The 63,851-nt window shown below is 44.5% G+C and overlaps 1 protein-coding gene across 1 annotated transcript; it reads right to left on the reverse strand.

The window, feature by feature from the left end:
* Positions 1 to 313: 313 nt before the first annotated feature.
* Positions 314 to 30,530, reverse strand: ADAMTS8 (ADAM metallopeptidase with thrombospondin type 1 motif 8). Its single transcript, XM_087706365.1, has 9 exons — positions 29,469 to 30,530; positions 11,697 to 11,936; positions 11,436 to 11,568; positions 9,273 to 9,440; positions 7,847 to 8,145; positions 6,381 to 6,564; positions 4,703 to 4,875; positions 3,391 to 3,566; positions 314 to 1,641 (listed from the first exon to the last, which is right to left on the reverse strand). The coding sequence occupies exons 1-9, from the start codon at positions 30,159 to 30,161 to the stop codon at positions 894 to 896; spliced, it is 2,814 nt and encodes a 937-aa protein (XP_087562491.1). The 5' UTR covers positions 30,162 to 30,530; the 3' UTR covers positions 314 to 893.
* Positions 30,531 to 63,851: the final 33,321 nt, after the last annotated feature.

Consider the following 63,851-nt stretch of genomic DNA (forward strand, 5'->3'; position numbering starts at 1 on the left):
ACGTCCCTTTGAATTGCTAGGTTGGCAGAAGCTGGGATAAGTAACTGTAACTCACTCCGTTGCACGATGCTAGGGATTCGAACCGTCGAAGTGCAGACCTTTCTGACTGACAAGCTCAGCGTCCTAGCCACTGAGCCACTGCATCCCTTATAGCAGTGTTTCCCAACCTTGGCAACTTGAAGATGTCCGGATTTCAACTCCCAGAATTCCCCAGCCAGCATTCGCTGGCTGGGGAATTCTGGGAGTTGAAGTCCGGACAACTTCAAGTTGCCAAGGTTGGGAAACACTGCCTTATAGGACCGACTTACCGGTAGCCAATATCAAAGACCGAATTTTGTATGCCTGTATGCCTTCCCAAAGAAGGCATACTGTTTTGCTAAATGAAGGATGCACCCAACTGCGATCATGGGGATTAACTCCGTATTTGCAGGAACAGCAGCCTCTTAAATAACGTCTCTAAAATCCAACTCGCAAAGGTGCCAGGTGAAAGCGTAGGTGAGTTTTGGCTCGCCTGCCGAGCCGACTTAGGACACAAATTTCTCTTAGCTACCAAGTATCGGCCTGCAGACATTTTTTTCCCCTCTCCCCAAAAACGTCAAATGATTTATCAAATATTCTATTCCCCCCCCCCCCCACTGAGGTAGATGTCAATTTGGAGGAAAAGAAAGTACAACAGGGAAAAGAGAGAAAGGGGAGGGGGATTAGCGGTGGTATCCCATGCCTTCTAATCTTTCAAACAGGGGTATGAAACAGGACTGCTTCAAGTCAATTAGTGCCCCGTTGGCTTCAAAACTACTCCCTTGCTTGAAGACGCCAAGCCTATTTGGAGTTAGGTTAGTAGTTAGACTAAGTTACAGAGGCTTCTTAGATTGCCCGCCAGCCTTCAGTTCACTTCAACACTCCTGGAGGACACAGAGAGTAGTGGCTGCTGGAGGCTGTGACGAATTGCATTTCTCGAAGGCAACAGGCTTGCCTAGGTAGTCAATGCACAAGGCACTTCGTGTCCGCATTCCTTCTCCACATGTTTGGGAACAGGGGGACCATGGCCCCATCTGCCAGATGGGGCAAGGAAGACCACTGCATGGTTTGATGTCCTCGGGTTGGAGGGCCTTGTCACAGGTGGAGGAAGGCTGCCCTTCCACATCCAGGCATTCTACTGTCCGCCGTTGCCAACCCGAGCTACAGGACTTGGAGCACTCTGACCAGTCTCCCAGAACCCACTGTGAGGTCAACAAGGGTTTGATCATGTTGGCCAAGCTTTTCTCCTTGATCTTCTGCTTGTTGAATTGGAGGTCCTTGGGGATAAAAAAGGTATATTTCACCTTGGGCGGAGGGAATGCCTTGGGGAGGAACATCTCGCTGGAAACGGTCAACACCTGAATGACAATGGATTCGGGGAGCTGCTGGTAACTCTGGAGGCGTTCCAGGGTGGTCAGGGAGCCGCTGTACCTCAGGACAGTCCCCTTCACAAAGATGTCTTGTTCCATAGCTGAGACGGTGAAGTTTCCGTTCAGTAGGTACTTGCCATCCAGGGTCCGCAGAGCCAAATAATTCCCATCATGCCTTACTCCTCGGCTGTGTTGCTTGATGTCAATGTTGGTCGCCCCTGCTGGAATGGTGACGATGTCGTTGTAGCCAAACCTACAGAGATGAAACAAATGGGTGTTATTTTCAGTTAAATCAGGGCTCAGCAACCCATGGCTCTGGAGCTGCATGTGGCTCTTTTATCCCTTTGCTGCAGCTCCCTGTCACCGGTCGGTTCCACAATTGATAGGGCTTTCAGTTAGGACAGGTAGAGGAAAAAGGACGCCGCGCTAGGAGGAGACTGTATGGTGGGGGAAAGGGACTTCCAATCGGCTCCAGAATTGAATGGGGGGCTTCCGGTTAGGACCTTTGTGGCTCTTTGAGTGTTTAACATTGCCAACCTCTGAGCTAAACAGCAGGGTGAACAATGGTCTGCTGAAGAACAACATGTATCACTCCATAACCAGAAGCATCCCTGCTCCTGTATTTTCTCTTGGCTATTCCAAGAGGCTAAAAGGCTTTAAATTGTAACTGACCTTGGGATCTCCAAAGACTCTAATAATGTTCAGGAATTAAGGAATACCATATTTTTCAGTGTATAAGATGCACCGGAGTATAAGACACACCAAAATTTTTAAGAGGTAAATTTTTTTAAAAAAAATTGCACTGTGCAGACTTCCCAAACCCTCTGCATGCCTCATTTTTTTGTGAAAAATGGGGCATGCAGAGAATTTGAGAGGCCTGCAAAGTGCTCCTGGGGGCTGGGGGGGGGAAATGAGCAAAAAAGGCCTGTTTTCTTGCTAAAACAGCCCATTTTTTGCCAAAAAATGGCATGCAGAGGCTTTGGGGGACTGGTAGAGTGCTCCTGGGGGCTGGGCGGGGGCAAAAATGAGAACGAAATGGCCCATTTTTGCCCTCCCCAGCCCCTGGAGCACTTTGCAGGCCTCCCAAATCCTCTGCAAATCATTTTTGTGAAGGGAGCGGGGTTTCCGGAGGCCAAAAATGCTGTATTCAGTGTATAAGATGCACCCAGATTTTTACCCTCTTTTTTGGAGGGGGGGGTGAAAGGTGTGTCTTATACTCCGAAAAATATGGCAGTAATGTAAATACCCTATGCTTGTAAATGCCCTATGCACTACATCATTAAATTCCAGGGATCTCAATGGGGTAAAATGAAACCATTCTTATCCACATCATCTTCTGCTATGTTATTCTAGTGCTTTTTTTTTGCATTGAGGGTGACCCTTTGCCATCAAAAGGGGCAACTGGCCCCCAAAATATTCAGGACATACAAATGGTGGGGCCAAAATAAAATGCAAAACGGACGTCAGTTACATATAAAATACATTTAACTATAAACATGGATACTCTGATTTTTTTTCTTCTTTTTACAGCCCTATAATCCCTTTTATTGGGGCGGAGTCAGGATGACTGAATGGAGCTGAGCATTTACTGACTGGATGCCCCTCCTGATGCCTACGTGGAGTTCACAGCAGATATTTTCTCCTTGCGCCCTGATGGAGAAACATCTGCCCTTGCTTAAGCTTGAACTCTCAACTTCCAGAGTGTGAGGTGAGCGTCTGGACCTCTAGGTCCCTCTAAATATGGATGATTAATCCTGGTTATTTAATTTTCTCCACCCTTTTCATATTAGCATTTAAAGTGCAAAAACAATTTGGAGAAAGTCCCATTCTGCTGTAGGAAGGATTTCTGGATTCTAATCCCAACGGAAGATTTTTTTTCCTCTGTGTGTGTGTGTGTGTGTGTGTGTGTGTGTGTGTGTTCATCAGAACTCTATACTCAGCTCTAATTGTGCACTGTTTATTCTACACCAAGCTTTGCAAAACATTTGTGGCATTCTCTTACTTGGATTTGTTGAGTGAGCCGGATATTTTTCTGCAAGTTGAGCAGTCCCCACCACAAACTCCACATTTGTCTAGTTTCTTGGAAGAACCAATAATATGATCACAACCAGCCTTGATGCATTGTCCATGCACACAGATAGAGAGTGTATCAGGTGCACATGTTGTCCCGTCAATCACCTGATATAAAAAGAAAGGATAAATAAAATGAATTCGGTCTACCCATTATCACGCTTTAGTGTATTTCTGGCTGAAAAGACATTTGTTTAAATATAGTTCCTAGGAGTACCTCTTTAGAAACTTGGAGTGTATGCAAAGCAGGGGTGGGTTCCTGCCAGTTCTAACCTCTTCCATAGAAGAGGTTCCACAAATCTACAGTGCCATTTAGAACCGGTTCCAGCTCCCTCCCCCCGCCCGTCCGCACATCATCAGGATGAAGAGTGAGAGGAGGAATTCTGGGAGTTGAAGTCCACAAGTCTTAAAGCTGTCAAGTTTGAACACCCCCGGGTTTTTTTTCTTCTAAAGGATTAGGGGTGCAAGGATCTTGTAACTTGACAGCTTTAAGACTTGCGTGCTTCAAATGCCAGAGTTTCTGAGCCAACATTTTGGTTGCTAAGCAAGAGCGTTGTTAAGTGAGTTTCACCACATTTTACAAGTTGGCCATGCCCACCCAGTCACATGGCCGGCAAGCCACTTCCACTTGGTCACATGGCCAGCAAGCCACTCCCACAGGCCACACCTACAGAAGAGGTTCTAAAAAAATTTGAAACCCACCACTGATGCAAAGCTATTGGTTTCAGTTATGGTTGGTTCTTGTTTTAAGAATAATGTTCTTTATGCTTCCACTTTTCCATCCGTTGATGGATATTTCACACATATTCATTTGTTCGGTTCTTACTGTTCATAATCTGCATGCTATTGAAAAGCATTTTTTAAAATATTGTATCAACTATATTGCATTATAAGCCCGGCCTGAATGATCTATATATAACTTCGTACATCTTGTGCTACAAAATTCTCAAACATGTGTGTTTAGGCACGAGTGCATACGTTCAGATTCTTCTGAACATTTGGTAAATGTGTGCAAATGTGGCAGACGGCTGTAATAATTCTGATGGATGGGAGTTTTCATCTACGCCTCCAGCTATATATAGATTTTTCTCCCAATTTTATAGGAAACATGGTTTTTCCTCCCAGCCAGGAGAACATAGTTGTATTGGTGCCCACACTGGCAACAGGGAAATTTGGAGAAGTTTTTAATAGGCAGGAGGTTTTGAAATCTGCAAAAACGGTGGATGCATAAACAGAATTCTTACTTTGGTCTCAAAGACTTTAAATTCATTCCCTCTTTTCGCCCGGCAGACTAACTTGCAACGATCTCGAGGAGACACTCCAGCATACATGGGGACCCATTCTAGCAAATTCCCATTCAAGTCGGTGAAGTTGTATCTGTCATATTTCTCGCACTGGTGCTCTCGAAAGCTTTTGCCTACAATGGAAATGAAAGGAGCCCATGTGAACACGGATACATGCACAGCACGAAATCTCATTTCCAATGTTTCATGTGAAAGCAAACATCACAGTCAAACCCAATGGTTTGCTATGGGTGCAGAATTGCAGAAAACTGGCAATAAATTCCGATTTTCGGCAAAACCATGATAAAATATGGTCATGTGACTGTGGGATGCCGTAAATGGCTGCAAAACCAGCTGGGTTAACACAAGCTTGTCAGAATATTCATGAACTGGCTGAGGCATGGTAACAAGGTCAGCCAATGAATAGGGCTTAGTAACAAGGTCAGCCAATGAGGGCTGTTTGGAAACTGAAAGAGTTTTGGAGCCAGGGCATGGCTTAGCCCTATAGACAGGGGTAGGTTCCGGCAGTCGCTACTGCCGGTTCGCTTGTGGGCATGTCGCGGGCATGCACTCTTGATGTGCGCTGCACACGTATGCGCAATGCAATTAAAATTGCTCTGCACATGCTGAGAAGCAAAAAGCAAGATGGTGCCGCCTATGGCGCCGCCTGGAGAACTGGTTCAGGGGCGTGGCAGACCTGGGTCACTGCCGGTTCCAGCAACCCAGGCTGACAAACCACTACTGGTTTGGCCAAACCGGTCCAAACCGGTAGGAACCCACCATTGCCTGTAGCTCTGAGTCTGTGCAAGAGAAATAATCTAGTCTGCTCTCTTAATTGAAACTGGAAACCAATCTCTCCTACCACATTGGAAGAATCTGCTGTTGGTATTGTACATTTATTCATGTGTTATTATGTATGTAAAGAAGTTAATGAATCCTGCTGAATCAGTTTTCTCTCTGTGCTTTCTAGGTTTGAATTTTGCAACAAACTCTGACAAAGGATCATAGCTTACATAGCTTTTCTCCTTTAGTGTTGGGTCTAAATAAAGTTAGACTGAGTATCAATCTACCCATGTATCCCATCATTAGGGTAAGGCACAGAGTTCCCTTCAAGGCAAACATACCTGTGAATGTGTTAGACTATTCATGACTGGGAGAGACATGGTAACAAGGTCAGCCAATGAATAGGCATAGCAACTAAGTCAGCCAATGGGAGCTCAAACACATCTGCGTCTGTGCTGAGAATCGTAACTGAAACTACTCCGTCTGCTCTGAACTCTGAGATGAAACTGTCCTCTCCTGCTTGTGTTCTGCTTGTAACTTCTACCACGTTGAAAGAATCTACCATTGGTATTGTACATTTATTCATGTGTTATTATGTATGTAAAGAAGTTAATGAATCCTGCTGTGTGGATTCACACAGTTACCTGGGTGTGCTTTCTGGATTTGATTTTTGCAACAAACTCTGACAAACTTTAACGGAGGCATCGTCACGCTGGGTGCCAAACTGAGGGGGTAAAAATTAAGACTACCCTAGCAGATATCCAGTTCCTGGGTGTTTGATTCATTTCTGCACAAGCCATTTCAGTACAAATGTCTAACACTTGATAGCAAACATTACTATAAAAGAGGAAATTACCAGTTGGGGAGCATTCCTCAATGTTGCAAGACTCATATTGCACTCTTTGTCCCTCACAGTATTTGCCCCCATTTTTGGGCACTGGGCTGTCACAGTCTCTGTAAGAGAAATGCACCCCTCCGCCACATGTCCTGGAACATGGCCCCCACGAGCTCCAGGGACCCCAGTTTCCATCCACAGGAAGCTGCAAGACACAAATGGTTGGATTATGGCTTATTTGAGAAGTCGCTGAGAGATTCATCTTCTCACCCAGGAAGATGTTAACGCAACAGGGAAAACAACTTGATCCCATCTACCCTCTGGTGAAGGAGCAGTAAAAATGCTCTGCTTTGCTCCAACTGATGTAGTGGTTGTCTTAAAAAAAGAGAGAGAGAAGGACACATCTCTGATACCTGGAGGGAGATTAAAGTCCCCAAGAGATGCCATTGTCTTCTTTGGATGAAGAAACAGTTGGTGTAAGGCTGAAGGTACAATGTTAGAAACCAAGAGACTCTGAGTTCTAATCTCATTTTAGGCATGAATGCCAGCCGGATGGCTTTGGGCCAATCGCTAGGACATTGTGAGTTCTAGTCCTGCCTCAGGCATGAAAGCCAACTGGGTGACTTTGGACCAATTACTAGGTCATTGTGAGTTCTAGTCCTGCCTTAGGCATGAAAGTCAATTGGGTGACTTTAAGCCAATCATTAGGACGTTGTGGGTTCTAGTCCTGCCTTAGGCATGAATGCCAACTGGGTGATTTTGGACCAATTACTAGGTCATTGTGAGTTCTAGTCCTGCCTTAGGCATGAAAGTCAATTGGGTGACTTTAAGCCAATCATTAGGACGTTGTGAGTTCTAGTTCTGCCTTAGGCATGAAAGTCAATTGGGTGACTTTAAGCCAATCATTAGGACGTTGTGAGTTTTAGTCCTACCTTAGGCATGAATGCCAACTGGGTGACTTTAAGCCAATCATTAGGACGTTGTGAGTTTTAGTCCTGCCTTAGGCATGAATGCCAACTGGGTGACTTTGGACCAATCACCAAGACAAGAAAGAAAGAAAGAAAGAAAGAAAGAAAGAAAGAAAGAAAGAAAGAAAGAGAGAGAGAGAGAGAGACAGAGAGAGAGAAAGAGAAAGAAAGAAAGAAAGAAAGAAAGAAAGAAAGAAAGAAAGAAAGAAAGAAAGAAAGAAAGAAAGAAAAAGATCTTTGTAGCAACTAGAAAACCATTCTAATCCTAATCAGTCAGCCAGGGAGTAATATGTATATTTTTCCTCTGCCCCCTCATGTTTATATTATGTTATCATATCACACAGAGCTTTGAATGCTTTGAACATCTTCTCTTTGCTGGTTCTTCACATCTGGTTTTACTCCCTTGGAGATGCTTTTATTCAACACAATCCCAACCAAATAACACTACCATTGTTCCCACGTGGTATTTCTACCTTATTAGAGATAGGCAGCCCGCATTATACCTCACTCTAAGATTACCTTGGGCATCACTGTATCTTGTGTCACGCAGTGGCTCTCCAGGCACATTTTCCCTGGCCCACAGGGTGTCCCATCAGCCCAGGGCAAGCTGCCATTTTTGGTGTGGCAGAGTTGCTCTCCGTTTTCCAACTTGCACCAAAGCTGGGAGCAGACGTCTTCCTGTGTGGCATTTGGGCAGTGTTCGAACTCTTTGCCAAATATTTGCTGGCACTGTTGGTCTAAGTTATACATTGGTATTTGGCCCGGAAGGTCAGTCGGGAGGGTGATAGTTTGGGCTGGTTCATCAAGCAGACAGTTACCTGGTGAAAGAGAAAAAGTAGAAAGACCGTCTCAAAGAACGTATCATCCTTACGGCCAAATTTCTATGAGTCTCTTCAAGAAGTCCATAAAACAGAAATTGGTCGGTTCTATTGTCTTAATCTTTCTACACTAAAACAAACAAACCAATAAACAAATGAATAAATCCATCTGTCCATTTATCTCAAACAGTCTTCAATCTGATATAAACTATTGTAATATATCTTATCAGGTTAGCAAAACCATAATAAAGATCCGGACCTTTTTTTTTTTTTTCCATTTTTAAGAGTTTATGAATTAAGTTGGTAAAAGTTCTGCCCATCTGCACCCTTGTTTGAGTACCTGTGTTTTGAGAAGTAAATTGCATTAAAGCTTAGAATGTTTAAAACAGACTTTTATCTGTAAAGCGTTCTTTGAATTGTTCTAATGAAATGAACACTGAATTGGCTTCAATTTACATCAGATACAAATAAATCTGTAAAGTGTTCTTTGAAATGAAGGTAGCAAATGAAGGTAGCAAATGAAGGTAGCAAAAGTTTTTGATTAGTGATATTTCTTCAAAAAGGGGACATGATAGTTCAGTGGCTAAGACGCTTTGTCGAACAGAAAAGTTGGCAGTTTGGTGGTTCGAATCCCTAGTGTCACGTAACAGAGTGAGCTCCCATTACTTGTCCCAGCTTCTGCCAACCTAGCAGTTCGAAAGCACGTAAAAATGCAAGTAGAAAAATAGGGACCACCTTTGGTGGGAAAGTAACAGTGTTCCGTGTGCCTTCGGTGTTTAGTCATAACGGCCACATGACCACGGAGATGTCTTCAGACAGCGCTGGCTCTTTGGCTTTGAAATGGAGATGAGCACCGCCCCCTAGAGTCGGGAACGACTAGCACATATGTGCGAGGGGAACCTTTACTTTTATTTCCCCAAAAACATATTTAATTTATTGGAGGCTTAAAGCGACGGGCTCCTTTGCTCGTACAAAACTAACTTACAAAGTCCAGCTTGGTATGCATCGGATTTGGTTCCCCAAATGGCGCTTTGAAACATGAACCTGATCCTGTTTGCAAGGCTTGAAACGTATTGGACAAACTTTGTCAAAGAAGCTCAGCTTGATATATATATAAGGATACGTACCATGTCCTCCATCCAGGAATTCTGTGATATACATGGCACTGCAGGGGGACCAAGGCAGGGTCTTGTTCAGATGAATAAATAATGGAGCCATCATGTGATGTTTTCCTAATGTCCCAAAAAGCCTTTCGCAACTCTTGGAGTCATCATGAGGCATGCTGAGTACATGCCCTGCAAAGAAAGAAAAAAATGGATGGTTAGAGCATAGAACAGTGTTGGTGAACCTTTTCAGCATTGAGTGCCAAAACAAGGAGAGCCAAGGTGGCGCAGTGGTTAGAGTGCAGTACTGCAGGCTACTTCAGCTGACTGCTAGTTCGGCAGTTCGGCTGTTCAAATCTCACCGGCTCAGGGTTGACTCAGCCTTCCATCCTTCCGAGGTGGGTAAAATGAGGACCCGGATTGTTGTTGGGGGCAATATGCTGACTCTGTAAAACCGCTTAGAGAGGGCTGAAAGCCCTATGAAGCAGTATATAAGTCTAACTGCTATTGCTATTGCTAAGAGTGCGCGTGCACACACGCATGCCAGAAACTGGCTGCCTGGTCTTCTGGTTTCTGGCAGGCATGCACATGTGAACAGCAGACAACCAGTGTGCATGAACTAGCCAAGAAGACGAGCTTCCAGTTTTCGGTGCTCACATGCGCACCGACTGCCAGGTCTTCCTGTTTTTGGCGTGCATGCACACATGAAGAACAGCTGGCCAGTGCACATCTGTGCACCAGAAACTGGAATATCATCTTCCCGGCACATGCATGCATACTGGACAGCTGGTCTTCCAGTTTCCGGCACTCCCACGTGGGTAGAAACCAGCTAGCCAGCATGCCGGAACCCGGAAGAGCAATGGATGATGGCTCACATGCTTGGAGAAATAGGTCTGTGTGGCACTTCTGGCACGAGTGCCAAAGGTTCACCATCACCGGTATAGAACATAGAATAATAACGTTGGAACGGACCTTGGAGGTCTTCTAGTCCAACCCCTTGCTGAAACAGGAGATACTGTACCATTCCAGATAAATGGCTGTCCAATCTCTTCTTGAAAGAGAAGGAGCATCCATAACTTCTGGAGGCCCACTAATCCACTGATTAATTGTTCTCACTGTTAGGGCATTTCTCCTTAGTTCTAGGTTGGATCTCTGTTTAATGATCTTCCACCTATTATTTCTTCTCCTGCCCACAGGTGTCCTTGACAATAGGTTGACTCCCTCTGCTCTGTGATAAGTGCTGGAAGTCTGCTATCATGTCACCCTTAGCCCTTCTCTTCATTAGATTATACAGTTCCCTCGATCATTCCTCATACAGTTTAATCTCCAGACCCCTTATCATCTTTGTTGCTCTTCTCTGCACTCTTTCCACGGTCTCAACAACTTGTTCTGATGCAGGATGCAAATGCTAATAAGGTATTTCTATAAACTAGCAAGAATGGGCACCCCTCACCCTCTCTCTCTCTGTGATATTTATATTGATTTTGAAAGCCAGAGGCAACTGCTTTCCCAGAAAATTGTAAATCATGATGTTGGAGCTAGAACACATATATTCTCCTCGGAATATAGATAACTAGAACTATGCAATCATATTTGATTTTTTGAAAAGTTCTATGTTATTTTGGAACATTATGTCATTTTGGTGCCCAAAGGTTCTCTACCCATTGGCATGGGTGGAGAACCCATTGGCTACATCATAGCCAATCATAGACCCATTGGCTACATCATAGAAAGCTACATAACCTATCATCTTTTAGAAGAGAATATTTGCAGGTCAGGGCTGAACTATGGACTTCTTCCATGCTCTCTGAGCTTGGTGGTTTTCTTTCAATGCATTGATGTTACCTAGTTGGATAATGAAATGTCTGCAAGAAAGCCACCATGCTCAGAGAGCACCAAGGACTTCAGAGTTCATGCCCTGAGCTCCAAATATTCTCTTCTAAAAGATTATAGATGCATTGATCAATGCATCAAAGCATTGACAATGTCACCTAGTTGAGTAATGAAATGTCTGTAAAAAAAAAAATCACCTAGCTCAGAGAGTATCAACAACCCCGCCTATCATCTTTTCTTTAATGGCCAATCTTGAGAATGCAACCTACAATATGTAGGGGTAGCTTTTCTACAAGGCAACTGCTGATTCCGATACAATGACGGACTACCCATCAAGCTAGGTATGGCAGCTACCTAATTCATGGGCCAAGGTGTAAGCTGCTTGAAGACCCTCATCTTCTATCACAGAACAGCTTTTGTTTGGGTCACACATGGTGCCAGTCTCAGCCACTCCGAGGGTCCTGCAGGTTTGATGTCCACAGAAATCCTGTGATTGAGAAAGATAAGATAGAAATGATCTCAACATTGAGTTACAAAGGAATGGTCCTCCGTTCTTCTACTGGATCATCTACAAGAAGATGATCAGAAGAAACCAGCCAACCTTCACCTAAATACCTGTCTGGTCAGCAGGATGGCCGTGTCATAGTGTTCTGGGTGACGGTCACTTGGAGGGTTGAAGAACTGTTGCCAATTGCAGAAGTTTCTCAGCATCAGACCGCCATTGTCCGACACTTCTGGTCCATCCTTTTCATCTTCCACTACCAAAACCTTCACCACCACCAGGTTGATAGAATTCTTCAGGCTGGGGTGCTTGTAGATTTGAGCAGCCACAGACATTAAGGTCAGGATATGATTCTGGAAAAAAAACACCATCAAAGACATGGAATAAACCAAGTGGTATTTCTAAGAAATAGAACTATAAGGTTATTATTTCCTTCAAGAACTTTTACATTGGAATTTCTTTTGAGCTGTGCACGACACATTGCAGCGCTTAGAAATCATGTGACAAGTCATACAGTCAGGGGTGGACTGCTGGGGGTTCGCATGGGTTCAGGCGATCCTGTAGCTAGGATTCCGCCCAGTTGGGCGAACCCACAAAGGCCACCCCTGGCTGGCCATGCCCTCCCTGCCCATCTCGCCCCTTCCTTCCCAGGAGGCTCCACACAGCCCGTTCATCATGCCAGGTAAGTTCAGGGCCGGGCCCAAGGCTCAGGGAGGGTGAAAAATGGGACTACCAGAAGTTCTGGAAGTTCAGAAATGGTCATGCTTCCCAGAGAAGCAGTTTTTCCTGTCCTGGAGGCTCGAGGAAACGGTGCAGGAGGCAGACTAGGCCACACCCACCATGGCTACGCCCACCCAGCAATGGGGCAGTGAACCCATTGCTGCAATTTTTGAAGCCCACCGCTGCATACAGTAAAGAAGTATTTCTCAACTTTGGCCACTGGGAGATAGGTGGACTTCAACTCCCGGTATTCCCCAGCCAGTCAGGGGAATTTGTGGGAGTTGAAGTCCACCTATGTTCAAGTGGCCAAGATTGAGAATCACTGCAGTAGAGTAACTGCTCAAGATCTTGTGACAAACACCTCCTAATTATGGGGAAAGAAGGAGGCGATACAAGCTATACGTTTTTCTTGCTAATTCTGGTTGTCTCGTTGCTTGTTTTCAGCACATTTTGCTGCCAACACAACAAAGTTTAAGCCTTCCTTCGGATAGACAGCCAATCTATCCTTTCATAACCACAAGGCTGCAAAAGAAAACCAAGGAGAAACTTATATCGCTGGTTAACGTCTTGGCCAGTTGCCCACTCTCTAATTAATTTCATAAGGCAATCATGATGAAATCTCATTTAATTAAGGCTATAATCCCTAAATCAGTTTCACTACACTGAGAAAAAACCTCCCTAGCTTCATTTCCCAGGCTATTTCAGTAGCACACACACACAACCTTGCCATGCCCCCAACATCTCACAAACAAAGCTGTTTGCATTGCAGCTTGGAAACCTATTACATAGCACCCAGCTCAAGCAGAAGTGATTGAAAGAACAATCATTAACAACAATCCAAATAAATAATGTTAGGAAATTGGACTCCGGTGCGCTGGGAGTGAAGCAAATGTCACACTGATGGGTTATAATACCCATGTTGACCTGGTGATATTTTGTTTTGCTTTAACAACTCTTTTGCAGTCAGAGTGTAATTATGAAATATAATCCTATCTCTAACATTCTTGCTGATAGCCAAGCAATTGAACATTCTTAATCATGTACACATACTGTTCAGAAAGTGGCCCTCAGATCAGTAAACTGGATTAGGTAAAGGTTCCCTTCACACATATGTGCTAGTTGTTCCTGAATCTAGGGGGTGTTGTCCATCTCCATTTCAAAGCCGAAGAGCCAGCGCTGTCCGATGATGTCTCCATGGTCATGTGGCCGGCATGAATAAACCCCGAAGGTGCACAGAACGCTGTTACCTTCCCACCAAAGGTGGTTCTTATTTTTAAACTTGCATTTTGTATGTGCTTTCGAACTGCTAGGTTGGAAAAAGATGGGACAAGTAATGGGAGCTCACTCCGTTATGCAGTGCTAGCGATTCAAACCACTGAGTTGCCAACTTTTCTGACTGACAAGCTCAGCGTCTTAGCCACTGAGCCACCGTGCACACTGCGTGACCACAATTGGATTAACCCATGCTAATTCCAGCCACTGCAGGTTTTATAGTTGCACTGCAGAGCACCTAATAAACCAATAGTAAGACCACACTTAGAATACTGCATCCAGTTTTGGTCACCACACTATAAAAAAGATGTTGAGACTCTAGAAAAAGTGCAGAGAATAGCAACCAAGATGATTAGGGGACTGGAGGTTAAAGCATATGAAGAACTGGGCATGGCTAGTCTAGTGAAGAGAAGGACCAGGGGAGACATGGTAGCAGTCTTCCAATATTTGAGTGGCTGCCACAGAGAGGAGGGGGTCAACCTGTTTTCCAAAGCACCTGAAGGCCAGATAAGCAATAATGGATGGAAACTGAACAAGGAGAGATTCAACCTGGAAATAAGGAGGAATTTTTTGACAGTGAGAACAATCAGCCAATGAAACAGAAGTTGCATTCAGAAGCTGTGGGAGCTTCATCCCTGGAAGATTTGAAGAAGAGACTAGACTACCATCTATCAGAAATGGTATTGGGGTCTCCTGCTTGGGTGGAGGGTTGGACTGGATGACCTACAAGTTCCCTTCCAACACTGTTAAAGTGTATCCTTGGTTAGAATTGAGCAAATCCTGCATATTGTAGACCTCCAGAGAACTGATCTACCAAATCAAACCAGAAACGGACTTCAGACAGCTTATTTGTGAGAATCGAAGCAAAGCTTCTTACAGAGAACACTATAAAAAGAACTGAATCGAGCACAGTGTGTGGGAGTCACATGACATGGTGTGCTTGTGAATGGAACACATTTTTGCCCAGGATATTTGCGTGAGCTCTCAAGGGGTTTTGCATCACTGAACCTTCTGTTTGGGTGAAGAAGATGGAAGTGAGATGACTTCATAGGTCAGACACTCCAGATATGCAGAAGGCTGATGTTAACATCTTATCAGTGAGTCAGAATTCCAGCTTGTCTTGGCACTAACTCATGAGACAAAAATGCAATTGGTTACACAACAGATAAAAATATGGAGAAACAGCAAGCAGCCACTTTATTCTCTGGCACCGTTTGCCCGTTGCGATTTTGGGTGCCTCGGGCCCTTCATCATTTCTTAAATTAAGCTGCACAAGTGAGATTTAAGGGCAACTAGAAAAAAATACCTCTTCTGCTAATTGTTCAACCTTTACCCTGTCAAAGCCAAATAGCCCATCTGGTAGATAAACCAAACAAAGTAATTGCTTTTCTTCTTTTAGATGAACTAATATTCTTTTATTTGCTGAAAATGAATTGTGATTATATATATATAATAAGTGCATTGCTACACTGAGCCCCATAAAAGATAGAAATATTCTGGTCGGATGGTAAACAGCCTTGTGGTCTGAACAGTGAAAAAGACAATGTGCTTTCCTGATTGACAATGCCCAAACTGAATAAAAGCAGAAAAGTAAGAACTCCATACTGGTTAGTAAGCAGCAGATTGGTTCTTGGATAACAATAGCTATAGCACTTAGTGTAAGGCCTGCAATCATATTCCTTTTTGATCTTTGTCCTGCCACACACTTTCTCTTTCTTTACTATGCTGTTTCATTAGTGGGGAATTGGGAGGGGGAATAATAAGGAGTAGAATGTGATGTTGTCAAAAGAAAACATTCCTTTCTAGAAGCCCAAGGCCATTCTTTGTCTCTGCACCTGACCGGAACTGAATGGGTGGAACTGCCAGCGTGGCAGTGGAAGATTGGACTATGTGACGGACTTGCGGGTGTGGGGGACAAGATCATGAACTTTCAACTGGGTGGGAACTCCAGGAAGCTTTCAGATTCGGGTTTCCCACAGAAGTACCAACATGTCTCTCTTACTAAATTGGAACTTTGATGAAAGCTCTGCCTTGGACTCTGATTTAATTCTGGATGATATTTGGAACGCTGACATTTAGACTTACATACCACTTCACACGTCACAAATTTTGTGTCTTATACACCGAATGTAGCTGTGCTCACCCTTTGGCCTCCGCGTGTCACATTTTAGACCTGTTCCAGGCTGCGGGGATTGCCACAGATCATCGCCCCCTCTGTGCATCATGTTTAAGGCCTCTGCGCATCACTTTTAGGTCTCCACACATCCTGTTTTTCGCCTCTGCGTGTCATGTTTTTGGGTGTCGATGTGCTTTGGAGATCCCTGCAGCCTTGAACGGGTCTCAAACGGAGTGGTTGGAGGCTGAAAATGGCAACCCAGAACAGCTGCTGCCTTGTCTGACTGGTTCCGCACTTCGCCTGCTGTACTCACTGGAGCTCCCTGTGATGGTCAGCTGTGTTTTTGTAGCTGCGTATCATCCCCAACATGCGTGCTCACAACCAGAGAACCTTTTGCTACAGTGCACCTCTGGGAACAGCTGATTGGGAGTATTCCGGGAGGCCAATCCACCCGCCAATCAGCTGCTAGTGCTGAATCAGGCGAATGTGCTGAAGCTGACCAGGCTGTTTGCTAAGGACGCTAGTCAGATGATTACTGATGGATGCTGGTAGGCAGATGCAGAATTTTTTTTTCTTATTTTCCTCCCCAAAAACTAAGGTACGTCTTATACTCCAGAGCATCTTATACTCCGAAAAATATGGTATATACCACTTCACATGCTTTACAGCCCTCTCTAAACGGTTTACAGAGTCAGCAAAGTGCCCCAAACAATCTGGGTCCTCATTTTACCGACCTCGGAACGATGGAAGGCTGAGTCAACCTTGAGCTTAGTGATATTTGAATTGGCAAATTTCAGGCAGCTGGCAGGCAGCAGAAGTAGCCTGCAGTACTGCACTCTAACCACTGCGCCACCACAGCTCATCAGTAATGTTATTAGAATGTAACATTGTGTTCTAGAGCCGAGGTGGCGCAGTGGTTAAATGCAGCACTGCAGGCTACTTCAGCTGACTGCAGTTCTGCAGTTCGGCGGTTCAAATCTCACCGGCTCAAAGGTTGACTCAGCCTTCCATCCTTCCGAGGTGGGTAAAATGAGGACCCGGATTGTTGGGGGCAATATGCTGACTCTGTAAACCGCTTAGAGAGGGCTGAAAGCCCTATGAAGCGGTATATAAGTCTAACTGCTATTGCTATATTGCTATTCTAATCATTCTTGGTTGACAGCAGCTGGTACTTAAACAACATTAAATGCTGAGAGAGAGAGAGAGAGAGAGAGAGAGAGAGAGAGAGAGAGAGAGAGAGAGAGAGAGAGAGAGACAGAGAGACAGAGAGAGACAGAGACAGAGACAGAGACACACACACACAGAGAGAGAGAGAGACAGAGACAGAGACAGAGAGAGAGAGAGAGAAGAAAGCATGCATCCCTGGTGTATTTGGGGAAAGAAAAATATAGATCCAAACCAGATGGCGTTTCACACCAACAGCTAAATTTAGCACCTGCACCCAAATAAAGACTCTTTAGGGACCAATTTTGAGAACAATTGTGGTTCTCATTAAAATGATGAGCACCATCTGTCGTAAAAGTAAAAAAAAGTCCAATTATTAGATGACAAATCCATAAAGCTACTTCCCATGTCGTGTTTTGGTTTGCCCAGAATGCAAGTTCTATTGCCTTAAAAAGAAAAAAAGAAAAAGGCAGGTGGGTAATTTTTCCCATCATTTTCAGTGAATGCTTGTGAAATCACATGGAGGCTTTCTGGAAAATAGAGCTGATTCTAGGTCAGGGGTGTCAAACCCGATTTCATTGAGAGCCACATCAGAGTTGTGTTTGACCTTGGGGGGGGGGGCAAGGTGAGTGTGTTCAGGGTGGGCGTGACCAGCTTGACATCACTCATGTTGGGGGTGGGGGACTGTGGTCGCCTGAGCACTCTGCCAGCGAAAACTGGTTCCCGAGCTCCGTTTTAGGCTGCAACAGCCTCCTGCAATCCTCTGCCAGCGAAAACAGAGTTGGAAGTGCTGTCCACGGTCCTTGCGAGCTCAGTTTTTGGCTGCGATGGCCTCCTGCAACCTTCTGCCAGTGAAAACGGAGCTCAGGAAGATTGCACATAGCCCTGATTTCCTTCTCTGGCTGAAAATGCCCTAATTTCTCACCGTTTCCTGATGCTACAAATAAAATGGAAGAAGATGGAAAGGAGACCAAGAAGGAAGGAAGGAAGGAAGGAAGGAAGGAAGGAAGGAAGGAAGGAAGGAAGGAAAGAAAGAAAGAAAGAAAGAATGTCTACTTGAAAACAGTTGAGAATCCACCCTTGTTTGGCATCCCATCTGACATTCTCTTATGCTTTTCTTTTTAAATAATCTTTTGCCAGCAAAATAAAACCGATCTCACATTGAGAAACCCATTCTGATCTGGAGTAAACAATGATACTTTATAAAGAGCCACATTTGACCAGCAATACTATGAAAATACAATACAATACAATAGCAGAGTTGGAAGGGACCTTGGAGGTCTTCTAGTCCAACCCCCTGCCTAGGCAAGAAACCCTATACTGTTTCAGACAAATGGTTATCCAACATCTTCTTAAAAACTTCCAGTATTGGGGCATTTACAACTTCTGGAGGCAAGCTGTTCCACTGATTAATTGTTCTAACTGTCAGGAAATTTCTCCTCAGTTCTAAGTTGCTTCTCTCCTTGATTAGTTTCCACCCAATGCTTCTTGTCCTGCCCTCAGATGCTTTGGAGAATAGTTTAACTCCCTCTTCTCCCTCCCTCCCTCCCTCCTCTCCCTCCGAGTGCCATCTGCCAGCCAGTGCCGGCTGGCCACTACGCGGAGGAGAGCCTTTTCAGTAGCAGCTCCGACCCTCTGGAACGATCTCCCCGTGGAGATTCGTACCCTCACCACACTTCAGACCTTCTGCGCAGCCCTCAAGAGCTGGCTATCCCGCCAGGCCTGGGGGTAAAGATTTGATTCGCCCCCACCCGAATGCTGAATGAATGTTGTTTATTTTAATTATGTGTTATGTTATATGTTACTGTTTGTATCCCCTCCCTATAAGTTGTTAGCCGCCCTGAGTCCCCTCAGGGAAAAGGGCGGCCTATAAATAAACTTATTTCTATTCCTATTCCTATTCTTCTTTGTGGCAGCCCCTGAGATATTGGAATACTGCTATCATGTCTCCCCTAGTCCTTATTTTCATCAAACTAGACATACCCAGTTCCTGCAACCGTTCCTCATACGTTTTAGCCTTCCCCCTAACCATCTTTGTTGCTCTTCTCTGCACTCTTTCTAGAGTCTCCACATCTTTTCTACATCATGTCGATCAAAACTGGATGCAGTATTCCAAGTGTGGCCTTACCAAGGCATAATAAAGTGGTTATAATTATAAAGGCATTATAAAATCCTTGTGGATGTCTTTGCAATCATTAATGGTTTCAATTAGACTTGAAATCTGTGACCTTCTGTCCAAGGAATTTGATTCAGCGAGCCGAGATACAACTTTCCAACTTTTTTTCAATTACTCTTGCGCTCATTTAGATCACAGCCCATCACTGGCAGGTCTTTTTCTTTTTCTTTTTAAAAAAAGCAACAATGAAAAGCCAGATCACTTTCTCGGAACGCATCCTCCCCTCCCCCTGTTTGCGTGCATTATCTTTCTTTGACCTCGACTGGTAATCAAATTAAAAATACTCTCCTGGTTAGATGTCACTGGCAAGAAGAGCAATGAAAAAGCCTACTGACTCATTTTCATCTAAATGCAGAGATTCTGCACAATTTATAATTTCCTGACTACACTCATATCCTTGGCATGCGCTGGGACCACACGATAAACAGAGTGGGAATAATCCACTTGGCGCTTCTGCACAGCAAACGTAGAGCAGATTCCTTGATGACAAACCCCTGAGATATTCTGCATAAGTACACATGTGGGGTTTTTTTTTTGCATAGTGATATGGTGTCTATTTTGCATGCACCAAGCAAGAAGAGAAGCAAATGCTAGTATCCCCAGCGAATTAATACAGCTGGAAAAAGCCCCATCTCAGGTATATTAGAGCTACTCAGTCACATTGGTGACAGAGATGTACAACATTGCAACTTCAAGATCCATACAGTGGGAGTTTTTTTTTTTTTGTTTTTTTTTTAGCATTAAAGAAGCAAGCCAACTATTCTACATGGGCGGTATATGAATTAGATAGATAATAGATGATGGATAGATAGATGACTGATGGGTGACTGATAGATGATAAATGATAGATGATAGATGCTGGATAGCTAGCTATCTGCTAGCTAGATGATAGATAGATGATTGATAGATGATAGATGGATAGATAGATAATGGATAGATGATGAATGATAGGTGATTGATAGATGACTGATAGATAATAGATGATTGATAGATGATAAGTGATTGATAGATGATAGACAGATAATGGATAGATGATAAATGATAGGTGATTGATAGATGATAGATAATTGATAGATAATAGATGATTGATAGATAATAGATGATTGATAGATGATAGATAATGGATATATGATAAATGATAGGTAGGTAGGTAGGTAGGTAGGTAGGTAGGTAGATAGATAGATGATAGATAGATAGATAGATAATAGATATATGATAAATGATAGATAGATAGGTAGATAGATAGATAGATAGATAGATAGATAGATAGATAGATAGATAGATAGATAGATAGATAGATAGATAGATAGATAGATAGATAGGTAGGTAGGTATTTAGATAGATATATAGATAGATAATGGATATATGATAAATGATAGATATAGAGATAGGTAGGCAGGCAGGCAGGCAGGCAGGCAGGCAGGCAGGCAGGCAGACAGACAGACAGACAGACAGACATACATACATACATACATACATACATACATACATACATACATACATACATACTTTGGAAACCTCTGGACTTTTTGTTGAAAAAGGAAAAAAATGAATTGATAATTTATGGGTTTACTGATTAAAATGAACTGAATATTGGGAGTATTTACTATTGGAAGTATTCATTCAAGTATCTTTAATGAGGGAAGAGAGATGAAGTTTGTAATGACTGTAAAGAAGACTGGAAACCACTTCCTTATTTATCTTATCTTTTTCTTTTCTTTTTATAATCATTTTCCTTCAGTCTCTCAGCTGACATGTCTCTTCTTTATTCTTTCTTTATATTATTGCATGCAATATATTATTTTTACCTCCGTGAACATTTCTAACGAAAACGATAAAGAATGAACAAAATTGCAACATACGCCCAGGAGCAGGACATCTTTTCAACAGCTGGGTATCAGCTGGGCATATTAGGATCTTCCTGTGTATATGGTTTAAATGTGATATATTGTGAGGGTGGGGGGAAGATACTACTGGCTCATTTGCAAGAGCACAATGAAGATGTTTTAAGCAAACCACCTGGGCACGGGAAGTAAGCCACAGGAAGCTGTGGAATCTCTGGGAATGGTTTGTGGTAGTAGTTATGTTTCCTAGTCAGCTGGAGCTGGGAAATAGCCAGACCACAGATGCTTACACTAGGCAGACCAAAACAGCAACTCTGAGATGATCTTTGCTTGCTGTTCATAACATTTGACTTCTTCCAAGGTCACTTGTCTTGGGGAAGGGTCTCAAAGAAGCACAGGCAGCCTGTACTGTTTACCCCAAGGTTTTCGTAAGGCCTCCCATCTCAAATGCAGGGTTCCACCACAAATGCACGCACAACAAAAGCGCGCCTGACTAAACCGCGGTGTCTAAAGCGTGGTGACAAAACCGCGTGACGAATGAGCGACTAATTAGCCCTAAAGCGTGCCGACAAAAGCGCGCCGACAGAAGCGCGCTGTAACGTAACCCTCAACCTAACCCTCAACCTAACCCTCAACCTAACCCTAAACCTAACCCTAACCCTAACCCTAACCCTAAACCTAACCCTAAACCTAACTGTAAATCTTACCTTAAATGAAATCGCGCTTCTGTCGGCGCGCTCTTGTCAGCGCGCTGTTGTCGGCACGCTTTTGAAATCACGGTTTTAGCACCACGGTGTTGTTGGCGCGCTTATGACGTTCGCGCTTTTGACGGGTCATGCAAATGCAGCACCTTCTCTGCCAATCTGAAGCACAGGCTAGGAATTCAACAATGCACTATTCTCTATTTTCTTTTTTTTAATCCCGCCTTAAGTATTTTTTTAGGTATAACTCAAGGTGGTGAATATACCCAATAGCCCTTCTTCCTCCTATTTTCCCCACTACAATCTTATGTGTTGGCTGGGTTGAGTGATCCTAAACTCGGATTAGAACTCACAGTCCCCCAGTAATTGGCTCTAAGTCAGCCAGAAGGCTTTCATACCTCAGGAAGGACTAGAACTCATTGTCTCCTGGTGATTGGCCCAAAGTCACCCAACCAGTTTTCATGCCTAAGGTGGGAGTAGAATTCAGAGTCTCCCAGTAATTGGCTCTAAGTCAGCCAGAAGGCTTTCATGCCTGAGGAAGGACTAGAACTCACTGTCTCCTGGTGATTGGCCCAAAGTCACGCAACCAGCTTTCATGCCTAAGGTGGGAGTAGAACTCACAGTCTCCCAGTGATTGGCTTTAAGTCACCCAGAAGGCTTTTATGCCTGAGGAAGGACTAGAACTCACAGTCTCCTGGTGATTGGCTTTAAGTCACCCAGAAGGCTTTTATGCCTGAGGAAGGACTAGAACTCACTGTCTCCTGGTGATTGGCCCAAAGTCACCCAACCAGCTTTCATGCCTAAGGTGGGAGTAGAACTCACAGTCCCTCAGTGATTGGTTCTAAGTCACCCAGAAGGCTTTCATGCCTGAGGAAGGACTAGAACTCACTGTCTCCTGGTAATTGGCCCAAAGTCACCCATCTGCCTAAGGCAGAACTAGAACTCATAACCTTCTGGGTTCTAGCGTGGTGCTTTCATCATTAGACCAAACTGGCTCTGTTGTTCACTCTAGCTGAGCAGAGGACAGTTGGAACATCTGAAATGTTTCCCCCATTAGTCAGGTTGTCCTCTATATTACTGAGCTTGTGCCTACTTTCTTGGTTTTCCTTAGTCCCTTCCCCACTTTTCTCTCCGCCTTTAAAAAAAAAAAGTCTTTCTCACTGGCTCTTCTTGTGTCCTTTTTCTTCTTCCCGATTCATTTTCATCCCTTAATCATCTTCTGTCTGCTATGGCCTCTTTCTGACTCTCCTTTGTCCTTCACGAGGGTTGAAGATTCAATGGGCACATTATCTACACAACAGTCTTAAATTGTTGGCGAACCATTTCCTTTCCCCAAAGAACTTTAGGAAAAGAAGTCTTGGTGGGGAGGGGGGGGAACAGAACTTCTCAAATGGACACTTTCAAATTTCATTAGTTGGGGAATGAAGATTCAGAAATGTACAAAAGTGCTATTGTGTACAGTTCAAATATGAAGTTCGGGTTGAGGTCTTAAAGTTAGTCAATGAATTCAAACTAAATTCAGACAAATGAGTTAGAAGGGAGATAGAGAAGTGACATCCTCCTACATTTCTTCCCACCTGACCCTTCACAGGAATAGTGGGACATGTTTGTTAGTTGTGAAGTCTTGTCCGACCCACCGCGACCCCATGGACAACGTTTCTCCAGGCCTTCCTGTCCTCTACCATCCCCTGGAATCCATTTAAGCTCACACCTACTGCTTCGGTGACTCCATCCAGCTACCTCATTCTCTGTCGTCCCCTTCTTCTTTTGCCCTCAATCTTTCCCAGCATTGGGCTCTTCTCCAGGGAGTCCTTCCTTCTCATTAGGTGGCCAAAGTCTTTGAGTTTCCTCTTCAGGATCTGGCCTTCTAAAGAGCAGTCAGGGTTGATCTCCTCTAGGACTGACCGGTTTGATCACCATGCAGAAAGGAAAGGAAGGGAAGGTATGGGATGCAGAGGTGGCATTCAGCCAGTTTGAACTCGTTCAGGTGAACTGGTAGCAGAGATTGTAGGTGAGCCTACACACCTGCCCTGGCACAATGCCATCCTATTTAGCCATGTTTTTGAGGCCAGGCACATGCGTGGAAGGTGCAACGTTTCCCCTGACTTCTGTGCCTAAGGCAGATTTCAGGTGCCTCATACTTAGTCCAGCACCTTGATCACAAGACCAAACTGGTCCTCAAAAGTGGTTATCCCATCTTATAAACGCAATTGAACTTCATAGAACATCTGAAATGTTCCCCATTGAAGACAAGTGTTAGGGCAAAGAAATTAATGTTACACTGGCTTGCTTTCCTTTTGGCTTGGAAATTTATCCAAAGTTTTCTTTCAACTGTTGGCCCTCAGAATAACAATGTTCATTTTTGAAGTCTGTTTCTCATACCAGAGTGCTGCATAACCGGGAGGTGTGGTGCCAATAGGCACGACAAAGCCGCATGAAAACAGCTGTTTAACATTAGACAGAGCATAGAAGAGGAAGTTGAGAAGAATCCTGCCCTGGGTGGCCGTGTGTCCTAGTTTCAGAGAAGGGTCTTCTGCTTTGAAGGATTGCCCAATCTTGGGGAGTTTACAGATCAAAGAGAATCCATGGCATCAAAGCCACACTTGGAATAAATATTGCATTCAGTTTTGGTCGCCACAATGTAAAAAAAAGATGTGGAGACTCTAGAAAGAGTGCAGAGAATCGCAACGAAGTTGATTAGGGCAGTGTTTCTCAACCTTAGCAACTTGAAGATGTCTGGACTTCAACTCCCAGAATTCCCCAGCCAGCAAATGCTGGCTGGGGAATTCTGGGAGTTGAAGTCCAGACATCTTCAAGTTGCCAAGGTTGAGAAACACTGGATTAGGGGACTGAAGAATAAGAGCTCCAATATCTTGCCCCAAAGAAGAGGGAGTCAACCTGTTCTCCAAAGCACTTGAGGGCAGGACAAGAAGCAATGGGTGGAAACTAATCAAGGAGAGAAGCAATTCAGAACTTAGGAGAAAATTCCTGACAGTTAGAACAATTAATCAGTGGAACAACTTGCCTCCAGAAGTTGTGAATGCTCCAACACTGGAAGTCTTCAAGAAGATGTTGGATAGCCATTTGTCTGAAGTGGTGTAGGGTTTCCTGACTAGCAGGGGGTTGGACTAGAAGACCTCCAAAGTCCCTTCCAATTTTGTTATTCTATTCTAGCTGCGGGAGCTTCATCCCTGGGAGCTTTCAAGAAGAGACTGGACTGCCATTTGTCAGAAATGGTGTATGGTCTCCTGCTTGGGTGGAGGGTTGGACTAGATGACCTACAAGGTCCCTTCCAACTCTGTTAATCTGTTATCTGAGACATCCCCCCCCTCCTCTTATTGTTTGGACTGAAAGTTGAGTCAAGTCAACTAGGTTTATTTCTTGTTAGTTTGAGACATTTTGCTGCTCACCCAAGGAACTCAACTTTCAGACAACTTTGCCTGGATGACTGACAATCTTCATCGACATACAACTGTCTTGACTTTCAAGTGAGCATTGTCAAATACAGAATGGGCCAGCTTGTAGAGGCTCACACTCACAGGAGTGCCCCCAGATGCCAAGACGATTGTCTCTTTGTGGAACTGAGGTCTCTCTTTAGACCAGGGGTGTCAAACTCAAGGCCCAGGGGCTGGATCCAGCCCGCAGAATGCTTAGATCTGGCCCACTGGCCTGCCCTGGAAACAGTGAAGGACTGGCCCATGATGCCTCTGCCAGTGAAAATGGAATTTGTGAGGGCTGCATTTGGCCTTCCCAAGCTCCATTTTTGCTGGCAGAAGTTGCAGGAGGCCATCCCAGCTGGAAACGGAGCTCGGGAATCTGTTTTTGCAGGCAGAGTGCTCAAGCCACCACAGCTGCCTGAGTGACATTGAGCTGGCCACGCCTGCCTTGGCCATGCCCCCTGCCGCCGCCCTGAGTTAAAAAAAAAACCCTGATGCATCCCTCAATGAAATTGAGCTTGACACCCCTGCTTTAGACCATTGTCTCATTTGAAACTTGAAAACGTGTGGCAAGAATTGTCCCTTTTGTTAGCTTACTTCTTGCAAATGGCAGCCATGTGAGTTCTAAATGTATGCATGTATGTATCTGAACATACTGGAATGCATCCGCTCATTCGTTGCAAGTATATTTTGAAAATGTAAATATGCATTGTGTGTATAATTTACTTGGACTTCAGCAAGGCATTTGATAAAGTAGACCATAACCTACTACTAGATAAAGTAGAAAAATGTGGGTGAGACAGCATCACCACCAGATGGATCCGTAACTGGCTGACCAACCTCACTCAACGTGTAATCCTCAATGGAACTGCATCTACATAGAGGGAGGTATGCAGTGGGGGACCCCCAAGGCTCTGTTTTAGGCCTAGGACTCTTCAACATCTTCATCAATGATCTGGATGAGGGAATAAATGGGGAACTCATCAAATTTGCAGATGACACCAAGATGGCAGGAATAGCCAACACTCCAGAAGATAGGCTCAAGATACAGAAGGATCTTGACAAACTTGAACATTGGGCACTATCTAACAAAATGAAATTCAATGGTGAAAAAAGTAAGGTTCTACATTTAGGCAAGAAAAATGAAATGCACAGGTACAGTATAGGTGGTACCTTGCTCAGTAGTAGTAACTGTGAGAGGGATCTTGGAATCCTAGTGGACAACCATTTAAATATGAGCCAGCCATGTGCAGCAGTTGCCAAAAAAGCCAACACAGTTCTAGGCTGCATAAACAGAGGGATAGAATCAAGATCACGTGAAGTGTTAATTCCACTTTATAAAGCCTTGGTAAGGCCACACTTGGAATACTGCATTCAGTTTTGGTCGTCACAATGTAAAAAAGATGTGGAGACTCTAGAAAGAGTGCAGAGAAGAGCAACAAAGAGGATTAGGGGACTGGAGGCTGAAACAGATGAACAACGATTGCAGGAATTGGGTATGTCTAGTTTAATGAAAAGGAGGACTAGGGGAGACATGATAGCAGAGTTCCGATATCTCAGGGGATGCGACAAAGAAGAGGGAGTTCAAGTTATTCTCCAAAGCACCTTAAGGCAGGAGAAGAAGCAATGGGTGGAAACTAATCAAGGAGAAAAGCAACCTATGACTAAGGAGAAATTTCCGGACAGATAGAACAATTAATCAGTGGAACAACTCGCCTCCAGAAGTTGCGAGTGCTCCAACACTGGAAGTTTTTAAGAAGAGATTGAATAACCATTTAACTGATTTAAAGTGGGGTACATGCTTAGTCTGGAGATCATATGGTGACCATCCCAAGTCCTGTACACATTCTCTAAAGAAGATGTATGTCCTAAGATGGTACTCAAGCGGAAGGGCAGAGTTTCAACAAAACCCCTGAACCCACCAAACACTCTTTCCATTGCTAAACTGAACGACAATGCATATTTTGACTGCTCTTTTTATTTATTTTTTTCCCAAGTTGATCACGTCTAATGCCCCCTCCCCATTATTCTAAAAATTTTTAACAGACGTTAAGCAAAGACCATTTAGCAGACTTCGGAGGAAACAGTTTCTCCCTTTCTTCTTATGTAGTATCCTTAACAGATTCATTTATTCTCTGATACATAGCAGTCAGAGCATTTTTTGGGGGGGGACATAAATTCCAGACGGAACTCTTTTCCAATTAGAGCTAGTAAATGTGAATGCAGTTTTCATGGAGACCGGCATAGGATTAGTCAGGTTTTAGTATTTTCTTCTTGAAAAACAAACAAACCAGGATTTCTTCTCTCTCTCTCTCTCTCTCTTCCCCACTCTCTCTTCCCTCTTTCTCTCTTTCTCTCGCTCTCTGTCTCTCTCTCTTTTCCCTTTCTTTCTCTCTCTCTTTCTCTCTCTTTCTTTCTCTCTCTCTTCCCCACTTTCTCTTCCCACTCTTTCTCTCTCTCTGTCTGTCTCTCATTCTCTCTCTCTGTCTCTCTCTCTTAATCCCTCTCTCTTTCTCTCTTTCTTTCTTTCTCTCTCTCTTCCCCACTCTCTCTTCCCTCTTTCTTTCTCTCTGTCTGTCTCTCGTTCTCTCTCTCTGTCTCTCTCTCTTAATCCCTCTCTCTCTTTCTCTCTTTCTTTCTCTCTTTCTCTCTTTCTCTCTCTCTTCCCCACTCTCTCTTCCCTCTCTCTTTCTCTCTCTGTCTGTCTCTCGTTCTCTCTCTCTCTCTCTTTCCTCTTTCTTTCTTTCTTTCTTTCTCTCTCTTTCTCTCTGTCTCTCTCTCTTAATCCCTCTCTCTCTCTTTCTCTCTTTCTTTCTTTTGCATTCTCTCTCTCTGCCTCTCTCTCTTAATCCCTCTCTCTTTCTCTCTCTCTCTTTCTTTCTTTCTCTCTCTCTCTCTTTCTCTCTCTCTTCCCCACTCTCTCTTCCCTCTCTCTTTCTCTCTCTCTGTCTGTCTCTCATTCTCTCTCTCTGTCTCTCTCTTTCCTCTTTCTTTCTTTCTTTCTTTCTTTCTCTCTCTTTCTCTCTCTCTGTCTCTCTCTTAATCCCCCTCTCTCTTTCTCTCTTTCTTTTGTGTTCTCTCTCTCTCTCTCTCTCTCTCTCTCTCTCACACACACACACACACACACACATGCTCTTCGGGACTTGAAACTTAACATATGGTTGGGTGTCTAGACTGCCTTCTTTCCAACAAACTAAGCAATTGTGCCAAGAATTAAGCAACAGGACCCTAAACTGTCCAATATGAGAGAACTTACATTCGTTCAGACGGCACCAAAATGTGACACAGTCATGTCTATCCCGTTAAATTGTTTTACCCTTCTCTTGTCAGCTGTTTGGTACAGAATATGCGATTACTAGTTTAGGGTCCTTAAGTATAGGGAAATCAAAGTGTTCCGTCTTACATTTTACCAAATGGTATTACATTAAGGTGCAATCATACAGACTCCAAAAATCTAAAAAGTATTTTGCTTTGGAACAGGATGGAAGGGAAGGGAAAGGAAAGGAAGGGAAGGGAAGGGGAGGGATTTAAAGGTAGACTTCTTTTTTTAAAAAAAGTAAAAGTTTAGAGGACAGACAGAAAAGAGATTCTTATCTTTTTCCTACAGAACACACCGGGCTCTCGGCTTCTATTAGACAGTTGCCCCAGGGAGGAGGAGCAAGAGGCCAAATCCGAATATCTATAGAGATTGGCTAAAAATGCAGATCTCTCTCCCTCCTGCCAACCAGCTGAGGCAGTAGCCAATTTCCATAGTCACGCTGGAGTTCAGCGTTACTGGAGCCCCGGGACAGCGGCCAAAACAATAACACCTAGGTGTTAAGCTTTCTCTTGTAACGTGTATCAGCATACGTGACTTTATCCAAAATGCCTCTTGGCTTCATCCAGGGATGCCAATCAGGAGAAAGGAGAATGCAAGGATGCAAATGACATCATACTGAGAAGAAAATGCAGCTGGGTTTCTACAGCACCCGGCAGGGAGGCATCGTTGTTACCCCGGGATAATACGGAATCCTGCTCTTCTATAAAAGGCAAGCTTAAAAGGCGTGATATTTGTCCTGCAGTGACCCTGGCCGTACCTTCAACTCTGGTCCTCTTGGCGTCTTTCTCTTTGGTACGACTGCTACTAGCTAGTCCCGTCACGTTGGGAGACTCTCAGCCGCTCTCTTGCGAGTTGCTAAAACTGCTCTCTAAAGCGCATCAAACTTCCTACCCTCGTAGTACAGAGCGGGAGGCTGAAGACTGCCTTGTGAATTCAAGACCATTGTGGCTTGTAGGGAACATTCCAAGATCTGGAGCGCTTTACAACAGTTATAACACGCGGCTGCATTTCATCAAGGTTGCTGCTATCTCATGCAACAGGAATGCCCTGTTTCTCAATCTAAACAGTTTTGCATGCACTCTCTGAGCCCTGAGCCTGGAAAGATAGAGGAGGACTAGGAAAGCATGTTCCCTTACCATCAGGTCGTCCCCATAGAATTGGACCATGGAGGTATCGGCCACCAGCAGGGTCTCCACATAACGAGCCTGGGAGGTGAACCTCTTCGCTCTGTTGAGGGTGGTGCTGTTGGGTCCCAGCTGGGCTTCCCCTCCTCGCCTGTCCTGGCCAGCTTCTTTTGGCCAGCTTCTCTTCTGGAGCTGATGAACCTGCATCAGGGGATCCCCGCTTCCAGGATTTTGAGGCTGGATGATGTACTTGTCTCCATCCACAAAGAAGGAGCCACGGATGCCCTGACACAAGCTGACCGCCACTAGGGAGTCTGGTTGTGAGTTGACAGTCCCTGAGTAGAAGCATCTCCTGAGCTTCACGTCCTCCTCCTCCTCCTCCTCCTCTTTCTCAGCCAAGAACCCAACAGGTTCCTTTCTACCAACGTGTTGAATCTTCAGCCCAGAAGCCAAGAAGCTGGCATCGGGTTCCAGCTGCAGCAGGAGCACTTTCCCGAAGGCCGTGATGGAGAAAGAAACCTGTCTGCCCTTGCCCGGAGGCATATCTCCCCAGACGGGCACCACCTCCTGCACGCCGCCGCCGCCGCCGCCGCCGCTATTCTGGAGAGATAATGCCCAGGCATTTGGAAACAGCAGCAAGGGGAAGAGCGAAAAGAGAGCTGCCAACCAGCTCGCGAAGGGTTGCTGCTGAAGAGGAAGTGGCATAGATGCTAGAAGCTGGAGAAGGAGCAGAAGACTGGTTGAGAGATACAGAGAGAAAGAGAGAGAGAGAGAGGAGGAGGAGGATGGAGATTCGCCGGAGGAGGCTTTGAGACAGGGTGCAATCCTGCAAAACGTAAGGCTAGGAAATGAAGGAGAGAGACAGAAGGAGACAAAGTTTGGAGAGGGGGAAAAAGAAGGGATCAGCTGAGTTAGCAGCAAAGGTGCAAAATTCTTTTCTGCCCCAATGGTGATTTCTTCACCAGCTCAGCTTCCTTGGGGACCTCCTGGATTTTTGCAAAGCTGCGGTCGCAAAGCTAGACAAGAAACAGCAGCACCAACAAGTCAACTTGTCCAGTTGGGAAAAAGCACCAAGAGACGAAAAAGTCTTGGGGGGGGGGGAGATTCTAATCCCTCTCTCTCTTTCTCTCTTTCTCTCTTTGGGTTTACCTCCCCTCCCACTTTCCTTCCTTGGAGGAGGACTTGCTCTCCCTGAGTAGCTCCTTGCAGAACAAACTGTAAAGAGCTGCGGTATTTATACTTTCTTTCCTCCGCTTTGACATAAGAGGTTTATTTTTGATCTCGCTCACTATTCTGCATTCTCCTCCCCAGGGAGCAGAGAGCTGGAGGAGGAGGAGGAGAATTGGGGAGGGGGGAGAGGAAAAGGGGAAAAAGAGGGGGGCGGTGGAGTTTTGGGATGGAACTTGAGGCCAATCAGGATCCAGGAGGATCCGCCTCCCCAGATGAAGTGTCAGCTCAAACATTTCTCTCCCTCCCTCCCTCCCTCTCCACCCCAAACCCTTTCATTCCCTCTTGGTTAACTCTTTCTCAGCTCCAGATCGATCTCCCAGCCAGCAAAAGAAAACCCACCCATTGATTTATCTGAAATTCCACATGGGAAGAAGACGGTCCTTCCAACTTTCCTCTCTTTGGCAGGGATTCTATTCTGCCTTTCAAAATCACCCTGGTGGGATGTTGTTCCCCCCAGTTCCAGGTGGAAAAAGATCTGCCCAAGAGGAATTTCCAAATCAGAGGAGAATGGAAGCATCCTTTTTCCTCTCCCCCCTCTCCCCATTGCTGGCATCGATACCCCGAGTTGCTGTCAAGGAGTAACTAAAGCCAGGAATTTCATCTTTGATGGTTTCAGTTGGGGTAGCCAAGATTTCTGGAAAATGGGTAGGGAGGTCACGAAATGTAATAAGGTCTCCAGTTCTTCTTCATCAGTTGTTTTGAACGTGTGTGTGTGTTTGTGTGTGTGTGGTTTGCACTTTGTCATATTTTCTCATTTTGGTTGTATTATTCAGAACTTATTTTTCTTTTATGTTCTTTGCTGCTGCATAGTAATCTCTCATAGAATTCTTTCTTGGCACACAAGGAATTTGTCTTTGGTGCATATGCTCTCAGTGTGCATAATAGAATAAAAAGATACAACACTTCGTAATAGTCAAGGTGACTAATAAGCTATCAAATCATACTAGTAAACAAATAAAACAATATATACATTAAAAGATACAAGCAACATGGTTTAATATAGGCATAAGTGGGGAGAGATAGATACTAGGAAGGAAGAGAATAATAATAGTAATACAGTCTTTGTAAATTATTTGACAGTGTTGTGGGAATTAATTGTTAAGCAGAGTGATGGCATTCGGGGGGGGGGAACTGTCCTTGTGTCTAGTTGTTCTGTCTAGTTGTATCTTAGAAGTAATCATAAGATAATAAAATGTCTTGCAGGACACACGGCATTAGAAATAGAAGACATAAATCAACTTTATTTTTCCCTCTTTTGTTGATATTCAAACCAGGCTTCATCTTGGGGAAGACCTCCAAGATTCCTCCAAAGCTATTATTCTACGTTCTATCCTTCTCAAATTGTCCATTGCATGCAATTCTCTCGCTCCTTTTTTCATATCTCTCAAATTTATGTTCTTGGACTTTTACCCTATTTCTTAAGCACGTGCTTCCAATTCCAGCTACAAATAGAACAAACAACGCATTTCCATAATTTCATCTCCATTGACAAAAACAACAACAACCACCTAGGGATTAAATGAATTCCAGGCTGCCAGTTCATCCTTTTCAAAGAATCGCAGGAAGATGTCTGAAGCAATAACCAAATGATGGAATGTGAAGATAAATCAAAAAAGCATCTTCAACTTTTTTTTCTAAAAATATATTTATGAGTACATGGCATATTTGAATAATCACCTGTCTCCTGTAGCATCTGCTTGGCTGATTTGATCTAGCACAGTTGGCATTCTCGGGGTTCAATGCCATTTATTGGGAAACGTCTCTGAGTCAGTCTCTGCCCTCTGGAATTGGGTTCCCCCAAATTTTAAATGACTCCCACTCAGTTGTTGTTTAGAAGAATAGTGAAGTGAGTTGGTGAAGGATGGTGAAACTCCCTTTAGACTGTGTAGGTTGTTTTCCATCGTTGTCATCCTTCCTATGTTTACTTTTTATTTTTTGTCTCTCTCTCTCTCTTTTTAAGTTTTAAACAAGATGTTCCCTGTCTGGAGTCAGTAGGAGTTGGGCAATACATAACTTTAATCATAATTACTACTACTACTACTAGTCTTGCTATTACGACTACTATAGTAACAGCATCAAACAGGAATTCTGAAACTACAAAACTATTACTGAAAAGTTCCTATCTGTGCGATTCCCCAAACGATCTGCTGAAGCCAGTCTTAAATTCAGGTGTAATATTAATCTGGTATTTTTAATTCACAAGGTTGAAAACAAATGTGACGAGGACTCCAATTCCCGGTTTAGATTCAATGCATTCAAGTCCTTCTGTTTCTTGAATAAGAAGCAAAAGGCTCAAATGGAAGGGATAATCTTCCTTTAAAACAGGGTTTGATAACTTTCTTTTGTGACCTGTGGCCTCTTATATTTGGAAGGATGAAGGCTGCGGATATATAAACTGAGCAGGACTCATGTCGCCCACCCAAACAGTGTGAGGAATTTGTGCCAGAGGCAATATGAAGATGGTTTTTTTTTTTGCTGTGTTTTCAGAAATAGCCTGAAGCCTTGTTGTGAGGTAACAATGGCAATATTTCTGAGCCCTCCATGTGAAAATGGCGACATGCCAGCTCACAGAAGTTTAATAATTGTGATTAGATTGGATAAGAACACTTGCAATTAAAGAAAAAAAAGAAAGAAACTGAATATTTTTTTTAACTTGGGACCCATTTTATCAAATGACGAAAACATGAACTAGAAACAGGGAAATATGTGAAAGGATGAGCGATACAAGGAAGATAGGTTAACAGTTAAATAAAAAGCATGGTTATTACTGTTATTAATATTAGTATGATTGATATTAATGCAATGAATATTGTAAACGGTTTGATTATTATTTCCTAAAATGATTTGTACCCAGACAACACACTGTTCAATTGAAATAGGAATTTTTGTATACTAAAAAAAATAAAAATAAAAAAACTATTACAAAAAATAATAATAATTGTGATGAGATGTGGTTCTGAAGGGGAAAAAAAAAAGAACTTTAGACAAGTCATTCTCAAAGGTGCTTTTTCAAAAGGCAACCTTACGGGTTTTCCTTGAGGAAGAAGAAGACATTTTGCTTTCATCCAAGAACCGATGAAGCTTCTTGGATGAGAAGTGAAACTACTACTTACTACTACTACTACTACTACTACTACTACTACTACTACTACTACTACTACTACTCTTCTTCTTCCTTCTTCCCCTTCTCCTTCTCCTCCTTCTTCTCCTTCTCCTCCTCCTCCTCCTTCTCTTTCTCCTTCTCCTTCTCCTCCTTCTTCTCCTTCCTCTTCTTCTTCTTCTTCTCCTCCTCCTCCTCCTTCTCTTTCTCCTTCTCCTTCTCCTCCTTCTTCTCCTTCTTCCTTCTTCTTCTCTCCTCCTCCTTCTCTTTCTCTTTCTCCTTCTCCTCCTTCTTCTCCTTCCTCTTCTCTTCTTCTTCTCCTCCTCCTCCTTCTCTTTCTCCTTCTCCTTCTCCTCCTTCTTCTCCTTCTTCTTCTTCTCCTCCTCCTCCTTCTCTTTCTCTTTCTCCTTCTCCTTCTCCTCCTTCTTCTCCTTCCTCTTCTTCTTCTCCTCCTCCTTCTCCTTCTCTTTCTCCTTCTCCTCCTTCTCCTTCTTCTCCTTCTTCTCCTCCTCCTCCTCCTCCTCCTTCTCTTTCTCTTTCTCCTTCTCCTTCTCCTCCTTCTTCTCCTTCCTCTTCTTCTTCTCCTCCTCCTCCTCCTTCTCTTTCTCCTTCTCCTCCTTCTCCTTCTTCTCCTCCTCCTCCTCCTCCTTCTCTTTCTCTTTCTCCTTCTCCTTCTCCTCCTTCTTCTCCTTCCTCTTCTTCTTCTTCTCCTCCTCCTCCTTCTCTTTCTCCTTCTCCTTCTCCTCCTTCTTCTCCTTCTTCTCCTCCTCCTCCTCCTTCTCTTTCTCTTTCTCCTTCTCCTCCTTCTTCTCCTTCCCTCTTCTTCTTCTTCTTCTCCTCCTCCTCCTTCTCTTTCTCCTTCTCCTTCTCCTCCTTCTTCTCCTTCTTCTTCTCCTCCTTCTCTTTCTCTTTCTCTTTCTCTTTCTCATTCTCCTTCTCCTTCTCCTCCTTCTTCTCCTTCCTCTTCTTCTTCTTCTCCTCCTCCTTCTCTTTCTCCTTCTCCTTCTCCTTCTCCTCCTTCTTCTTCTCTCTCCTCCTCCTCCTCCTCCTTCTCTTTCTCTTTCTCCTTCTCCTTCTCCTCCTTCTTCTCCTTCCTCTTCTTCTTCTCCTCCTCCTTCTCCTTCTCTTTCTCTTTCTCCTTTTCCTTCTCCTTCTTCAAAAAAACAAACAAACAGTCCAGGTGCTTTTTGAAAAAGCACCTTTGAAACAACTATGACCTGGATGACGGAGAATCTCCACAGACCTTTAGAGAAATCACTTTGTGTGATGAAAAATCCCTCAGCTCCCCACTAACGTTTATGGCCAAGTTCCACAGATGACCTCATCCTGCCCCTTTATGAGACCTTGTTTGGAAGCCTTAATCTCCCCAATATTTGTGAGGCGCGTATCAGTTCTGTTTTGAGGTTCCAGATACCCGCTGACTTGGCCAGTTCTCTTTCTGGCAAAAAAGCTTGGCAGGCAAGAGTCAATATTTAAAGACTATTTTACTCCAGACAAATAACTGGGCATCTGTCTGAGGGGGAGTATTTGAAACTCTGCTCATCTTCCTTGAAAAGCCATCTTTGTCTATTCAGAAACACACCAGCTGTATCTTGAAATAGCCATGGATCGCCTGGGGGCCAACGTTCCCCGCTACTCCACTTCTTTTTATAAAATAAAACCCTTTGGAGCGTTTAAAAAAAGAAGGAAAACATGATGAGCTTTCATCGGCGCTTGTTTTCCAGGATTCCAGGATCAAGAGGTTGCTGGTGTGTCATTCAGGGTGGAAATGAAGTAATGTTAGGGTTTATTTCAAAGAGAGCAGGTTTTTGGATCATGTAGATCAGGGGTCGGCAACCTTAAACTCTCAAAGAGCCACAAAGATCCTAACCGGAAGCCCCCCCCCCCCATTCAATTCTGGAGCCGACCGGAAGTCCGGTTCCCCCCCCATAGAGTCTCCTCTTAGCGCAGCGTCCTTTTTCCTCTACCTGCCTTAACCGAAATCCCTATCAATTGTGGAGCCAACCAGCGACAGGGAGCTGCAGCAGAGGAATGAAAGAGCCACATGCAGCTCCAGAGCCATGGTTGCCGAGCCCTGATATAGATGCTCAAAACACGTGGTGTCTGAGAAATGAATCTATTAGGAAAACATGACCGATTAGTTTTTATAAAAGGGGAAAAAAGGAGGAAGAAGAGGAGTGGAGGAAGATGATTTGAAAGAACTGGAACAACTTGCCTCCAGAGGTTGTAGGTGCTTCAACACTGTTTTTTTTTTAAGGAAGATATTGAATAACAATTTGTCTGAAATAGAATAGGCTTGCCTGCTTGAACAGGGGGTTCGACTAGAAGACCTCCAAGGTCCCTTCCAACGTTGTTATTCTGTTAACTGGTCTGGGAGGAAGGCATTTCTTTGTAGCTCCAGAACTTTGCAAAATGAATATAACACATTAACAGAACAGAGGAACAGGGTTGGAAGGGACCTTGGAAATCTAGTTTCAGACAAATGGCTGTCTAATTTCTTCTTAAAAACCTCCAGTGATGGAGTACTCACAACTCCCGAAGGCAAGCCGTTCCACAGGTTAATTGTTCTCACTGTCAGGAAATCCCTCCTTAGTTCTAAGTTGGATCTCCCTTTCATTAGTTTTCATCCTTTGCTTCTCATCCTGCCTTCTGGTGCTTTGGACAATAGATTCCTTTTTCACATTAGTGAAACTGAGTGCAGTGATAAGGATAGAGGAAAAAAAATACAGAAATGAAGAAAATTGGCTCATTAACCGGCACACAACTTGTTTGGGGCTGAGGGCCATCGGTAGCCTTTGGGGGGAATAGGAGGGGCTATACTGAATCCTGGCGAGGCCATCAAGAGAAGGTGATTGAGCAGGAGAAACACAGGAAAGGCAAAATATGCTTAAGGAAAGTCTGTTGGCTGGAGGTTGACCCAAGAGGCCCCCTGCTGGTTATCTTTAATAAGATATTTCTTGGTCATAAAAAACCCATAATGGGGAGTTCTGTCTGGCCTTCAGGTTTCTGAGGTAGTGTTCCCACTGGTGGGATTCAACCGGTGTAACAACTGGTTCGCTTCGCACATGCGCTGTGCACATCGCATTTGAAATCGGCACGAAATCTTACCGTTCCCTGCAGCTCCGGTGAGTAAAACAGCTGAGACGCGGCAATCCACTTTGCCGTGCGGATCATCTGGGCTTCAAACAAAGAAAATATAGGATGGAATAGAGCGGAAGAGAGGGGAGAACTGATTGCAGGAACTACCGGTTCTCCTGAATCAGTCCGAATTGGCTGAATGCCACCCCTGAGACATCTGGAAGGCAATCTGAATGTCAACTTCCCTTCCATTCAGTGGTGGGATTCAATTTTTTTACTACCAGTTCTGTGGGTGTGGCTTGGCAGGCATGGTTTGGCTTGGCGGGCGTGGCTTGGCGGGCGTGGCTTGGTGGGCATGGCAAGGGAAGGATACTGCAAAATCCCCATTTCCTCCCGATCAGCTGGGACTCAGGAGGCAGAGAATAGATGTGGGTGGTGCCAGCCAGAGGTGGTATTTACCAGTTCTCCGAACTACTCAAAGTTTCTGCTACCAGTTCTCCAGAACTCATCAGAACCTGCTGAATATCACCTCTGTTTCCATTGTATGTCCAGGAACCAGCATCTTAGAAGCAATCCCCAAAACAATGAAGCAAAACAAGAGAAGCACAGAAGAGACATGGGGTGTGGGGTACAGAAATGTGGGGAGATTGGGATAGTTGGAAGAGGATGGCATATTGGCTCACAGGTTCTGAAGAGTCTCTGACGGGTATGCCTGGTTCCTATCATCTCATACAGTTAAAATTACACTCACAACAAAATTAGCTTCTGGCTTCTGCCTTTTCCCTAATATCTCCTGGGGCTATTTTTGCATCGAAAATTCCCAGGTGGCTGGGAATTGCTAAGATGCAAAGGGCAATAATAAACCAACTCTACAATATAAATATGCTCAGTATTCCATGCCACTAGCAAACATTGTGTTCACAATGGAAAAACAGGAAATATCTTCTGAAACCTGAATTAAAGCATCACATTTCTTGGTACAAGGGAAGCTCTCCAGCCCTGCTTTCTTCTGCTATTAAAAGTCAGCTCACTCTCAGATTTATGTACCTGTGGTTGGGTTCATATGTTGCAACATCCCAGCATGTTGTTTGTTTTAGCTCCTTGGGATATACCACTTCACAGCGCTTTACAGCCCTCTCTAAGTGGTTTACAGAGTCAGCATATTTCGGCCCAAACAATCTGGGTCCTTGTTTTACTGACCTCGGAAGGATAGAAGACCGAGTCCCATCTTGAGCCTGGTGAGATTTGAACTGCTAAATTGTAGGCAGCCAGCAGTCAGCAGAAGTAGCCTGCAGTACTGCACTCTAACCACTGCGCCACCACAGCTCTTATAAGAGCAAGGAATGGTCATAAGTCACCTTTATCAATGTCATTGTAGCAATAGCAATAGCACTTAGACTTATATACCACTTCACAGTCCTCTCTAAGTAGTTTACAAAGTCAGCCAATCGCCCCCAACAATCCAGGTCCTCATTTTACCCACCTCAGAAGGATGGAAGCCTGAGTGAAACCTTGAGCCTGGTGAGATCCGAACTGCTAAATTGTAGGCAGCCGGCAGTCAGCAGAAGTAGCCTGCAGTACTGCGCTCTAACCACCGCACCACCACAGCTCTTTAGCCTTGCAAGCCGTAGTTTAGTTTGGGTGTGAATCCGATCATTATGACTTGTAGAATAAGCTATGGCTGAAACATTGGAATGTGGACACCAACCCATCTCTCTCTCTCTCTCCTTACATGGGAAAGGTCTCAACAGGAGACCAAGAAGCATAAAAGGATTGTTTCATGCAGAAAAAAAAACATTTTCACACAGGGATCTCTTCAGATAAGGGAAGAAGCCCTAACAGAATTCAGCTTCACCTCAACCGCATCCGCCCTTTGTGTATTTCCCCATTCCCACCCCCTCTCCCCACGCCCTAGACATTTCTTAAACACATTTTCACAGTCAGCTGTTCTTTTACTCCCATTCCAGGAAAAGGGGGCATTTTTACTTGGTCTCATGATTAAACTTTTGCAAACAAGTGAGGCAAGTGCAGGGATGGCATTTCTTCACTCCGACGTTTGACGCGAGACTGAGCCAAAATCTCTCTGTGCGATAAACAAATAGCTCTATCAGGGCCTCTGCTAAACTTGTTAACCTTTGGGACTCAATAAGGGAGAAGGCCAGAGGAATACCCTGATTGATTCTAATACCGCTCTCTAATTCTTCCATCTCTTAGTTCTTCCCCAGCTGAACAATGTTGGTAGAAGTTCATACATTTTTCTAAATCACGATGCTCATTTTTTTTAAAAGCCCAGCTTGTTAAAACTTGTAAACTGCAGTTAAAACCGACCCTCGATATTTTGAGGGAACCTTTCTGCTTGTGGCTAAAACAAGCCACGGCTTAGAATGATGGGTTATTAAAGATAATCAAGTCAGACAATTCCATTGTGGTTTACCAACAGATACTGAGATATACCTGGGCAAGCTTTAATAGATAACTGCTGATGCTAAATCCATCCTTGGATTTAAAGCAACATTTAAGGATCTTTCAAATACTTGGAAACAATGCTTTGGAAAAGGATAGCTATTTATCTCTGTCGTCTTCTGATTCCAGGACAGCTATGGTAGATTCTGATAAAATCAAGCGAGTCCAGAGATATTTCATGAGAGGAGTCCTTCTCTGCTCCCAACAGAATCCCTTATGCCACCAGACTTGAAATTTTGGGCTTAGATAACTTAGAACGATGCCGCTTTCGATCTGACCTGAGCATAGTACACAAAATTGTCTGCTGTAATGTCCTACCTGTCAATGGTTACTTCAGCTTCGATCACAACAATACATGAGCACACAATAGATACAAACTTACGGTGAACTGCTTCAAAGCAGAAAATACGACATCAGCAAGAGAGTGGTCAATGCCTGGAATGCTCTCCTGACTCTGTAGTTTCTTCCCGAAACCAGTGGTGGGTTGCAAGCGGTACATGGAGGCTGCCCGGAGCACCAGATACCGTTCCGGTACCGTGCTCTGGAGGGCCCGCCCGCCCGCTCGAGCTCCTTACCGGTCTTTTAAGTCTTTGGCGCTTCTGCGCACAGGCATGGCACATACAGTGCCTGCGCGATGCTCCGCTGAGCAGCTGGAGCGTCATGGAGGCTCATGGAGGTGCTAAGACACATGCGTGCGCTGCATCTTAGCACCTTTGCTGCGCGCGTCCATGTGGAAGCTGCCGGGCGCGTTCCAACCATACCGGTTGGAACAGGATATGGAACCCACCACTGCCCCAAACCCCCATAACCTTAACCTTAAACTGTCTAGCGTGGATCTCATCCCATTTCTAAGAGGTATGTAAGGGGGTTTGCATAAGCACATCAACATGCCTACTGTCCCTATCCTACTGTCCCCACTTATTCGTACCTATTTCCTGTATTCATAATCATGTTTATACCTATATCTGTTATCTTATACATGCTTGACAAAATCAATAAATAAAATAAAATAAATAAAAACTTTCTCTTAATACCCTTGGTTGCAAATGTTAGCCTGGAATTTTGGCTAGTTTCAACCACCTGCTCATTTATTAAATTAAAACTTGCTACATTTGCTAAACTAAGTAGCTACGATGGTTCAAGAAAACATCTTCACTTCTTCTTCATTTTTTCAGGGAAATAGAAATAGCAATAGCCGTTAGACATATACCGCTTCATAGGGCTTTCAGCCCTCTCTAAGCGGTTTACAGAGTCAGCATATCGCCCCCACAGTCTGGGTCCTCATTTCACCCACCTCGGAAGGATGGAAGGCTGAGTCAACCTTGAGCCGATGAGATTAGAACCGCTGAACTGCAGATAACAGTCAGCTGAAGTGGCCTGCAGTACTGCACCCTAACCACTGCGCCACCTCGGCTCTTTTATCTTGAACAGTAGACAATTTTGGAGGGGACAAGGATGGAGAAAATCTATTTCTTCCTGTTATGGATGAGAGCTGTATTTCAACAGGGCTTTGATGGTGAAAATTCATTTAAATCACATTGATCAATCCTTGTCTGCAATTATCTAACTCCGTGTTGGCAAACCTATGGAACAAGTGCCAGAGGTGGCATGCAGAGCCCCTCTCTGTGGGCAAACATGCCATCGCCAGCTGCTCTTCTGGTTGCTTGGCTGGTCTTTGCAGGCACCAGAATACCAGAAAATGCCCCCCAAAATAGCCCCCCAAATGGCCAAAAACAGCCAAAAATGAGGGTGTTTTTCGGGCCATTTTCCAGGCTGTTTTTAGCCTGAAAATGGCCCAGAAAAGGGCCCAAAATGGCTGGAAAAACAGCCAAAAACAGGCATACATGCACCAGTCAGCTGGTCTTCAGCTTTCTTGTGCTCTGGCATGCACAGAAACCAGCTGGCCAGCATGCATGCGTGTGCCGGAAATGCGAAGACCAGCTGGCCAGCGTGCACATGCTTCCCAACCAGCTGGTCTCCGGGTTTCTGACAAGCGTATATGCATGGGCCAGTGGTGGGATTCAGTCGGTTCACACCACTTCGGGAGAACCAGTTGTTAATTTTCTGAGCAGTTTGGTGAACTGGTTGTTGGAAGAAATCATTAGGGTAGGGAACCGGTTGTTAAATTATTTGAACCCCACCACTGGGCGTTCCGGTTTGGGCACTCAATGCCGAAAAGATTTGCCATCCCTGATCTAAGTTATATATTTCAGGGCACTTTTTGTCTGTCTGTCTCTTTCTCTGTCAAAACTTGATATCGGCAATAATTTCAACTCCAATATTCTTGAGGAAAAACCTTCCAAGGAACACATGTGCTTCTGATGTGTTGTGTCCATGCAATATACTTAAGCCTAGTCAGATAAGTAGACGCACGTACTTATAAAGATTTAGTAGATGCATTTACATAGTGTACTAAAGAGTGGCGCAGTGGCTCAGAGGTGAGGGGCTCTTGCCTCACAATCAGGAGGCTGTGAGTTCGATCCTGGGTAGAGGCAGATATTTCTCTCTCTCTGGGCACAATGAGAATATTTCTGCTGAACAAAACTCCGCATTGGCAACAGGAAGGGCATCTGGCCAATAAAAGACTTTGCTAGCTCCGTTCAGTTGCTCAGACCTCACCCCGCAAGGGATTATGGGGTCCTTAAATATGATGATTTACATAGTAAACTAAGTTCAGTGAGCTGTGTGTGGGCGTGTATAGAGGTTGGCATTGTACAACTAAGCTAGTTATATGTTATGCAAAATCAGCAAATAGATAAGTCCAATAATCAGATTTAGTCTGTTGTGTGAATGTAGTCATTTTGTCCAAAGTCCTCTCTCTTTGATCTTGGATATTGTTGCTGAGATTATTAGCTAGACCTGGAAGAGAAAGTTAAATGTGTATTTTTTTGGGGGGTGGGAATGCTACACATGATCATTCCTTTAAAGGTAGATCAATCATGGCTCAGGACCAGGATACCTCCGAGACCGCCTACTGCCACATTCCTCCCAACGGCCGGTGAGATCCCACAGGGTGGGCCTCCTTCAGATGCCGTCAGCCAGACAGTGTCGGCTGGCGGCTCCCCAGAGGAGGGCCTTCTCTGTGGTTGCTCCGACCCTTTGGAATGAACTACCCCCAGAGATCCGGACCTTGCCCACTCTCATGGCCTTCCGAAAAGCTGTTAAAACCCGGCTATTCCGCCAGGCCTGGGGCTGTTGACCTCATTTCTGAGGTCCAGCCCCAATCAGATTGGGTGCATAGGTGATGTTTTTTTTTTTAATTGTTCTCTTTTATTTATTTTTTATTAATTATTCTTCTTGTTTTTGTAAGCTGCCCGGAGTCCTCCGGGATTGGGCGGCCTATAAATCTACTAAATAAATAAAATAAATAAATAAATCCCCAAGAAACCTCCAGAAGTTCTAACTAGATTGTAATTTTTGCTGCGATAGAAGGCTAAACCGACGAAATCAACATCTGGATATAAGTACACATTCTCCAATCAGAGAGGACACAACTGTCATTAGGTTATAACCCACTCTAACATGAAAATCCTTCTAAGCGTGTTGGCTGCTAGGGAAATGATGCTGCTCACTTGCGTGATTCCCCACACCTAATTGATGAAAACAACAACATATTAGGGGATTTGAAATCTAGTTCAACTATGGCAAACCAAATGATAGGCAGTCTTTTTTTTTAAAGCCTTAGACATCAGAAGAAGTTGTTTTAAACAGCTGTTAGCTGCCAAAGAACGAATGTCTTTATTCTTGGGAATGCAGAGGTTACAAAGCAGCGATGTATCCAAATTCATGGGCCAAGAGATTTTAAATCTTGCTCATCAGTATCCGAACTTGTTAAGGTACCAGGCTAGAAAGTAGGAGGCTGTGAGTTCTAGGCCCACCTTAGGCATGAAAGCCGGCTGGGTGACTTTGGGCCAATCACCAGGAGTCTGTGAGTTCTAGTCCCACCTTAGGCATGAAAGCCGGCTGGGTGATTTTAGGCCAATCACCAGGAGACTGTGAGTTCTAGTCCCGCCTTAAGCATGAAAGCCGGCTGGGTGACTTTGGGCCAATCACCAGGAGACTGTGAGTTCTAGTCCCACCTTAGGCATGAAAGCCAGCTGGGTGATTTTGGGCCAATCACCAGGAGGCTGTGAGTTCTAGTCCCACCTTAGGCATGAAAGCCGGCTGGGTGACTTTGGGCCAATCACCAGGAGACTGTGAGTTCTAGTCCCACCTTAGGCATGAAAGCCAACTGTGTGACTTTGGGCCAATCACCAGGAGACTGTGAGTTCTAGTCCCACCTTTGGCATGAAAGCCAACTGGGTGACTTTGGGCCAATCACCAGGAGGCTGTGAGTTCTAGTCCCGCCTTAATCATGAAAGCTGGCTGGGTGACTTTGGGCCAATCACCAGGAGTCTGTGAGTTCTAGTCTCGCCTTAAGCATGAAAGGCAGCTGGCCAATCTCTCTCAGCCCAACCAGGGTTATGGTGGGGCATTAGGCACCATTGTGCCTAATATCCCTGTCCTACTGTCCTCATTTTTTTGTACCCATTTCCTGTGTTCTTATTCATGTTTATTCTTATTCCTGTTATCTTGTACGTGAGTGACAAATTAAATAAACTAAATAAAATACATGAAATAAACTAGGAGGAGGAGGAAGGTGTGTTGGATATGTTTGCTGCTTTGAGTTATTTGAAAAAAAATAATAAGAAAGATGTGATACAAAGAAAGAAAGAAAGAATTAGATGAATAGAGTATGGTGCATTAAGATACCTATTTGATACACACAGTCGTATTCTACACAGCTGGTCACATCTCAAGCAAAGAACCTGCCAGTTGGTAGGACACTGAATTAAAAAGTTAGAAAATAGAAAGTGGCCTTTTCTGTTTTCCTCAAAGTAGGGCAGAGCTCACATACCTTTTTAAAGGTCTGATGCTTTGCCTCCCGAATCATGACAAGAATGTTAAAAGATCATTGTTCCTTCCGTTGTCTTGGCAACAATATGTGGTTTCTGGCCACCTTTTCCTAGGATGCATTTTCTACTTTCCAGTTTGCAAGGACATCCATATACTGCATGTGTCTGTGTGCAGACTTACACATAGGGGTGTCTGTGCATACATGGGAACAGGCATTGGTGGGTTCCTACCAGTTCGCACCTATTCGGTAGAACCGGTTCGTCAAATCTACCGAACCGGTTAGAAGAGGTTCCACCAGTGGACCCGGAAAACAGGCCACACCTACAGAAGAGGTTCCAACATTTTTTGAAACCCACCACTGGTCCTTGGATATGATTATTCTACACCATCATGCTCATATTTATAAAACTCAGTACCTCTGTGAAAGGTAAGGATGACTACTGCGTTTGTGGTGCAATCAGAACATTGCGTGTGTTGAAGTTGTTTTAACGCAAACCAAAGATGCCTTTTAAAAAACAAGTTTACATCATATTCTTATGCATGCCAGTGCTGTGTGTGAGGTAATTTAAGGTGGTTCTGACAAGTGTCGTCGGCATCTTCATATCCGGTCACATGGGTGGCAAGCCACTCCCATCCGGTCACATGGGTGGCAAGCCACTCCCACAAAGGAGGCCACACCCACAGAGTAGGTTCGAACAATTTTTGAAACCCACCACTGGCAACAGGTCACGGGTGGGATTAAAAGAAAGGAAGAGCCATTGAACCGAGCTCAAGTCTTGATGGCCTTATTCATTGGTGAGCCTTTTGTCTGCCCTTCCTTCAGAACTGAAAAAGAACACAAGTGTTTTTCTTCCTTTCAATTTCTTTCCCCAATGACTCGGCGTGAAGGTTGGGTGAGGGAAAGAGGAACTGGGCCCCAACACATATTGTGGTCTTTTGTACCGAAAGGTAGACCTGAATATAGGCCAGGGCAGTGGTGCAATTCAGCCAGGTCTATTAGATTCAAATGAACCAATAGCGGCAGCGGCAGGAGGCTCCACCCACCCACCCGGATGTCATCACGTCTCGTTTTTGACGCTCTGTGCATTTGCAAACCAGTAGCGAAAGTAAGTTGATTTCACCCCTGGGCCAGGGATTTGAGGAAGTTCTTTGGAGTCCTTGGTGATCTCTTGCTTGTTTTCCTGCAGATGTTTCATTACCCAACGAAATAATTTCATCAGTTATCTAGTTTGGTAATGAGATGTCTGCAGGAAAACCACCAAGTTTAGAGAGCCCCAAAGATCCCACATTTCTCCTCTTCCTTCTTCTTCTCCTCCTCCTCCTCCCCCAAACCTGACTCTCTTCTAGCACTGATGATGTTACCTAGTTTGGGTAACGAATTGTCTGCAAGAAAACAACAGAGCTCAGAGGACACCAAGACTTCACAGTTCAACCCTGAGTTCCAGATATGTTTTTGCGCCTGGTGTTCTTTGGATTTAAGAGCCAGCCCTGAAGTTTTCTTTCTGTTGATTTAACTTCCAAGTAGAAATCAGAGCAAAATATGCTCCGCGGAGCATATTTTGAGAGCCACCAAGATTGGCCTGGGCCACAGATAATGTCGCTTTTTGCAAACTTAGGAACTGTAATCAAGGGAATAAAATTAATAGTAAGAGAAGATTCCCCCCGCCCCCAAGAATGGAAAGATTTTACCCAATTGGATGCCCTCCATGTGCATTGGACTACAAGTCCTATAATGACCTCATGCTTCCTGACAAATTCACCCTCGGTTCACCCACGTAACACCTATCCTCCGCGAGCTGCACTGGCTGCCTATCGGTCTTCAGATACGCTTCAAGGCGCTAGTTGTCACTTATAAAGCCCTTCATGGTATTGGACCTGGGTACTTGAGAGACCGCCTGCTGCCAATTACCTCCAATAGACCGATTAGATCCCACAGATTAGGCCTCCACCGAATTCCATCCGCCGGCCGACTGGCGACTACCCGGAGGAGAGCCTTCTCTGTGGCTGCTCCGACCCTCTGGAACGAGCTTCCCGTGGAGATTCGAACCCTCACCACCCCCCAGGCCTTCCGCAAAGCCCTTAAAACCTGGCTGTTCCGACAGGCCTGGGGCTAAAGAGCTTTTGCCCCCCCCTCGAATGGTATGGTTGTTGTGTGCTTTTAAATTGTGTATTGTTCTGTTCGTCTTTTTTATCCCTTATCTGTACCCCCTCCCTGACTTGGATTGTGAGCCGCCCTGAGTCCCCTTCGGGGAAAAGGGCGGCATATAAATGCAATAAATTCAATTCAAATTGTCTGCAGACATGTTCAAAAAAGTCAAGAGGTTATTGTAATGGTGTCATTGATGCTCTGCCTGGCTTTTTACATGTGATGCTTGTGTTCTGATATCTCGTCTCTGTGTAAATGTGTGTGTTTCTGCGTGTGTGCATGTACATACAGATGGGCAGGCAGACTAATATATTTATTTAACATTTCATTGCTGAATCCCCGTTCTTACCATTAGCTTAATCCAATTCTTCTTCTTGTGCCATATCCATCATCGGACGTTGACGATCATATTGGCGATCCTATTTTTACTCAACAGCATGAAAAAGAGCTGTTGAGTTTTATCCAAACCAGTCCCTTAGATTTTGAAGCCATGATGTTCTTCTTCTGCCTGGACCTCCTTTGCCTTCCATCTTTTCCGGGAAGATTAAGCGAAGGATGCCGTATTTTTTTCCCCGGTGTCGCATCACATATCCGGAATATTCTAACTTTAGCTTTATTCTGGTTCTGATGATTTCCCTTGGCTTTCCCAGGTGGCTTATCACATCCTTGTTTCTGATTTTGTCCACCCAGTTTATACGTAGCAGCCGCCGGTAAATCCACATTTCATGTTAATCCAACTGAGCTACCAAAAACACCGTAAGCGGCTCAACACTTTGACTTTCAAACCACCAGGTGGCAGTGTTGCCTTTTAGTCTTTTCATCCTCATGCAGAAAGCTAGGGATGACATCATCGAGAGACAGGACCACTTCAAAAACTCAACCATCTCACCAGGAATTCTGTCTTCAGGGGGGTTAGCTAGAAGCCAAGCAGAAGCCTACGAACAGGCCCCTAAATGCCAGAACACTGTCCCGCACATGTCGCTCAGCAGCTGTTCTTTGGAAGCTTTATTGCTTTGATTCTTAAAAAAAAAATCAGGATATATCACCCGCGTGCTACATCATCGCCAAAAAACATTATCTTCTGTAGGATCACCACATCTGGATCGCAGAGATCCACAGATCTATTGATGCAGAACAGGCCGACTGGCTGCTGCTTTCCAGAGACCATCCAGATGTTGACAAGGCAAGTCCTCCACTTACAGCCATTTGTTCAAAGCCACAATGGCACTTAAAAAAAAAAAAGGACGTACAACTGGTCCTTACAACCGGGGCAGAGGTGGTATTCAGCCTGTTCTGACCGGTTCTGGCGAAGAGGTAGCAGAAATTTTGAGTAGTTTAGAGAATTGGCAAATGCCACCTCTGGCTGGCCCCGCCCCTAATCTATTTGCTGCCTCCTGAGTCCCAGCTGATCGGCTTGGTCTTCTTTTGTTGCTCTGCACAGGAGAATGGAGCTGGGAAGCAGGTTGGTGGGGTGGGGAGGGAATGGAGATTGTGCAGTATCCTTCCCCTGGGGGGTGGGGGTGGGAATGGAGAGATTCAACCTGGAAATAAGGAGGAACTTTCTGACAGTGAGACCAATCAACCAGTGGAACAGAAGTTGCCTACGGAAATTGTGGGAGCTTCATCACTTGAGGCTTTCAAGAAGAGATTGGACTGCCATTTGTCAGAAATGGTGTGTGTGTGTGGGGGGGGCGTTGCACTAGATGACCTATAAGGTCCCTTCCAACTCTACTAATCTGTAAAGGTGAACCCTCACTGCCCCAGCTTCTTCTTGGGGTAGCCTTCGGTTCTAGTATCCCCAGGAAATCACCTAGTCAAGAATTAACCAGACCTGGCCCTTCTGAATATCTGAAACCAGACAAGATCAGTCAGATTCTGTCCTTATTATTTTTACAAATAGCTCAAGGCGGTGAGTATATCTGATATTCCATGCTCTTACTATTTTCTTCACAACAGCAACCTTGGGAAGTGGATTGGGCTGAGAGAGAGTGACAGAACCAAAGTGACTAGTTGGCTTTCATGCCTAAGAATTCACCATCTCCTAGAGATTGGGCCAAAGTCATCCAGTCATCTTTCATGCCCAAGGCAGGACTAGAACTCATGGTCTCTTGGTGATTGGGCTAAAGTTATTCCACCATCTTTCATGCCTAAGGCATGAAACTCACAATGACCTAGTGATTGGCCCAAAGTTATCCAACTGGCATTCATGCCTAAGAACTCTCACTTAACTATTAGACCAAACTGGCTGAATGAATGAATGAATGACCTATTCTTCCTGGCTATTTGGATTTGTAAGGAAATGCAAAATTAATTTGCAGCATAATCCATCCAAATTTTTATTGGAAAGTGCTATCACATTCACAGGGTTAACTCTCTCCTTATTCCCTTCTTAGGCGCACGATCTGCTTTAAGTTGTGGTACGTCACAATTGAAAACATTGATGGGCATGGTGTTATATTGTGGAGTAACCACCAGAGGAGACTCTTCCTTTGAGGTTGGTGCAGCAGAACGTAATTTATTGCTGAATTTTCAGGCAGAGCCTGAAAATAATTACAACTCCTTTGAACAAGGGCTTTGCTCTTAATTGGGCAAAAGCCCAGTTGCCTTTTGAAAAAGCACCTTTGCGATAACCATTATTACCTGGATGGCTGAGAATCTCCATAGGCCTTGGGTCATATGTCACTTTTTCCAGCGCCGTTGTACCTTCAAATGGTCATTAACTGTTGTAAATCAAGGACTACCTGCATTTCCCCAAAAGGACAGAGAGAAGCAAAAGTGTCAATGTACACTACAAATTTAGAAATGACGTACGCTGTCTAAACAAACATCACTTCCCATCATGAAATGGATGTAAGCAGAGACTTAAGTCCCTAGCCAGCCTGATACTGAAATGCTAACCATTGATGGGCCAGTTTGAGGTCCATATTGCTGAGTTTCTCAAAACTGTGTTCTGCCCTGGGCTTCACAAAACCACGAAGCAGATCCCTTGTCCTGACAAAACTCCTTTTTATTAAGCTAAGGTGAATTCCTCTCATTCACATGCAGCAAAGTCACAGCAAACCGTCTTTCATGGGTGACTATACAACCACAGATCTTATCAGGCTTGGAGAGCTGCCAGGCCGATATCTTCCACATGCAATGCTGTACCAGAGAATACTTTGCAAGGAGTCTTGGAGAGCCACAAACCAATTAAGCGAAGTAATTGTCTCCTGCAAACTCCACTCCCCTTTCGCTCCTCTTTTATTTCCTCTGGGAGGGACCATTCATCATCCACCTGTGGCTTTACTCAAAAGTGGGCCCTTGTTCCTTAACTGTTCCCTCTTCCTGGCAGCTCTGTGCATGCGCACATCGGGAACAGGCTCCAGCTGTTCTTCTGCCCCACTGATCTGATGTGGCCAAACTAAATCAGGCATAGTCTTAAGGTTTCTTCTAATCCTTCTAATAAGATAAAGGTAAAGGTTCCCCTCGCACATACATGCTAGTCCTTCCCGACTCTAGGGGGCGGTGCTCATCTCCATTTCAAAGCCAAAGAGCCAGCACTGTCCAAAGATGTCTCCATGGTAATGTGGCTGGCATGACTATACACCGAAGGTGCATGGAACGCCATTACCTTCCCACCAAAGGTAGTCCCTCGCACATGTGTGCTAGTTGTTCCTGACTTTAGGAGGCGGTGCTCATCTCCATTTCAAAGCCGAAGAGCCAGCGCTGTCCAAAGACGTCTCCGTGGTCATGTGGCCGGCATGACTCAATGCCGAAGGCGCACGGAACGCTGTTCCCTTCCCACCAAAGGTGGTTCCTATTTTTCTACTTGCATTTTTTACGTGCTTTCGAACGGCTAAGTTGGCAGTAGCTGGGACAAGTAATGGGAGCTCACTCCATCACGCGGGGCTAGGGATTCGAACCGCTGAACTGCGGACCTTTCTGATTGACAAGCTCAGTGTCTTAACCCCTGAGCCATCGCACCCGTTTCTTCTAATACAAGTTTGTAGACATTCGTGTGGGATAGCTCAGTGTATCTGATGCCGTGGCACAACATAACCGCGAACGTCAAAAGCGTGCCGACAACGCCGCGGCGCTAAAACCGCAATGTCAAAAGCGCGCCGACAACAGCGTGCCGACAGAAGCGCGATTTCACTTAAGGTAAGGTTTAGGGTTAGGTTTAGGGTTAGGTTTAGGATTAGGTTTAGGGTTAGGTTTAGGGTTAGGGTTATTTTTAGGGTTATGTTACAGCGCGCTTCTGTCGGCGCGCTGGTCGCGCGTTTTTGACGGTGCGGTTTTGTCACTGCGCTTTAGTCACACACGCTTTTGTCGTACGCGCATTTGTGGTGGAACCATCTGATGCTATCCAGGGGCTGCTAATTCAGCTTCCTATCCCTTCAGGCCCAGGAGAACGTTATCTTATCCAATGGAAATTGAGAGCTGCTCCCTGCCAGAGAATGTGGCCGATGCTTTCCAAGTTCAAATATCTCTAAGCCACATCACATGTTCTACAGAGGGAATTCCAGGTGTGCCTCTCCACAGGAAGCCTCCTTGACTATACATAATGTTGCCTCAAGGCATCGTTCTTCACTTCGGTTGCACTTTAAAGCCCAGACACCTTACCTTTAAACAACACATGCAAATTGGATACGGTGGGAAGCTCCTTCTATTTTTTTTTTCCAGCCTGAATACCGTGGATTATTTTTTTTGTGCATCTCCATCTCTCACCGGCTCAAGGTTGACTCAGCCTTCCATCCTTCCGAGGTGGGTGAAATGAGGACCCAGACTGTGGGAGCGATATGCTGACTCTGTAAACCGCTTAGAGAGGGCTGAAAAGAGCCAAGGTGGCGCAGTGGTTAAATGCAGCACTGCAGGCTACTGCTAGATCAGCAGTTCAGCGGTTCAAATCTCACCGGCTCAGGGTTGACTCAGCCTTCCATCCTTCCGAGGTGGGTAAAATGAGGACCCAGATTGTTGGGGGCAATATGCTGACTCTCTGTAAACCGCTTAGAGAGGCCTGAAAGGCCTATGAAGTGGTATATAAGTCTACTGCTATTGCTATTGCTATTGAAAGCCCTATGAAGCGGTATATAAGTCTAACTGCTATTGCTAACTGCTATTGATCTTGGGAAGGATGATCCCTTAAATATGAGCCAGCAGCGTACAGCAGCAGCTCAAAAAAGTGAATGCAATCCTTGGCTGCACGAACAGAGGTGTAGAGTCAACATCACATGTTAGTACCTCTTTATAAAACATTAGTAAGACCACACCTGGAATACTGCACCCAGTTTTGGTCACCGCATTACAAAAAAACAAGATATTGAGACTTTGGAAAAAGTGCAGAGAAGAGCAATTCAGATGATTAAGGGCCTGAAGGCTAACACATACGACGAACGGTTGCAGGAATTCAATTGTTTAGAGAAACGAAGGATTAGACGTGACATGATAGCAGCATCCGTGTATTTGAGGGGATGCCGCAAAGAAGAGGAGGTCAACCTGTTTTCGAAAGCACTGGAGGGCAAGACAAGAAACAATGGATGGAAACTAATCAAGGAGAGAAGCAGCGTAGAATTAAGGAGAAACCTCCTAACAGTGAGAACAATCAACCATGGCCTGGATGACTGAGAATCGCTACAGACTTTTAGCTTTACAATTTGGGATGAAGACCCTTTGAATGGTGTGGGAGTAGGAATGGATTTCCAGGTGAAACAATTGCAGACTACAGGAACCAGAAGCACCACTTAGGTGACCCTGAAGACACAGATAAACTTCCAAGTGCTTCAACGACCCTTTAAAAGGATGCAAAGGACCAGCTGTCTGCAAGGAATATCAATCCTATTCCCCACTGTCCTATAGAAGAGCTAAAGAAGCTTCTTGGATGAGAAGTGAAACATCTTCAAAGAAAAAGCAAGAAAGTCCACTTGCCTCCTTAAAAAAAGCCCCTTTGGGAGTTCCTAGCAGTGAGAACAATTCGACCATGGAATGGTTTGCCTTCAGAAATTGTGGGTGTTTCATCACTGGAAGTTTTTAGATTAGATTAGATTAAGAGAGTCGGAAGGGACAAAAGAGACTAGAGACAGCCACTTGTCTGAAATAGTTTAGGTTCTCCTACTTGAGCAGGGGGGTTGGGCTAGAAGACCTCCAAGGACCACCTATCCTCCGCGAGCTGCGCTGGCTACCTGTTGATCTCCGGGTACGCTTCAAGGTGCTACTTACCACCCATAAAGCCCTTCATGGTAGTGGATCTGCGTACTTGAGAGACCGCCTCCTGCCAATTACCTCCTTGCGACCTATTAGATCGCACAGATTAGGCCTCCTCCGAGTTCCACCCGCCAGTCAGTGTCGACTGGCAACTACACGGAGGAGAGCCTTTTCAGTAGTAGCTCCGACCCTTTGGAACGATCTCCCCGTGGAGATTCGTACCCTCACCACCGTCCAGACCTTCCGCACAGCCCTCAAGACCTGGCTATCCCGTCAGGCCTGGGGATAAAGATCGTAATCCGTCCCCACCCGAATGATGAATGTTGTGTACTATTTTTACTTATGTATTGTTTTATGTCTTACTGTCTTGTACTCCCCTCCCTATATATTGTAAGCCGCCCTGAGTCCCCTCAGGGAAAAGGGCGGCCTATAAATAATAAAACCAAAAACCAAACCAAACCAAGGTCCCTTCCAACTCTATTCTGTAAGTAAATAAATATGTTTACTTGGAGACAACAATTCCATTAGCAATAGTCATTTGCCCTTCATTTCATGGCTGATTGGCACACCTTGTGACTCACTGAGCAGAAAGCAAGCTCCGGGCTTCGCACTGTGGTCAGAAATACGATTGCCTTTTGCAATTACAGCTGTTCTTAGTTGGTGGCATCAGCATATGGTGTCACAGGTCTGTTTTCAGTTTGCCCAAGGCAGGAGGTAAACCCTAAATTAAAATAATGTCAGTTGCATCCCTGACCTCTCAAATGAACCTGTTCAGAAATATACAGTATCTGTCCAGCTTCTCATCTTCACACGTACCTTCCAAATCTGGAACTGCAGAACTTGTGGGTGCTTCATCACTGGAGGTTTTTAAGAGATGACTGGATACCAAGAGCTGAGGTGGTGCAGTGGTTAGGGTGCAGTACTGCAGGCCACTTCAGCTGACTGTTATCTGCAGTTTTCAGCGGTTCAAATCTCACCAGCTCAAGGTTGACTCAGCCTTCCATCCTTCCGAGGTGGGTGAAATGAGGACCCGGATTGTTGGGGGCAATATGCTGACTCTGTAAACCGCTTAGAGAGGACTGAAAGCCCTATGAAGCGGTATATAAGTCTAACTGCTATTGCTATTGCTATTGTTTGAAATGGTACAGAGTCTCCTGATTGAGCAAGGGGTTTGGACTAGAACAGGGGGCTCTCAGGGGCCACTAAATTCATAATTTTAAATCCTGTGGACCGCTAATATGATCTGCCTAATGACTGGCTGGGTGGGCAGAGCTATGTGACTGGGTGGGTGTGGTCAACTTGATGTCACTCACAATCAGGGGCGCCTCGCCAGCTTCTACTTGCTCCTCCCCTCCAGCCACTCCTTGCCTGCCCATTCAGGCTCCTTAGGGCCCCAACAGGAAGCAATTGTTGGAGCTAAGCAAACACCATGAGAAAGAGTAGGCAAAACAGCTGGCTCAGTTCAAATTGGATCTGACCGAGAAGGAGGCTCAGCAGAAGCACCTCACCGAGGACTACGAGCATAGGCTTTCCAAGCAGAGGAAAGACCTGTGACAGTGCAAGGCCAGGTACTGGCACCTGGAGGCTCAGTGGGCTGAGATGGTCAGCCAGTTCCAGGCCATGATACAGTCCCACTGGAATGAGGCCCTCCGGCTCTTTACCACCAGCCCTGCTTCCCTCCATCTTTCGGCCAAAGTCCCACACCAGGAGGCTGAAGCAGACCCCAAGTGGGAATTTCTGCCCCCTCTGCCCCACACAAAAAGACCCCAAAGGGGGAGACTCTCTGCAGCAACACAAACATTCATTGCACATATCCATCCCAGGGGCCGTAGTTTGAGGACCCCTGATTTAGTGCAATATAAAAAATGCAAATAATTTTTCTGCAGATCACCCAAATTTTCTCGTGGACCACCAGTGGTGACTGCGGGACTCGAAGACCTCGAAAATCCCTTCAAGCTCTGATTGATTGATCATTAGTGACTTTTTCACATTAATTTTTCCCCAGCCAAGAATACAATTTGAGTTTCTGCGATGTTTGATATATGTTAGATGGGTAAAATTTGGCTAACTTGAGGGTTCATTGACCGTAATGATATGGCCATCAGTTCTTCTGGTATCGTGTTTTTTTGTATAATGCTTGACTGTATGTGAGTAGATTTATAAGGAAATCTTTAAATGCTGAAAATGCTAACGCGATGTTGAGGTTTATACCAAACCTTTGGAATCTGACTGTTTATCAGGAATTTTAGCGGTATTAAGCATGGGAGTGGCTAAGGGAATTATATTTAGAAGCTAGATAAATCATATTATTCCAGATGTTACAAACTTGTTTTCAGAAACGTATGCAATTTTCTCCTAATCAAAGAATAAAGCAATATGTGCCACTATCACTATAGACATCGTAATGTTTTACAATCATATTAGATGTTGATTATAGAGTATAATTGTATAATTATAGAGTATATAATTATAGAGCATAGAGATTGTAGAGTATGGTATTTGTGAATAAAGCAGCATCTGCTGATAAGTTTAACATGTAGGTAGTCCTTGACTTACGACCAGAATTGAGCCCAAAATTAATATTGCTAAGCGAGACATTGGTTAAGTGATTTTTTTGCCCCATTTTTCTATCTTTCTTGCCACAGTTGTTAAGTGAATCATTGTGGTCGTTAAGTCAGTAGCCCGGTTGTTAAGTGAAGCTGGCTCCCCCCCTTGACTTTGCATGTCAGAAGGTTGCAAAGGGGGAATCACGTGACCCTGGGACATGGCAACCGTCATAAATATGAGTCGGTTGCCAAGGGTCTGAATTTTGATCACCTGGCTATGGGGATGCTGCAATGGTCTATGTCTATATGTGTCTACACATGTATTTAGCATGCTTAGATGACATGTTTTTATATTTTGAAATATCTATCTATCTATCTATCTATCTATCTATCTATCTATCTATCTATCTATCTATCTATCTATCTATCTATCATCTTTGTCTGTCTGTCTGTCTGTCTCTGTCTGCCTACCTACCTACCTGCCTGCCTGCCTGCCTGCCTGCCTGCCTGCCTGCCTGCCTGCCTACCTACCTACCTACCTACCTACCTACCTACCTATCTCTATCTATCATCTGTCTGTCTATCTATCATCTATCTATTTGTAGGGATACAAATAAACAAATAAAAATAAATTTTAAAAAGTCTGTCATCTATCTATCACCTATCATCCATCTATCTATCTATCTATCTATCTATCTATCTATCTATCTATCTATCTATCATCTATCTATCTATCTATCTATCTATCTATCTATCTATCATCTATCATCTATCATCTATCATCTATCATCTATCATCTATCATCTATCATCTATCATCTATCATCTATCATCTATCATCTATCATCTATCATCTATCATCTATCATCTATCATCTATCATCTATCTATCTATCATTGTCTGTCTGTCTGTCTGTCTGTCTGTCTGTCTGCCTGCCTGCCTACCTACCTACCTATGACAATCTCTTGGTTAGTTAACACTTTAACTGATGCTCTTACTGTTTGATGCAGTTCTCTAAAAGACTTCTTTGGAACACTTTCTATAATGAGGCACTATTTATCCAGATTCAGTTCCCCCTTTTCTTTTAGCATTTGTGGTTTTGGAGCGTGCTCCTTTCTGCCTCCCCCCCCCACCAACCTGGGGAAGCTGGAGAGAAAGCTACAATACAAAAGTCAACATTCGTTCATTGTTGTGTTTGTTTCAATGACCTCTCAAGGGTCGCTGAAGGAAGCAGGAACCTCCGCTAAAAGCTTTCCTGTCACGGTGAAGAAGTCATCCACTTTGCCTGGATGAAGTGTTTTATGTTTCATGTTCCGCTGCAGCCTCTTTGCAACGCCCGCTGACACTTGTAAAAATGGAAAGTGGCTCAACACCCGCTCCCAACACGGCCATTGTATTCCACTCTTCAAAGCCTCCGCCAAGTCTTTGAAGCTCTAGAACTATGCAGGACAATGTGCAATGCATTAGTGAAACGGCACTAAGGGTGGGGGGCAATGGTGGGTTTCAAAATTGTTCGAATCTACTCTGTGGGTGTGGCCTCCTTTGTGGGAGTGGCTTGCCACCCATGTGACCGGATGGGAGTGGCTTGCCGCCCATGTGACTGGATATGAAGATGCTGACGACACTTGTCAGAACCACCTTAAATTACCTCACACACAGCACTGGCATGCATAAGAATAGGATGTCAACTTGTTTTTTAAAAGGCATCTTTGGTTTGCGTTAAAACAACTTCAACACACGCAATGTTCTGATTGCACCACAAACGCAGTAGTCATCCTTACCTTTCACAGAGGCACTGAGTTTTATAAATATGAGCATGATAGTGTAGAATAATCATATCCAAGGACCAGTGGTGGGTTTCAAAAAATTTGGAACCTCTTCTGTAGGTGTGGCCTGCTTTCCGGTTCCACTGGTGGAACCTCTTCTAATCGGTTCGGTAGATTTGACGAACCGGTTCTACGGAATAGGTGCAAACTGGTAGGAACCCACCTCTGGGTGGCGGGGATACAGAACTGAACAAGATTTGCTAATTAATGGACACTCAACATATTTGGGGAATTCTGGGAGTTGAACTCCACAAATCTTAAAGTTGCCAAGGTTGGAAAGCTCTGTTTTAAAAGGCCACATCAGTCAGTCTCTAGTTCTGTAGTTGAGAGTTAGCAATTTTAACATGAGAAAGTGCAGTTTTTAAGAGACTGATATCCTGATTCTCTATGTCTACCCCCCCCCCCCAGCTCATTATTTGTTGGCAAAACCTCTAAATTTTGCATCTCTTCTGAATAATGAAATCCCCGTCGTGGAGGACTGGATTGTGAAAATGTCAGAATTCACAGAAATGGCGAAACTGTTGCGTCCCTCAGGGGCAACAAAAGCTTTTCTGAAAGGCTGGAAACCTTATAAGGACTTTTTGCTGAAAGGAGACAGAAATGAATGGATGATTTATGGATCTGAAGATTAAGAAAGATGTGGACTAAATGAGGGGCTGAAAAATGTATACAACATCAGAGAGAGAGGAGGGACAACAGAATTAGAATTAACTGTTGAAAAGAAGGGAAGGAATCATTTCTATATTTCTTAACTTCAGGTGCCCTCTCCTCTCCCTTCCTTCTTTCTCCTGTCCCATTCCTTCCTTCCCTCCCTCTCCTCTCCTTTCCTCACTTCTCCTCTTCCTTCTCTCCCTTCTTTCTCCTGTCTCCTTGCTTCCCTCCCACCCTCTCCTCTCCTATCTCTTCCTTCTTTTTCCTGTCCCCTTCCTTCCTTCCTTCCTTCCTTCCTTCCTTCCTTCCTTCCTTCCTTCCTTCCTTCCTTCCTTTCTTTCTTTTGTTCCTTCTCCTCTTCCTTCCTTCTTTCTCCTGTCCCCTCCCTTCCCTCCTCCCCTCCCCCTTCCCTTCCCCTTCTCTTCCCCTTCCTAAGAATCTTAATATATTTTTTTTAAAAAAATTCAATTCAATACAAGAACGTGTCTTTTTGGAATGCTATAAGCCCTACCATCTATCTGATTTGGCTACCGAAGGAGAACTTTATCTAAATCCATCACTGGAAATTGTTCAGATTTTCAATCTGTATCTTGCCTTTGCCAGTCAATTCTCAGATGTGAAGACTCACAGGTGCATTTTTTTTTCATTTGTGGAACAGAAAGTGCAGGGCAGACTTGAAAGAAAGAGAGACGCAAAATGAAGTGGTAGCCAATTCTCAATTTTGCTAAAACTTCTTCCTCCCCTCCCTATCTCTCCTTTCCCACCTGAAGACCCCGATTGATGTAGCCTTGTAGGGTGACCATGTAGTCACTAGGCAAGAGCCGAGGTGGCACAGTGGTTAGGGTGCAGTACTGCAGGCCACTTCAGCTGACTGTTATCTGCAGTTCAGCGGTTCTAATCTCACCGGCTCAAGGTTGACTCAGCCTTCCATCCTTCCGAGGTGGGTGAAATGAGGACCCAGACTGTGGGGGCGATATGCTGACTCTGTAAACCGCTTGGAGAGGGCTGAAAGCCCTATGAAGCGGTATATAAGTCTAACTGCTATTGCTATTGCTATTGCTAATTTCAGGATGTGATTTTTGAACGAGGTAGATGATCGAACAGTATCTCCAATGGTCTCTTTTAGCTATCCATCCATCCCTCTAAATTTTAAGAAAAAAGTTAAAAGCTAAGCAAAAGCTAAGGGAAAAAAAGAGAAAGACTTTAAAAAAAACCCAAAAGAAATATAAAAATACAAGGAAACAGCTTCCGATCTTTACAGCATTTATAGCTACATTATAATAATAATTTGCCTCTTCCTCTAGGGTTAGAAAACCACTCTGGTTTTTCTCTACAATCTTTTCTCTCTAATCATCAAAACCATAAATCTTATGTTCATTCTCCCCCCCCCTCCTTCTTCATGCAAAAAGACCAAAAGGGATTTCCAGTCAGCAATAAATGTAAGATAATTGTCTTTTCCCTGATGAAAGGAAGCAGCGGGACAAGGGTGTAATTATGACGAGCAGACTAAGGATGGGCTTTTGTAGGCCTAAAGACTATAATGTGTCAATGTGGCAGATCCTTCAGATGTGCTCAGAAGGGAATTGCCTGTAGCTCCCTGTGGCACGGAAAGGAGCAACTGCAAATTTAATACTATGTCCAGATCACCACAGATGGGGACTACAGCCAAGAAATTAAAAGACTAGGAAAGCTATGGCCAATCTAGACAGCATACTAAAAAGCAGAGACATCACCCTGCCAACAGAAGTGTGTCTAGTCAAGGCGATGGTTTTCCCAGTTGCAATGGATGGCTGTGAAGGTTGGACCATAAGAAAGGCTGAGCGCCAAAGAATGGAGGCCTTTGAACTCTGGTGCTGGAGAAGACTCCTGCGAGTCCCTTGGACTGCAAGGCCATCCAACCGGTCAGTCCTAGAGGAGATCAACCCTGACTGCTCTTTAGAAGGCCAGATCCTGAAGATGAAACTCAAATAATGAGAAGGAAGGAGAAGAGCCTCATGCTGGGAAAGATTGAGGGCAAAAGAAGAAGGGGACGACAGAGAAGGAGGTGGCTGGATGGAGTCACTGAAGCAGTAGGCATGAGCTTAAATGGACTCCAGAGGATGTTAGAGGACAGGAAGGCCTGGAGGAACATTGTTCATAGGGGTCACAATGTGTCAAACACGACTTCGCAACTAACAACAACAACCAAGATGAATTGTCTTGTAAAACAGGATGGACACGAATTGATTGATTGATTGATTTTATTACATTTATATGCCGCCATTTTCCCCAAGGGGACTCAGGGTGGCTCACAATTCAAATGAGGGGAGGGGGATACAGACAAGAAATAAAAGACGGAACATAACAATACATAATTTAAAAACACACAGCAGTCATACCATTCGAGGCGGGGGGGGGGGCAACAGCTCTTTAGCCCAGGCCTGTCGGAACAGCCAGGTTTTGAGGCTTTGCGGAAGGCCTGGAGGGTGGTGAGGGTTCGAATCTCCACGGGGAGCTCGTTCCAGAAAAGACAAGAGAAGACATGCGAAGACAGGACAGGACAGAATACTTTATTGGCCAAGTGTAATTATACACACAAGGAATTTGTCTCTGGTGCAGAAAAACTCTCAGCAACAAATAATCATAATCATAATAAAAAGTGTAATAATAACCATCATAATAATGACACCAATAAAGAAGGCAGTGGGAGCGGATGAGAAGGATAATGATAATACAGCCATGCTACATGGGTAAACATACTTAGGCAGAAGACAGAATGGTAGAAATTCAGCCTTCAGAAGAGGGATGCCACGAGGGGGGAAAACTGTCCCTGTGTCTAGATGTTTTAGCATGCAACACTTTATCGCAGCATCCTGAGGGGAGGAGTCAAAACAGTTCATGTCCAGGATGCGAAGGGTCTGTTGATATTTTCTCAGTCCTCTTCCTGACCTGTGCAGTATCCAGGTCCTCAACGGAAGGCAGCCTGGTCTGACCTAAGCGTAGTACATAAAATTGCCTGCTACAACATCCTACCTGTCAACAAATACTTCAGCTTCAACCTCAATAACACACAGGCAAACAGTCGATACAAACTCAAGGTAAACCGCTCCAAACTCGGTTGCAGAAAATACGACTTTCAGCAACAGAGAGGTCAACACCTGGAATGCTCTACCCGACTCCGTTGTTACATCCTCAGACCCCCCATAACTTTAACCTTAAACTATCCACTGTGGATCTCAACCAGTGGTGGGTTTCAAATTTTTTTAGAACCTATTCTGTAGGTGTGGCCTGCTTTGTGGGAGCGGCGGCCATGTGACCGGGTGGGAGCGGCTTGCCAGCCATGTGACTGGGTGGGCATGGCTAACTTGTAAAATGTGGTGAAACTCACTTAACAACGCTCTTGCTTAGCAACCAAAATGTTGGCTCAGGAACTCTGGCATTGAAGTGTGCAAGTCTTAAAGCTGTCAAGTTACAAGACCCTTGCGCCCCTAACCCTTTAGAAAAAAAACTGAGGGGTGTTCAAACTTGACAGCTTTAAGACTTGTGGACTTCAACTCCCAGAATTCCTCCTCTCGCTCTTCATCTTGATGATGTGCGGACGGGCGGGGGGAGGGATCTGGAACCGGTTCTAAAAGGCTCTGTAGATTTGTGGAACCTCTTCTATAGAAGAGCTTAGAACTGGCAGGAACCCACCCCTGATCTCACCCCATTCCTAAGAGGTCCGTAGAAGGGGCGTGCACAAGCGCACCAGTATGCCTACTGTCCCTTTCCTACTGTCCCCATGTATTTGTACTCATTTCCTTTGTCCCTGTCCATCTTTATACTTATATCTGCTATCTTGTACATATTTGACAAACCAAATAAAATCCATTTAAAAATGGTTGTTTCCCCCCCCCCCTGCCGTCCTAACTATCCGTCGGCATCCGTAACCTGTCCTGTTCGGTTGCTGTACCAAACCAGAACCGTTATAGAGGAACAAATGACAGACTCAATAATTCTTCTGTTGAACCGTAAGCATTCCATGGCATTCAGGGTGGACTTGTGCTAGGTTTTTATTTTATTTTCTTTTTCTTTTTGCAATGAGGAGTCCATTCTTCCTGGTCAGTCTGTGAGCAATTGGCTGCGGGAACAGGAAGAATGCAGCTTCAACTCTCTCGGGCTTAAATCCAGCTTTCATTCCGCTGCCAGGCTTTTGAGTGAAGACAAGTGCAGGGAAAACCGAGCCAACCTTCCCTTGCCATTCCGAGCCTTTTCCAGTCTATCTTTGTCTTGGAACCCTCTAAAGAACTCGATTAGAAACAGCATCTTTATTTTTTATTTTTAAAAAAGGAGGACCTCAATGAGTTTTTCTTGCATCTGCGTTCTTCTTGGTTTTAATTATTTGAATTTTCAAACAAGGCTCGGGAGCAGATCAAAACTTGCCTCCGCCCCCCCTCGCCCCCCCTCCCTCAAATACAAATCAGAATAACCAGAAATGACAGGAAAAATTATGTCTGTAAATAGAACGATGGTTTCCAGATTGAAAAGAGGAAAAGAAATGATTTTTGGACAAAGAGGTGAGAGGGTATAAAAAAAACTGAAAGCTTCAATTTATTTAATGACATCGTAGCCTGATTGAGGTAAGATTGAGGCTTCAGAAAGTTAAGCGGGGATTCAGCCGGTTTGGACCAGTTCGAGTGAACCGGTAGCTCTGATGATCAGCTGGGCCCGCCCCTGCACTATTCTGATTTGTATTTCCTTTGTTGGAAGCCCAGCTGATCAGCGCGGTATAATGGATTGCTGCACCTCAGCTGTTTTACTCTCTGAGGCTGCAGAAAAAGGTAGGTTTTTCACCTGTTTTCAAATGTACTGCGTGCATGCTCAGCCCACTGGTTGTTATACCACTTGAATCTCATCCCCAGTGGTGAAATTCAATTTTTTATACTGACGGTTCTGTGGGTGTGGCTTGGTCGGTAGGGCAGGGGAAGGATACTGCAAGATCTCCATTCCCACCCCACTCCAGGGGAAGGATACTGCAAAATCCCCATTCCCACCCCACTCCAGGGGAAGGATACTGCAAAATCCCCATTTCCTCCCCACTCCAGGGGAAGGATACTGCAAAATCCCCATTTCCTCCCCACTCCAGGGGAAGGATACTGCAAAATCCCCATTCCCTCCCCACTCCAGGGGAATGATACTGCAAAATCCCTCTTCTCTCCCCACTCCAGGGAAAGGATACTGCAAAATCTCCATTCTGTCCCAACTCCAGGGGAAGGATACTGCAAAATCTCCACTCCCTCCCCACTCCAGGGGAAGGATACTGCAAAATCTCCATTCCCTCCCCACTCCAGGGGAATGATACTGCAAAATCCCTCTTCTCTCCCCACTCCAGGGAAAGGATACTGCAAAATCTCCATTCCGTCCCAACTCCAGGAAAGGATACTGCAAAATCTCCACTCCCTCCCCACTCCAGGGGAAGGATACTGCAAAATCTCCATTCCCACCCCACTCCAGGGGAAGGATACTGTAAAATCTCCATTCCCACCCCACTCCGGGGCATGTTTACTGCAAAATCTCCATTCCCACCACACTCTGGGACCAAGCAGAGGTGGCATTTGCCGGTTTTCTGAACCATGCGAAATTCCCGCTACTGGTTCTCTGAACTACTCAAAATTTCTGCTACTGGTTCTCCAGAACCTGTCAGAACCTGCTGAATTTCACCCCTGTTTCACCATTGAAATTAAACGGTGCCCTGGAGATTAAGATGCTGGATTTGAAGATCTCTTATGCTATTTCCACATACATGATTCCCAGCCACCATGAATAATTCTGCTTCAGATTTCTGGGGTTTGTAGTAAAATGTTTCCAGAGTAACCCGCACTGCATTATCACTAAAAGAAGGTTGCTAGCAATTTTTACCATTTTAATGAGGAGTAAACTAGTTGAAATGATAATTGTTGTCCCTCCTAATAGAGTACATTAATAGTACATCAAGAGGAAAATTAAGTAATAAAATAGGAATGTAGTTTCAGTATCCTCCCCTTTCTTTTTCTTCCTTTTCTTTTTTCCAACTGAGCTAAGATTTTGGTGGCAAAAAGTGACTTTCTGTGACTGACATCTGAATGCTTCTCCAGATGTTTCGGTCTCTTTCCAAAATGGAAACCCATTTATCCATATCTTTGCTCAAAAAGTAGCAATTTGGCAAGTAAATAAGGCATGAGTTCCCCCACCAATCATAATCCTTTTCCAAGGGGCTCACAACACATTTCAGTGGGCAGATCAAGTTCCTATTGATGACTCAGAATAGGAAACAAGGTATGGG

This window comes from Thamnophis sirtalis, unplaced genomic scaffold (assembly GCF_051295495.1).
Source record: "Thamnophis sirtalis isolate CommonGarterSnake01/CBP01778 unplaced genomic scaffold, rThaSir2_p1.2 scaffold_2, whole genome shotgun sequence".
Classification (NCBI taxonomy): domain Eukaryota; kingdom Metazoa; phylum Chordata; class Lepidosauria; order Squamata; family Natricidae; genus Thamnophis; species Thamnophis sirtalis.

Excerpts from the sequence above, each read along its gene's own strand:
- ADAMTS8 (XM_087706365.1), bottom strand. The coding sequence starts at position 30,161 with ATGCCACTTCCTCTTCAGCAGCAACCCTTCGCGAGCTGGTTGGCAGCT. Across the intron at positions 8,146-9,272 it reads ATTCCTGGATGGAGGACATG|GTAACTGTCTGCTTGATGAA; the intron begins GTACGTATCCTT and ends CTCTTTCACCAG. Across the intron at positions 4,876-6,380 it reads TGAGGAATGCTCCCCAACTG|GCAAAAGCTTTCGAGAGCAC; the intron begins GTAATTTCCTCT and ends TTTCCATTGTAG.